Source organism: Convolutriloba macropyga, chromosome 7, assembly GCF_964194025.1.
Source record: "Convolutriloba macropyga chromosome 7, txConMacr16.3, whole genome shotgun sequence".
NCBI classification, from domain to species: Eukaryota; Metazoa; Xenacoelomorpha; order Acoela; family Convolutidae; genus Convolutriloba; species Convolutriloba macropyga.
Genome location: NC_134474.1, coordinates 12,655,922 through 12,713,646, shown reverse-complemented (window position 1 = coordinate 12,713,646; position 57,725 = coordinate 12,655,922). Strand labels below are relative to the sequence as shown.

The following is a 57,725-nucleotide window of genomic DNA, read 5'->3' as shown; positions in this document are numbered from 1 at the left end:
TTTCCTGTTTTGACTCTAACTGACACTTAAAATGCTTAATGGTTCCAGTATCAAAAGTGAACATGATTGAAATGACAACAATTTAACATGTATAGTGAGAGGGTTGATCGCAGAAAACAAATATTCAGCGATAAAAACTGCAATTCATACGAGCTATTACAGCCTCAAACTTTTGAAAAGATTGGTGAGAAGTGTGCTAAACAGCAGTGAAAGCAGTTTTAAAATCTACTGCAACTGAAACAATTTTTTATACAGTTTTTATACAGGAACTTTCTGTTCAACCGCATTTCTTACGATGTTTAGCAGCATTTATTGGGTGTCCTAAAATTTTGCAATGAACGTGACATCAATATGTCAGCGCAATTTAGCCCACATAAGAAACATTGGTATAAAAAAAAGAAAAACGAATTACGTAAATCTGAATTGTTTCACCATACAAATTGATAGATGGCTTGCTTTTATCGAGCCAACTATGTGCAAACAACCACGTTATTCGTGTTTCGCACTTTTTAAGAGGAACAAAGTTTAGTAGAAGCAAAAACAATTATTCGTATTTTGATTAGTGGGCAATGTCCGGGTCGAGGTGTCACCGTTAAAAATCGCTAAAAGATGTAAGATTTGCGTTGAATTTGATTAAAAAGTGTAAGATTTGCGCCCAATGCGGTGAAGGCGGTGAAAAAAACATTAAGCGGTGAAATTTTTTTAACCACATTTTGTTGGTTACTCTGAAAAATTGTTGTTCACTGAATTCTGTTGGTAGCGGTGATAAATTTTCTTTCAACGCTTAAGCGATGAAAGAAAGTTTTTCACCGCCACCAAGGTGCTGTGAAAAATTTTTCATCATAACATTGCCATTCAGACAAATATTCGACGCTAAATTCAACGCTAATGTTGCAAAAATTCACCGCTATCATTGCATTCAACGCTAAAAGATGCGGACGCTTTGCGGTAGAAAAAGTTTTTTTTACCGCTATATAAACTTTGACCCGGCTGGAGGCGCATGGCATAAGTACAGCAGAATTTAAACCTGGAGTAATGAGACAATGAAAGCTGGAAACGGTACGATAATGTGTAATAAAAACTATGAAATCCGCAATTAAATGCAAAGCTTTGCTGTTTTCAAGAAGTTCAAGTGCAAACTTGAACCAGAAGAAATTTGAGGTAGACGGATTGCTGACCCATATGAATTTTCGCACTAAAGTGATATTATGATTGAGTTCGAACACCAGAGGGCTTCAGATTTGGTTTATCAATGCCCTTCTACAAAAAAACTACTCATTTAATTCAATCTTTGCTATTTTTCTTAAAACAAATTTTACATAAGGTTGATAAAATGTGACCAGAAAGTTGTTCAGAGAGATCTTGCAACTTTCTGGCGATAAAAGTGTATCGTGTAAGATATTATAAAATGGAAAAAAGGTGCAAAATTTTACAAGACAAAGGTTATCTTGTGATATCACGCAATACGGAACGTTAAATTGCAAAATTTCTGCAAGCTCATTCCAGTTAGCAATTATAGTCATTCAATTGATAAGCAAAGTAAAACATGCAATGAGGCCAAGTTTTTCGAAACAAAAATTTTACAAAATTGACATGACGTCAAAAACCTTTTCCGTTTGAATTATAAATTGACTCTCTCCTATATGTGCTTTTTATGGATAACGTTTGTGCCGTTATGCAAATTTTTAGAGAAAGACTTCTGTTTTTTCACAATTTTTTTAAAATAAAAAATGTGTCCTTCTGACTTGAATATTTTTGTCAGCTTTATTTATCAGCATTATGCGGATAATATTTCAACGTCAATTCGTTCTTCATATACCACAGGTTTCCCTCTCTTGATTTCCAAGGTTTCAGTTCACACACATCTTTACATGATCATTTTATCATACTTTGAAGAGTAGTTTTTTATGCACATTTTTAGTCTGAAACTCAAAATTAAGCATTAGACCAATCATAAAATGATTATACGAAAACTTCCTTTTTCCAGATCTGGGTTTGGCGTAATTGCGAGAAAAATTTGTCTTGCAAGATCTTGCTGGATAATAAAAAAATTGCAAGACGAGGCAACGTCAATCGGAATTCTATGAGAACCTTTCAAGATCAACATTTGTAGTCGACTAGGAAACCCCAAATACAGGATTTGTATGCTATTTATATTTTCTCATTTTTTTTTATCTCAACTCAAATTTGAAACTAGATGGGAGTGACGAAATACCGACCGCATGCTTTATCTTGTTTCAAATATCGCGTCTCAATAATAAATATCCCACTTTAGGGTTTCATTATAAAGGTAGGGCTGTGATCATTTGTGTTGAAAATTTTTTAGTGGTGAATGCGGCGATGAATGTAAAAAATTGTGATTGTCGTGTTAGATATTTCAATTAAAATCTATTTTTTTGTCATATTCTGCTCAATCCTTACAAAAATGCAAAATTTAATCAGTTGCTTTTGCAGAATTGCAATTAAATTTGGTATTTCTTGACACTCTAGAGTTGAAAATTTAGAAATAAAAAATCACTTGAGTTCCTTCAAGAGTTCACCTCATTATTCATCGACTTAAAACGTAGTGATAAATAGCGGAGAAATAGGAAACAATAAAATAGAATAAATAATTATCTATTCTATTTTATTGTTTCCTATTTTCTCCGCTATTTATAATTTTGGACACCTTATATACACAGATTATGTTTTCATTTCTGATTCATAGATTAAAATCCATTTCAAAGTTGCCAAACTCACTACGAATTATCAGCGGTTTAAGTTGATAAATAATCGATGCGGTGAACTATTAAAGCATCAACACTAAATTCCGGCAAGGATAAACATATTTATCAACACCTCTTACCTCTCGGTATCTCCAGCAGTCTGTAGTCTGTCATGATTAGTTCACAGGTGGCCCAATCATCGTTGTGATTGAATGACTTGCACCACTCTCTCCTGATACACTGCATCCCACATCTCTCAATTGGAGTGTCACCCGAAAGAGTCTCAACCACAAAAGGGGTCAAACTCCGTCTATCTCTTTCCTCGTTTGGTGAATACAATTGGAGAAGAGCCTCCGCATATCTGTTTAAATCAAAAGTTGAAGCTAAATCGAGAAAAGGGGCAAACAAAAATTGCGCCAAGCGGCGACAGAACTGAGTTTTAAACATCGTTTTATGAACAGAATCAAAAAGTCGTATAGGGAGGGGTCAAAGCTGACACCAAAATTACACATGTGAGCACTTTGTTTAAGACATGCAGCAAAAATATCATTCGTTCAGTAAAATTCCTTTCATAGGCATTTTGGATCCAGCCCGGTCTTTTCATTGGTCAAAAATAGCATTTTACTAGCCCAGCAAAACATCGTTCGAGCATATGGTTTTTTCCTGAGTCGAGCACAAGTCTTCCGGGGTCGAGATGTCAGCGCCGTTTCAGCGCATTATATTGTAAGAAGTGCGCTGAATGTGCTAAAATTATGTAAGGAATGAGTTGAATGCGCTGAATTGCGCTGAAATGAGCTGAAACGCGCTGATCTTGCATAAGAGCGCATTTTTCATAATTATTTAGTGGATTTAAACGCTTTTTGACACCGATTCCTTAATTTCGAACCATTTATTTTCCTTATTTAACGATTATCCTTTTCTTCAAAAATGCGATGAGAATTCAGCGCATTTCTTACATAAATTCAGCGCATTTTTTCCTAAACGGTCTATTGGTATAAGATCAAACTAAACAGGAAATTTTTCAGCGCAGGTATGAATGGTGCAGTGGATTGAGTGAAGGCTACGGCACTGGAGGGAAGGGTTGGATTCTCAGTGATATAGCTATTGTTTGAAAATTCAGTGGTTTCCAGCGCGTTTCTTGCAAAGTTTCAGCGCATTTCAGCACAATTCAACGCATTTTTATGTAAAGATTTTGCGCTGAATTTTTGGAAAGATCAGCCCATTTCAGCGCATTTCTTACATAGTTTTTCTCGACCCGGGTTTTCATAAAACTGTTTTTCTTTTCAAAATCGTAAATTTTTTAAATAGGTTTTTTGCTTCTTTAAACAAAGAAACACAATCGGATCGAGACTACATAGCATTGCACCACTGTCCACTTTAACATACAGTAAAACTGCCGAGAGACTCAAATATTTGTGAGATTCATAAGATTTAGCATCTATGGCAGCTGGACTATGTTGCCACTTTATTTGATTGATTGAAATTCAGTAGTTTAAGTGCAGTGGTCTCCTTCACATCAGACAAGATGGAAATGTGGCCTACTGAGTTGCGTTCCCTTCCCAAACTAAGAATAGTCAATTTTCTTAAAAAAAATAATGCAGCTTTTTGACAGATTGTTAGTTCTTTTGAATGGCATAAGTTTAAGGAGCATACGTGCTGACTACGCTACAAGGACTAGTGAGTAATAAAACTAAACTGAAAATTTTTGAAGCAAAAGTGATGACATGATAAAGTTTTGTTCGACTTATGATTTAACATAGCTCAACCTAATTTCGGTGTTTAATTATTTTAGCCGAGCAATAATCGAGTAGAACATTTGAGTTGATTTAAAGCCTAGCATTGTTACCTTGAGTCCAGCAAAAGTCAATTTATAGTTTGGATCGAATCACATTTGGTCGAGTTATAGTCGAGCATCAAATTTTTGTCTAGCTAAATTCAAGAAACAAAAATTTGGGACAAGGTAAAGAACAGATGCAGAAAATTGGGCCGAGATAAAGTCGAGACGTCAACTAAAATCTCGCTAAAATCTTTTCATATATAATCTGGATTGTGCATGGTTTTTCCATAGGTCAATGCCTAAAATGGGAAGAACCCAGACAGAAACTTTCTGCCCATTTTTTGAACAATTATAGACCCATCCTGACAATAATCAGCAATTATCAAACCAATCGTGGCGTTGACCAGCCATGATCACTCATAGGAGACAATCTCCACAAAATTCCATGCTACCATTATCGAATTTCAAGCGGTCATCTGTCCTCAAATTTAAACATTTTTCGTTAAAAATCAAGTTTTGCAAAATTTAAGTCCAAAAAAGTCTGTTTTGTCGCATTCTAGTCGCATTTTGGTCGATTTTTTGTCAACAGATATTTCAGGCCTTAAAGACAATAGCTTTGCAATGCGACACCGGTTGTGATGTGAAATTCAATATTTTCCCATAAGCAAGAAACTGACCTGTAGCTTATGAGAAAGGCAGCGAATAGGTGCCTGTGAGACGTAACCATTTCAAGCAAATTATAAATTTTTGTTATTTCAGTTCGACAATATCCAATGGAATTTTGATTCTAAGCTCCTTGCTTTTCGAACGTTTCATTATTTCAAACTTGACATATGTTCTTGTTAAAAAAAAGAAGAATTGATTAAATAATTAAATTTCCGGTTTCCAATACTTGAATTTCTGTGGTGTGGTATTTTTATAGCACTGTTGGATGCACATGATTCTAATTGAAGTTCTTTTCCGATCAGCTGCACTTTCAATACAGTTTAATAAACGAAAAAACGCGGGCAAAATGTTATCAAACTGGTTTCATCTTCGTTTCTTCTTTAATAATTGATGAACAGATTGTGACAATTTCTGAGTTGAGCAGAACGAAACAAACATTTCTGTTTCAAACTTTTTTATTTGACAGAGGTTTTCTTACGTTCAAATCGTATTTGACAGAGGTTTTCTTACGTTCAAATCGTTCAAATCGTACGATTCTGTTACGACTCACTGAAGCAAGATGAAAAAAAAAACTACTGATGAGAACAAATGTTTAGGTCAACATGGTGGAAAAAAATCAAAAAAGGAAAGAGTGTTACGGTTGTTTTTTGTTTAGAATTTACTCTTATAGAGAGCGACAAAAGCAGGCGTGAAAACTTTCCTAAGGTAGTGGAATTTTTTACTCATGCGCAGAATCTGCAACGCAGTTCCCATTTTTTGAACTGAGATATTATTAGCCCAAGTTTTTCGTCAAACGTATATATTAAAAATTGATTTTGAATCAGAGAATTTTTTGACAATTTTGAGCTAATTTTTTTGCATTAGATTTTCAGCGGTTTTTTCTCCAATATAGCCAAGTTATCGAGTTCTTTTCTTTCAGTGAGTGTTTTGGATTGCTTTTGAATAACGTTTTATTTATTGCCTAGATAACTTAAATTTTTATGTCATTGATTAAATTGTGTCAATCTTGGGCTTCTTTTTTAAATCTAATTTAATATAATTAAATTTTAATACGAGTGTTTTCATTTCGGATTGGCCTTTTTGACTAGTTTTGTCTATATGTGCTTTATTATATCAGATAATCAACTTTTTCCCATTGCTTCTTTTATCGTTACAATTTAATATAGATTTTCAGATCTTTTTTATATTGACATTAGTTTGTTTATTGACCTTAGTTTGTTGTGTTTATTGTCCCAATTTTGTAGGACACCCATAACAACACAGAGACCGAATCATAGATCTTTTAAAAGTAAGTAACGGAGGGAACATTTTCAAAAAAGTACATTTTTTCTGATTGATTTTCTGGTTTTCTCGACTTTTCTGTTTTGAATAAGTCTAATTTTCTGATTGTTATACCGTTAGAAAATGAGTCAAGATCTACAGTATCCAAGGGTTTGTTGAAAGCAGCTTTTGGAGGTAGAAATTTTCAGACAAAATATTGTCGGGTTTGGTTGTTTTAAACACTCTGAATTCTTTTTACACTAGAAGTGTCAAATACTAGAGGTGGGTTCTAAAACAAACAGATCCTCTATTTCCAATACTTATGTAATTTTTTGTTAGTACTTATTTGTATGAAAGTTAATGTTTTGACGCATCTCTTCAGTGATAGAACTTATGATGCCATGTTTTCTTTTCTTTATAGAGCGTTGGTTCAAAAAAGTTCAATGTTTTTTTTCAAGTACGGGAAACAAGAAGGAGCGATCAAATCTTTGAGAAAATCTGCATTCATCGAGATCCACGCAGTGGTTCTAAATTTGAGCCTCATACAATTGATTTCAGCAATAGTCCTCTAATTTTTTTGAAACGCAAGTTTGCTTTTTAAAATCAGGCAAGGCATATAAAAATCTGGGACTGTAGTATTTGAATTTGCGGAGATTGGGTATTTTTGTGCACATGCGTGTGCCAAGCAAGGTGACGCGAATCGGGCTAATACCTATATTTCTGTTACCTAGATTAGGAACTACTCGGCTGTTTTCGGTGAAGTCACAAAATTTGTATCCGTTTTTTCGACAGGTAACCCATTTGCACCACGAAACTGAATTAACGCTTCATTTATTTCGATTGCAGAAATATTATTAAAATTTTGTTCAATGCAGGTTTTTTTGCTTTGCTTGATTAAGCTTGGTGTACATAGAGGAAATTACTTGACTTTTTTGTTTTATAAATAATTTTGGGTCTTTTCTGTTTGTGCCCCCAGCTTAGTTGGTGCATAATAGTTGCACCCCCAGATTCAAGTGCCAAAATTTTCCATAATGATTTATTTGCCATGTCATGTGCTCTGTCACTGGCAGGCGCAAAACGTACGGGGGGGGGCACGAACGGAAAAGATCCATAATTTCTTATGTCAAATTGTTCAACGAATTCGGTGGAAGAAAACACAGTTTATTTGTTGAAGTGATATAGCGTTACGTTTTGTCGGCGAATACTGACAGTGGTGAACACATTACTGTATTTCATAAAAGTAATTCCAAAGGTGTCATTTCAACCCATAGAGGGAAAATAAAGCCATGCAGTCGCTGAGAGTCCGAAAAAAAATTTCAGCCATAAGTATGTGCAGTACATTCATAGCACGGAACAGGTCCTCAATACGCTTAATTATTATTGAGCAAATTTGAACAAAAAACATTTCAACTAATGGAATTTCATAAAATAAAAAACAGTCTAATTCAAAATATCAAAGCAAGTTTCATCTTCCCGGGTGGAGGTCACCGCCATTCAACGCAAAATTGTCAGATATAAGCGGTGAATGTAGGAAATTTTGTAAGATAATCTGTGAATGCGGTGTTATTACAAAAATCCGGCGGCGAATGCGGTGAAAAAAACTTCATCGCCTGGTAGCGGTGAAATTACAAAATTTCGCTGCTGACTTTATTGGGGTATTTGCATAAATACCCCGCTCTGAAAAAAGTGACTTAATTATGTGGAAAAGCGGTGATTGGGATGAAACTCCATAAATTCGCCGCTTATCTCAATGGTGAACCTAAATAAATTCATCGCTTAGAAAAAATGTTAAAGTTGCGTGAGATCAGCAGTGAATGCGGTTTAATTAATGGGGATTAAGGGAGGAATTGTTAGATTTAACCTCCCCCCTCAAAAACTGCCCCCTGAATCTTACATCTTTTTGACACTTTTTTCTAAGTGGTGAATTTATTTATTTTCACCGCTGGAGTCAGCGGTGAACTAACAAAATATCAACTAATTTCACCGCTAAAAATTACAAATCTTACAAAAGTTAACCGCTCATGTTTTACAGAAAATAGACTGAATTTGATTTATATTCAAAACAAAAATACTAGAGGCTAGTGAGAGAGGGCGCAGTGGAAGAAGACGCGGAAGACATGCAGGAGGTGAGAGGTTCGGACCCTTGTAACGAGGTGAAATGTCGTGATTTTTCTAAGTTCGTCGCTTACTAAAGTGGTGAAATTACATAATTTCAGCGCATTTCAGCGCAAAATTATGTACGAAAATTGCAGTGAAAAAAAACAACTTTTCACGGCATATCTTACATATTTTTCCGATTTTTCCTCGACTCGGGTTGGAAAAAACATAAGTGATGCCTCTTACGGACCAAGTAAAAGTAAGAACTTGTATAAATAATTTGTTCGTACAATTGAAAAGGATGTATCAAACCATTGAACGCCAGTACCTATATATGGATCTTGTACAACAAGCAAAAGTGAGTGAAGACACTGATGTCGCGACAAACAAAAACAACCTATTAAGCTCAAGGGATGAACTCGGAGCTAAGGTGCCAGAACACGCCACATAGTTAGGGGAAAATATGAACAGGGTGTGATAGGTAGAGATGGAAAAGTAAACTTTCGCACATAATCTCAGCGTGAGAAAGAACTTTTTCTTTTTTAAGAAAATGTGCACTAAAAGAATTGCAGTGTTTGTGCGTAAACAAAAAAAAACTAGAAAATCAACAAGTTCACTTTGAGCAGGAGGTTCACTTTGAAAAGTATACAGATTGAGATTGAAGATGAATTTTCAGCAACAAGATGTGGCATGGAAGGTTTGTTTTTAAACTGTCAAAGCAAGAAATCAGATGTTGCTTTAAACGGCCAGACAGTTTTGATGCTTCTTTTTCTTATTCTGGTGTTCTGTTTTTTTACCCCAGTTCTTTTAGCCACATATATTTTAACCCCGAATTTTTATCCCATATATCATTTAACCCCTCAAAAATTTAACAAGCTTCCTATAATTGATGAAAATGAGTTCTCAATTATTTCTAATTAGTCTAATTAATAGGGATTAAAATCGGGTTGAAATGAATGAGGTTTGAATATACTTTTCACACCTCAGTTATTTCACCCCAATTTTAATTTGTAAAAAATGGCTCAAAATTGTCAGAAATATAAAACTAATGAATCAATAAGTTAAAAGCAAGATTAAAAAAATTTAAGAAATAGTTATCTCATCTAGTCTATCATGGTGTTACGTCGAAGCCTCATATCGGGACTCATATCGTGACAAGATTCTAACTTTCACCTTCCGAATATCAAGTTAAACACTTTAAATGGCAACGCAATAGAAAGACCAGGAGTTCAAGTTTTTATGTTACTACGGTTTGTAGATAATTTATTCCGAATTGCGAAAAAAGGAGCCACTAGGAAATAATAAGCATGAGCTAAAATTTCGTGAAAGATATTTACGCCTAATTTTTTCTTAGCTGTTGGGGAGTTTTTTAGTTAGAAAATTTCAGTAGCTATCGGTCGCTGACGATGTTATCCAATTTAACAAAACCGAAATTGATTAAAATCATGTTTCAGTGGCTTTAAAGTTTCAGTGTCAATTCTTCAAAATCATGTCAATGTATTCAAGAGATAACAAGAAGCTGAAAAACTAGTTGTTTTTCTCGACAAAATATCGTGTGAAATAGTCAGCCAGTGCAGTTTTGTCCGGAGAGCGTTGAAGAAAGACCGAAAAATCGAGAACAATATTGTCAATGAGACCGAAATGAACGAAGGAATGAACTTCAGATATGATTTTTTCAAAAGTATCCATCTCGATACAATTTGGCGGCCGAAAAGGCAACTAAAAAGCATTTTCGCCATTAACTTTATCAGTTCGAATCTTTGAATTTATTCTCTAGTAATTTCTAATAACAATCGTGTAATTATTGGCTGAAAATTGGGGAACTGGGTTACCTGTGATCATAATTACAAGTTACAAGCCTTGATAGGGTTTTTGAAAGATATCTGTAACTTATTTCCACGCTTTTTGTAATCATATTCTATCGTGGAAATTGGTATATGAAAGATGAGCAATGGGACACAATATTTTCACTGGTTTCTAAAAACAAAAAAATTATATATTGGAGTTTGCCTTTTTGGACATTGGCTACGTAATGGACCGTAGAATTGCTACAAAAATCTATCGGAATTCACCACTGAACTCATATCAGGTCAGTCTGGTCAGCCTAAATCTGGACACTGTAATGTATAAAGAATGCACAGATAAAATTTATTAGAAAAATTTTTAAAAAATTTGATGAATAAAATAACTAAAAATTTTTGTACCTCAAAAGAAACTTCGAGTTGAAATGGACTTGAAAGTTTAAGTGAACACAAATAAGACCATTTATAAGCAATAGTACCAGTAGATCAGTTCTTAACTTTTGTAATCTAGCAAAACGTTGTCTCATTTCTTTATAGAATAACTATTAAGGCCTTTTCAAATTAAGAAACTTATATCAAAAAGCAATGTTGGTAAACTACTTCAACAGCAAGGAAAAGTTTCAATTTAGAGGAAAAGTAAGCTGCACGTTCTGTTTTTCGAAAGTATTTTAGGGAAAATTTACAGCAAAAATTTTCTATGAGCTGAATAAAGGATACATCTGAATAAAGGGAAGCAGAATAAAAGAACACACGCAGTTCTGGAGAAACAGCAATGTGTAAAGATTAAAGTTTAATTATGCTTGAAATTACCATCCAAATCAGTTCAAAGCTATTGTCTGATCATTTAATTAGAATTTTGTAAAAAAATTATCCCTGGGTACTTAATGTCCAACTTGATAATTACCAAGTTGGATTTTATTGGAAATAAGCTATTTGATAACAAAACTAGATAAATTAAATTAAAGCTTAATTTGAAGCTCATGTTCTCACTGTTCTCCCCAAAAGTAGCATTAATGGACGTTTTGAAAAAAAATGGGATGAAGAAATTATTGGAAGTTATAAAAGAGTTTGAGAAGGAAACATGTTCGACTATTTGTTTTCACGGTTGATAAGGATCCCCAGAATAGACTTTGTTCGTAGTCGACAACTCCAACACTTCAGATAACTCGTCGCAACTTTCCATCCCAACTATCATGTAATGGTTTTGACCCAGTTGTAACTGCTCGAACGCTATCTGGTTGAGGAAATAACCTCCCGGAACAGCGTACCAGTTCTCCAAATAAAAGGGTCTCTCGGTAAACCAGTGCTGGTGCGGAATCGGTGTATATGATTTAATCATATACTTCATCGTATCGAATCGGAGCTGGCTGTCAATGTAGAACTCAAACAGTGCGCTGACCTGAAAAACAAAACTTATACACCCGGACCTAGCGTCAAGTGTACTGGTCAAGTGATCCCAAGATAAGGTCCACAACCCAAGACAGGTATTGGCCAGACGTACTTTAGTCGTGGACAGGGGGTGCAGACAGACCAGACCGAAAACTGGACATTGACCAAATTCACCCAAATTTGGCCACCCTTGGTCAGATCAAACAGATTTTAGTCACATTTTGCCAGACTGGAAAAGCTTTGGCCAGACCATGGGCAAAGCATTGACCAGACCGAAGAGACGGTTGCGCAGATCGTTGGCCAGACCAAGCAAACCTTAAGCCGAACTGCTGTCCAGACCACTGGCCAGATCGAACAGACACTAAGGCAGACCGTTTTTCAGTCCATTGTCCACCTAAATGTAGAAGCATCAAATGAATATTACAAATTATTCGTTTCACTTTTTTGAACAATAAATAAAAATGAAATTTTTGAAAGAATTATTGAAAAAAAAACGCCGATTTGAAGAATATTGCGAATCTCAGAAGTTAAATAGGCGAAGAAGTGTAATCATGCAGAACTACGTGTTGTTCGCTATTCATCGGCTGTTATTTTGAAAACCAGTCGATGCAAAACACTATTTATACATTTTGCAGAGGACTGGCTTTCTTTCCGACTGGACCTCACGGATTTGGATATGGATAATGCTCAGACCAAAAAAATCCAGATATGGGTAAATGCCAGACAGAAGGATCGATCAAATTTTTGTTAGACCATTGCATTGAGCTGCACCAGGCTGCAGATCAATCAATTGAAATCAAAAAAGATTGATACTTTGGTCAGAAAAAAACGTTTGATATACAAAAAAGTTTAATGCAGAGAAGAATATCGGTCTTTTATCTGAATGTGCCAAAATTATTATACGTTTTATGATAAATTTTTGAATTTGGTGTTTATGGCACCGTAAAAGTTGGCCCCGAAATTTAAAAAAAGCGGTGGAAATTTTGAAAATTGCTTTTCATTTTCATTTTCAAACAAAAAAAAAATAAAAAGTTTGGTTTGTTGCTACGCGTTATTAAAACTTGATGCGTTCGGTATCTTGAATTTCTGAGCGTAATTGACTCTCAATTCAGATTGGAAGTTAAACAGACGAAATACTAATATTTTAACAAACGAAATATATATTTTTTGTTGAACACTTGGAAGACATGCGTGTCCAAAATTTTTAGCTTGAATAGAAACCTATGGTCCAAGTGTCAGCGATATTTCAGCAAACTAATGGATTGATACCTGTTCCAACGGGTTAGCCCCTCCTATTCTAGACGTTTATTTGAATCCCTTATTAGATAAACATGTATAACAAATTGAGTCAAAATATGTTTCAGTATATCAAATTGAGTCAATGTTTTCTTCGATGGATTCCCTACAAAGTTCATCTTTCTTAGTTTTGACATGCATTTCAGCGTTTTTTAATCTGCAACGATGTACCAGCTCCTTTATAAGCAAATTTTCCTAATATATGTTAAAATTGTTTACAATAGTGTTCTTGATTTCATATACAAAGACAAAAAGTTTTGTGACTATTTTGATTTAATTTTGGCTAACAATTTCAAAATTCATTAAAAAAGTGCGCAAAAGAAGCACCTTTGGTCAACTTTGATTAAAATTGCCGGATAAACTCACACAAAATTCACTAACTCAATCTTTGTGAACTCCAAAGTGGGCTAGTCCTACTTCCACTTCCATTGAGAGTGCTCTGAAATTAAAATTTTGCCGTTTTTGATGATTATCAAAAGCGCAGCATTTATTTTTGATTTTTTTAAACTAAAAAATTAACAAATTATCTATATCTATGGCATTCGAAACAAAGAAGTGTTCTTAACGGACGAACGGCAATAGCATGGCTAGTTTTGGTACCAGCTATCTTTTTGACTGGACATCTGGGGTTTAGATATGGGCAATGCTTAGACCAAAAGCGCAAATTTGGGCTTTGAGTTGTTAAAACGGACCAAAATGTGGGTAATGGCAAAGCCGCATACACCGAAATGAGGTATTGTCCTGACCAGACACCCAAATAGAATTTGCCAGACACAAATATTGATCAATTTTTTGTTAGACCATTGCTTTGGGTGAGATAACAAAATTGGGTGAGATAAACGTCGAGAACAGTAGGAGCTAACCCATTGAAACAAGTGTCATTCCATTAGTTCGCTCAGATATCGCTGACACTTGGACCGTAGCAAACTATTCCAGCTATAAGTTTTTGACAATAATTTTTCTATGTTGATCAAAGAACAGAACATTTCGAATCAAAGCTCACTGGTGCTCAGCCCAATTGGCTTCCTAAGCAGTTCCAATTTAATGTATCTAGTTTTTAACTCCAACGCTTCTGGTCCCCTTGATTTTCAAAACCTATTTGTTTTATAAATGAACAATGCATTTTTGAAATTTGCCGCTATTTTTCTATATATTTGGTCAACTTGTATTTATTGCAGTTTCATGCGTTATTTTTTTTCTGGTTTTGATACTGGCAGATTTGACATTTTTTTTAAATTTATGAGCATTTGCCCAATTTTCAGGACTTTTTCTCGTTTTTTCATTTATCACAATTTTGACAGTTCGCATATCACGTTACTAGCGTTGAAATTAAAGCATAATTGAAGATATCAATATCTTTAATGGTTCGGATTATGGGTTTAACCGCTTCGACACTACTTTTTCAAAGAACTTAATTAATTTTTTCACTTTTGTCTTTCATTACGTTTTCACTTTGTCTATTAGTTCTATGAAATTTCCTGGAGAATGACAGGTCTCGGCGGCTTTTTATGGAGAAATAGATGAGCCTATAATGTGATTTGAGTATGCAGCTGATGGCTTTCATGACTTTGAAACAATTGTTATTTACAGGTCACATAAGGCATTATTGGCGTCAAGAGGATGCGCAAGATTACAAAATCTAAAGTTTTCAAAGAGTTCATTATGAGTTTACTGGCTTCGACACGGGTTTTTAGCTCAAAGAAATTAAATTAGTTTTTGACTCTTGTCTTTATTTGATGTTCTTTTTGTAAAGGAAAGATATATACACAACAATTACAGGTCTCAAGGGACTATTTTCAACGAGTAAATGAACCTATTTAATTATTTTGTTTTGTAGCTAATGGCTTTCATGAATTCGAAAATAGTTGCTTTCGAAAAATACAAAGGTAATTTTTAACACATTTTCTCTTCTTGTCAACTTTTTACCGTGTCGCATGAATGAGAGGTCATATATCACAATACTCGCATTCGAAAAGACGCCACCGAACATAATTTTAGGGGCAAAATGTGGCTTCACGGCTTCGACAGAGTATTCTAGCAAGTTACAATTGAGTTTTTGTTTGTTGTCTCTATTTGTTTTTCTCTTTGTAACCGCACTGAAAATTGAATAAAAACAGATCATAATGCCCTTCTATATAAGTTGGGCTAATATAAAAAAAATTGAATGTTTTCATTTGTTTGAAATTAATGGTTTTTAAAAAATATAAGGAAATCTTTTAACTTTGCTGTTTTTGCTTCTCTTTGTCTAACTGTAACCAAGCCTTATTATGGAGCGGTCCGTATCTTTCTTGTAAAGTACCGGTTATTTTGTTCAGTTCCAGTTTTATCTAACGCTATCTTGACTTTGGTGTTAAATTTTTAAAAAAATGGACATATAGTTTAGGATTTAAGTAAAGTTTGTTGTTGTTGTTTGATTTTGTTGTTCGTATTGCCTCGCTTTTTAATAATGACAGATCTCATCAATCTAATGCGGCGTTTTTTACTCCACTGAAGTATTTGCGTTGGAGGCGATATTTTTGATATACTCCATTTTTTTGTAAAAAATATTTGAATTTTTTGGGGTTTTCTATCTGTCCCTCATTTGGTAGACAATTATACCAAAAATGTGGATGAGTGGGGTCGGAACTTTATGCACATTACCCAGCCTCCTTGTTTCTTTACAAAACTGGCGAGGTTATAAAAAATTAGCGGTTTTTTGTAGGCTTTTTCGGGAGTCTCAATGGCTATTGTATGGCGTTTTGCTACGGCCTTTTTTTAAAAATTTTTGGGCGTTTTATGGCTTCTTTCGGATTCTCTTCGGATGTTAATCATACGAGAATCTTGGAAAGATGAGATGGTAATCTTGCAAAATTCTTGCAAGACGGATGCCAGCTTTGCAAGATCTGGTAAGATTAACATCCGTACCCGACTCGGGGTTCATGGGGGCCCGCGAGTGAACTGGGATCCAAATAAATGAATGCGTGCAGTAGATGAAACTCGCCAGAAAGCACTCATTTTTGAAAGTCCTAAATACTATTGGTTCGAAATGATCTTCTTGTGCTGAATAAAATTTACAACTGTGATACTGCCCTTAAGTTTGATGATTATTGGAAAGTTTTCAGGGGACCACGCAGTAACCGTTCTGCAGCAAAACAATTTTTGAGGACAAATTTTAATTGGACTAAATCAGTCAAATTGGAAGAGTATTTTGTCTTGAGAGTTGTGAAATATGCAAATGTTCTCACCCAGCGAAATGACATCTCAACTTTTGACTGGACATGTCCAACAGTGTTATTTCGGAAACAGCTGAACTCTCTGTTGAAATTAAAGGCTGTGAACTTTAAATACTATCAGTATCCTGTTAATTGGTCCTGTTTTTGTAATTAATTAACAAAGTGATTCCCGCATCGCGGGTACCAAGTCAATTTAATAATAATAATTATTATTGCCGTGAAACTTTGTAAGAACAGCTTATTTCGCATTATTCCAACGGACATCAATGCTTTCAGCGCATTTTTGTACCTTAAGTTTTGATATATTTAAGTACGCTCTAAATTTCAGCTAAATTCTTAAATAATCTTCTCAAAAGTCCTCAACCCGGGCAGGAAGCAATGCCACAATAACTCATTCAACGGACAATCGAGTCATACGTGATTTTAGCACACTTGAAACTTAATGCCGAAAATTCGTCCCTCGGTACAATTGGGAAAAAGTCGCATTTTTCCAACCATGTTAGTTGGGTCATACTGATGAAACTGGATACGTGTCAGATCAGGTCCGGGAGTGGGAGACGCAGGAATGGGTGGAAGACCCACTTTGTGATTACTCTCAGTTTGAACTGGTTCAGATCCCCGACTGTAGTATTTCAGACTTAGGTATGCACAAATTCCGGCTCCTGTTATTGTCGCTTGTCTTCTCAAAGTTAGTCTGAAATCAAAACAAAAATTAAAATTTGGCATGAAAAGGCGCGAAAACTAATATCAGATGCGTTAAAACAAACAATAAGCTTACAACTCGGGCTAAAGCGTCCACGCGTATTCCACCGTTATTCAGCGAGAATAAGGGTGCAAAGCAAATTCCACTCTTAAATTGCAGGGAAAAGAGTGTAAAAAGTGTAAATTTGAAGAAATTTTTACATTTTTTTACAATCTTTAACCCACTCTTATTATGCCCCTTAAAAATACACTACAATTACACTATAACTTGTCAATATTTTTATTACACTCTTTACAGTTTTGTCTCCGTTATGTTTCGGTAGAATCCTTGGACCGGGATCAGGCTAGTATTTCTCCCCTCTTCTTTTTAAAATTCATTTGACACATTCTAACGTCCTCATAAACAACGTGACGCAGAAAGACAGATGTGACTGTTTTGCTTGTGTCCAACTCTTTAGCAGCTCACATTATAATGAGCAACATATGTAGATGAACTTTTCATACAGTCAAATTTCAAATTTTATTTATAAAGAGCTTGCTAATTTGCAGCAATTTTGAACCCAACTCGAATGTGCCCTGACGACCCAGGCATACACCTTGACTTATGAAAGATTTTAAAAGTTTAGTAGGGGGTGGGGCAATATTGACTATAATTACACGGTCGAGGTTCTTAGTTAATGACGAGCTAATGTCTTTTCATGGGTCGAACTATAGAGTTTTCATAATAAAGAAAGTCCAGCTAAGGTCTTTTCATGGGTCTGCAGAATGACAAACCGATCAGCTTGTTATTATAGCACTCAATAATACCGTCAGAGAATAACGATTTATTGACATTAGTACTTTTGAAACTTATACATCAACCATCACTAGTTTTTCTCATCGCAATAAGAGTGTCATTTTCTATTTTTACGAAACATTCGGCATTACATAATTCAAATAACCAAATTGTAGTGAAAGCTGTTCCAGCCGTTAGGGCAAATAAGCGGAAGAAAAACACTGATCGATTGATGCCAAATCAATTTGTTTATCAAATAGTAATTTCTCATTTCCCTGATGTTGAAATTTTTGTAGGGAAGAAAAAAGTGGGGTGAGAACCAGAGAAATTGTTCAAGAGCATTGAAAACTCGAAAAGAGGATAAAAAATTCAAAACGGATTATAGGAAATAGACAGATCCCAGCACGACCAAAAGAAAAAAAGACAAAAGAGTAAAACTCAGAGAGATAGAGAATTAAAATGGAAGAGGTCAACATAACCAGAACACACTGGAAACATCTCAAATAGTTGATTAATATTAATACTTTCTCCGACAATCTTTATATATAGTTTTGTTCAATCAGCGCTCAACACAAAAAAACGAAGAATACGCATGTATTTTTAAAACAAAAAACGGGAAAAAGAGTGTAAAGAGGGATAAGATTTTTACACTGTTAGTGGCCCGTTTAATATGGGTGGAGAAAAAGTAATTTATGGGTGTAAACAAAAAAAGTGTAAAAGAGTGAAAAAAGAAGTGTTACTCGTGTAATCAACAAAGTGTAAGACAAGTTTTAATGGTTTAATTGAAAGTGTAAAAAATTTTAATGGCGTAATTAAAGGTGTAAATAATAGTTTCAATGGTGTAAAGAAAAGTGTAAGAAAAAATTTTATTGGTTTTAATTTTTGAGTGTAAAAAGAAGTTAATCCAACATTATTCCACCTTTAAATATTAAAGTTACACTTTTAAATAACCCTTCATCTACCCTTAATAGATAAACGCCAACGGTTTAAATCTTATTTTAACTCTCTTTACAACATTTAGTTTTTTGGAGAAAAACATTCTCCCGGGACTGTAACCTAGTAAAATTGATTGTATTCATCAGCAGCCACGTTTAATCCAACACAAACAATTTATGATTAAGAAACATATATACCTCAGTGGTGGAAAAATTTTGTCGTGCAAATATTTATCAGATCTTATACTATCATAGCTTCTTTGTCTAGATATTCGATTACAAGACCTGAAGATATATTTTGAATTAGAAACTCATCTTTATGAAAAATTTCATCATGTGCAGACTTATTAAACAAGCTTTATTTGCGAAATGAGATGAAGTGTAAATAAATGGTTCTAACATATATTTGTATCAAATAATAGAACTTCCAAAGAAGAAATACAACACCAAAAACTGATGTGGAGTTCCTCAAAAAATAACAGACGTTTTTGAGAAATCTACAAAATGTTTTGCGTTGCTCAAAAATGATCAGTTGAATTTAACTCACATTGTTCTTTATTGCCATACAGATATTTGATGTAATTTTGAACCAAATTATCTCTCAAAATGAACGTAATTATCTCCTGGGACTTTTTGTCGAAAGTGAATTTTATAGTAACATTTGAAAGCACAGCTTGATCGGAACAAGTTTGCAGGAATCTAACAATATAACAATAATCTTGCATGGTCTTGCAAGATATTCATACGTCTGACCCGATCCTGCAAGGTAATCATTTGTCGTGAAAGATCTGGCGAGATGGAAAATTTGTTGTTTTACGAGCAAAAGTTTCTTTTCGGCACACTGATTTGTGAAGCCATTGTCAAATATTAAATTAGGGGATTACTAGAATTTGGGACAAAAAATGGAAAAATTTCATTTTTTTGTAGTACCTGAATTGCGTGTCTCCGTCCTCGTAAAGTTCTGGAGTCAGTTTGTTGTTTGCAAAATGCACTTTTATGTAGCTTCCAACTCCACTTTCAACTGTTATGTCGAAATAGGCCGTCGATCCAACCAATCGGTTGTTGGCTGTGATAGTATCTACTGGCAGAGATTTCACTATTTCTATCGGGTTGCTTTTCAAACCGGCAAAACTTGATGTGCGGATGTAGAAGAAGTACTCTTCGCCAGCAGTCAAGGGATTGGTGATATCATCGCCTACTGTGACTTGTCCTGTTCCGACTCCTCGCAAAATGCATGGGCACTGGGTGCTCTCGGGTGAGACTGTAACTTCTAGGTACTGAAAACAGAAATTCAAATATTTTAGTTAGCTTATCTGGTGTCTATGCAGGTTTGTTTGAAATTAATTATGATGTGAAAATGATAAGTTTGAAAAATCTCAACAAAAAATTCTTTTTTATGTTGGCTAGCATTTGAAATTTTTTGTAGACCCATTAAGAGAAGAATTGAGACTCAAAGATTATTAATATAATCTGTAATAACAGTATCTCTAGTCAGCATCGAAAAAAGAAATTTCCTAATAAACTGAAAACCTTACAAATTGGAGATAGTAGGAAAATGTCAAGGGTAACATTTAACAACTATGATTTGTTTTGTAAAACAAATTTCCACATTATTACAAAGCTGGCCAATAACGAGCAAAAATTCTCCTTGCTTTATGAAGTTTTAAGACTACGACTTATCCATAGAGCAATGCAAAAAATCGACACCGGAGGAATAATATTTCTTTTAACTATGGAGAATAAAATATTTAAAAAAGTATTAGGTTACTTTCAGCAGTTAATTTTCATTTGAAACAAAAATTGGATGAAGTTAAATAACAATATGTTTTGCATCAAAGGAGCATCAGCAGACAATATGTTTTCCATTGTTATACTATTTTTTGAAGCATATGTTTTGCTCTCTGAAATAGCAGTTCTCAGATTTTCTTTTAATATTTGATTCCATAGAACTTTTCTTCTGTGGAAACTCATGACCACAATATTTCATAGACGTCATAACAGGAAATTGGAGCAAAACAAATAATTGAAATTTGAATTGACCTAGGTTGTCAGAAAAATGTCAACTAACCTCAACTTCATAGCTTAAAATAGTATAATTAACCTTTCGATCATTGTTTTTGCGATAGAATTCTTTAATTGTTTTTCAGATAGTTGATCGTCGACTTATATAAATATTACGTTTCAAATTCTACCCGCCCTCACTTTGCGTCAAGCAAATGGCTCAACTGAAGTTTCTAAAATTAAGAAACTATTATAACCGGTTTCTGAGAATCAAGAATTAATACATGTTAGCTGGCTTATAGTAAAGAAGTGGTCTTTTTTACAATTTTTTGAGTTACTTTTGCAACTTCTAATTCACTTAAAGAGATAAAAACTAAAATAACTTCCCAGTAAATAACTAAAAGAACTCAGGAATCAAATTAAATAGAACTCAACGTGTGTTGAACTCTTTTTGAAACCATTTTTATTAATGTTTTGAAACAAGGCAGATAGGTGTGTTTGCAAACAATGTTCAAAACTGTTCTTTTTCTAGCAATCTATCATTAACAGAGAACTAAAATCGAAATAGTTTACCTCCTATTACTTACAAAAGACTATTATTTACGAAAGACTTAAAGAGATAAAATTAAAATAACTTCCCTGTAAATAACTAAAAGAACTCAGGAATCAAATTAAATAGAACTCAACGTGTGTTGAACTCTTTTTGAAACCATTTTTATTAATATTTTGAAACAAGGCAGATAGGTATGTTTGCAGACAATGTTCAAAACTGTTCTTTTTCTAGCAATCTATCATTAACAGAGAACTAAAATCGAAATAGTTTGCCTCCTATTACTTACAAAAGACTTACTTACTTTCATTGATTGCTTCATTTTTTTAATAAAAAAAATTAAGCGGACTCTATCAATCTGCAACCTTGAAAAACTATTTGTTCCTGATTTTAAATTTTTCTAGTTCTAATAAATAGCTCTCTTTTGAAGGAAAAAAGTGCCCAGGTTGAGGTCGCGTTTGAAATTGCCTCTGATCAGACCGTCCCAGACCGAAGCGACCTCTGATGAGGCGAGTGTGCAGTTAAAGATCTTTATGCACTCGAAGTGCGCACGAAGCCGCCTCTGACCAGACAAGTTCCAGACCGAAATTACCTTTGATCAGAAAAGTATCAGACCATTGTCCAGGCGAGTTGCAGACCATTGTCCAGACTAAAGTGCGCTCAAAATGTTTTCCCACTCCATATTTATGGATGACATCTGCAGATCTGCAATTACAAAAGTATTACGCAAACATACGTGACAATAAATAAAACAATAAGATATATCAGTAAACAAAAAAATACTTTTCTATGAAAGATGATTATAACCGGAATCAGCATGAAATCAAAAAGGGACGACGATTGCACTCAAAATAAATTGAATTGAGTGACTTCACCTATGATCAGCTATGATCACACTTCACGTCGCGCTTGTTTTTAATTCGTTTTTGATCTTACTATGATCAAACCCACCCAGACAATCAGCCATGATCAAAACGAAACCAAAGCAAACTAAATCAGTTAGTTGACAATCATGAATCTTTTTCTTGTTGTTTTTGATCTGAGGACCGGCCCTCTTCTCGTAATATGAAATTGGGCTTGTCTCCCAGATTTGGTTAGATGAGATTCCAGAAAAATTTCGTTATAATCTCGCAACGTCTTCAAACTTTACATCATCAGAAATTTATGATATCAGATTTTCATTAACTTTATATAAAACTTAGACTTTCATTTTCTGAATCAAACACCTATGAACAATTGGTTGGTTCGGTATCAAAGAAGGAGACGTTTTTTTTAATTGCTTTCAAACGAAGTCTGAGGCATTTATATTAATACTGTTGGTTTTCTTTTAGTGCATTTTTCGGCTTGACCGATTTTTCGACTGTTGGTTAATTGTAAATCCGCCGTAGCCGGTCCCGAGCCCGGTTGAGAGAAGGAGGAGGAAAACACTGCCAAAACATACTAGAAAAATGTTAGTTCAACTGTAGATTTTTCCGACAGTATTTAGCCTATTTTAGCTCTCCAAACTTCCTCTGATCAGACAAAAGTTCGAAATGTCCTCTGATCAGACAATCCTGCGTTCAAAACGTCCTCTGATCAGACACAAGTGCATTCTAAACGTGCTCTGATCAGAAGAAAAAGCAATCGAAACGTCGCTCGTTGCTCTGATCAGATAAACGTGCGTTCGAAACGTGGCTCTGATCAGACAAAAATGCGTTCAAAACATCCACTGACTAGACTAAAGTGCGTTTGAAACCTCGATCTGATCAGACAATAATGGGTTCGAAACGTCCACTGATCAGACTAAAGTGCGTTTGAAACCTCTCTTGATCAGACTAGTGAGCGCTCGAAAACCTCCCTGATCAGACTTGTGTGTGTTTGAGATTGTCTCTGATCAGACTATTGTGCGATCGAAACTGCCTCTGATCAGACCGTTCCACACCGAAGTGACCACTGATCATACAAGTTCTAGACAATTGCTCAGACCAAAGTGCGCTCGAAGCTTTTTCCAGACCAATTAATTCGAGCGCACCGGGAACAAGTGTGCGCTCGAAGATCATCTGATCAAGAGTTACTTCGGTCTGGCCACTTCAACCCGGTAATATTGATCCATTTTTTCTTCTTGAATTCCAGACAAAAAAGAAGTTTGATTACATTTCTTTCTTAAGAAAGTAACTCAGAATTATCTCGATTAGACACAATTGACTGAGAAAGATATAAAAAAAGTTATTGAAAAATTGTTTTAAAATTATGAGTGACTGCCTCCATTGAGCAGCCAAAGTGACATCCACCAGACACGTTTCATTAGAATTCTTTAACCATAAAACTATATATTTAATTTGAATTCGATGCAGAAAATAAATTTGAGTAAGAATCGTAACCCAAAAATATACTACAGAAAAGTTCACAGAAAAAAAACTTTTCACCCAAATTTTTGCGAATTAAATTGTACAGTTTTGAAATTCCAGTTGCATAATAGTTTTGACATTGACACAGCAAAAAAACTGAATTCGCCTATACCAGACTTTCGAACAAGTACAAAACCCTGTTTGATTAAATTTGAGTAATTTATATTTTTCACTATCTACGCAATAATTTTTTTAAAGGTAATTCTAGTCATATGCGCTGTTCAGTTTATCTTTCCAATTTATCTCTAAAAATATTTATATCATAGATAATGAAATAATTCAGCAAAAAGATCCAAATTTAATCAAACAAGGTTATATACACGTTTGATACACTGGCAGAGGCGCAGTTAAAGATAATTATGCACTCGAAGTGCGCACGAAGATGCCTCTGACCAGACAAGAACCAGACCAAAATTACCTCTGATCAGACGAGTATCAGACCATTGTCCAGGCGAGTTGCAGACCATTGTCCAGACAAAAGTGCGCTCAAAATGTTTTCCCAGTCCATATTTATGGATGACCTCTTCAGAGCTGCAATTACAAAAGTATTACGCAAACATACATAACAATAAATAAAACAATAAGATAAATCAGTAAACAAAAAATTACTTTTCTTTGAAAGCTGATTATAACCGGAATCAGCATGAAATCAAAAAGGGACGAAGTTTGCACTCAAAATAAATTGAATTGATTGACTTCACCTATGATCAGCTAAGATCAGACTTCATCTCGCGCTTGTTTTTAATTCGTTTTTGATCTTACTATGATCGGACCAACCCAGACTACAATCAGCCATGATCAAAACAAAACCAAAGCAAACTAAATCAGTTAGTTGACATTCATGAATCTTTTTCATGTTGTTTTTGATCTAAGGATCGGCCCTCTTCTCGTATTATGAAATTGGGTTTGTCTCCCGGACTTGGTTAGATCAGGTTCCAGGAAAAATTCGTTATAATCTCGCAACGTCTTCAAATTTTTTATCATCAAAAAATGATGATAACAGATTTTCATTAACTTTATTTAAAATTTAGACTTTCATTTTCTGAATCAAACCACTATGAATAATTGGTTGGTTCGGTATCAAAGAAGGAGACGTTTGTTTTTTTAATTGCTTCCAAACGAAGTCTGAGGCATTTATATTAATACTGTTGGTCTTCTTTTAGTGCATTTTTCGGCTCGACCGATTTTTCTACTGTTGTTTAATTGTGTATCCGCCGTAGCCGGTCCCGAGCCCGTTTGAGAGAAGGAGGAGGAGAACACTGCCAAAGCATACTAGAAAGTCGTTCGTTAGTTCAACTGTAGATTTTTTTGACAGTATTAGCCTATTTCAGCTCTCCAAACGTCCTCTGATCAGACAAAAGTATGTTCGAAATGTCCTCTGATCAGACAAAAGTATGTTCGAAATGTCCTCTGATCAGACTATCCTGCGTTCAAAACGTCCTCTGATCAGACACAAATGCGTTCTAAACGTGCTCTGATCAGATGAAAAAACGATTGAAACGTCGCTCGTCGTCTGATCAGATAAAAGTGCGTTCGAAACGTGGCTCTGCTCAGACAAAATTGCGTTCAAAACATCCACTGATTAGACTAAAGTGCGTTTGAAACCTCTCTCGATCAGACTAGTGAGCGCTCGAAAACCTCCCTGATCAGACTTGTGTGTTCGAAATGGTCTCTGATCAGACTATTGAGCGCTCGAAACTGCCTCTGATCAGACCGTTCCATACCGAAGTGACCTCTGATCAGACAAGTTCTAGACCATTGCTCAGACCAAAGTGCGCTCGAAGCTTTTTCCTGACCAATTAATTCGAGCGCACCGGGAACAAGTGTATGCTCGAAGATCATCTGATCAAGGGTCACCTCGGTCTGGCCACTTTGACCTGGGTGATATTGTTCCGTTTTTTCTTCTTGAATTCCAGACAAAAAAGAAATTTGATTACATTTCTTTCTTAAGAATGTACCTCAGAATGATCTCGATTAGACTCAATTGACTGAGAAAGATATAGAAAAAATTATTGAGAAAATGTCTTAAAATTATGAGTGACATAGTCTGCCTCCATTGAGCAGCCAAATTGACATCCACCAGACACGTTTCATTAGAACTCTTTAACCATAAAATTATATATTTAATTTCAATTCGATGCAGAAAAGAAATTTGAGTAAGTATCGTAACCCAACAATATATTTACAGAAAAGTTCACAGAACAAAACTTTTCACCAAAGTTTTTGCGAATTAGTATGTACTGTTTTGAAATTCCAGTTGCATAATAGTTTTGACATTGACACAGCAAAAAAACTGATTTCGCCTATACCAGACTTTCGAACAAGTACAAAACCCTGTTTGATTAAATTTGAGTAATTTAATTTTTTTCATTATCTACGCAATAATTTCTTTAAAGGTAATTCTAGCCATATGCGCTGTTCAGTTTATCTTTCAAATTTATCTCTAAAAACATTTATATCATAGATAATGAAATAATTCAGCAAAAAGATCCAAATTTAATCAAACAAGGTTAGATACCTGTTCGGTACACTGGCAGAGGCGCAATCACTGTTTATTTTGTGTCATTGTCTAACATTTTTTTTGCAAATGGAAACTAGAAACAGTACAATTTAAGTCGTGATGAAAACTTTTTTATAAGTTATGATATGATATAAAACTAACCAAATGAAAGTAATCGGAAAACATTGTTTTTAATATTCTCTCGTTATCGCAATAAAATAAGCGTTCAGCTGTACATTCGTCATCTTGTGCGCATTGAAAATATCGACCCAAAAGACACTGACCAGTTTCACTGAAATGACCAGTTTTACGATAACCAGTTTCACTGATAACATTTAAAATTTTTCTGCTCTTTTGTCAGTTGTTCACTTCAGATAAAAAATCATGTTCTAATTTCTGCTTATGAAGGCAAATTCAAGCCAAACTTACTTAATTTGTTTCAGAAAATTAAGAAATTTATTTTACAACCCAGGCTGAGGTGCCAGACGAAAAGTAGGCATGTCCGGACCGTCCCAGATAGATCATGCTTATGTCCATGCAAGCCCAGACCAATAATATCTAAATAAACACTTTCTTGCATTCATCAAGTTTTGTCCATTCGTTATGCGCCCAAAAATGAATATGTCCAGACTTTCGCGCGTTCAGGTCAACACTTTTGTGTTAACCAGACTTTTGAGACTTCAACAGAATTTCGTGCGTTCAAAATGCTTTGTGCGTTTTGCGTGCCTTCAAAAACAGGAATTTCGAGACTTTCGTGCCCTTTAAACAATTTTTGTGTTCTTCGTGCCATCAAATTGAGTTTGTACAGACTTTTGTGTTTTCACCAGATCTCATGTATTCAAAAGTTTTCTGCGTTGAAAAGCACGAATTTCCAGACCTCTCTGCGTTCAAAATATTTGTTTGTTGTTCTTGCGTTCAAAAACACGTATGTATTTCCATGTTCATTCTTTTGTGCATTCGTTTGCAGCCCTGTTATAAGCTTTATGCAGTTTCTTATAAATTCTTCACTTCAAGTATATATATCTTGGATTGGTGGTTGTGATCTAGGATCTTAGTAGTTCACACACGAATGATTAATGAAAAGTCGCTGATGAACGCGTCGATAAAAAGGAATCACATTCATCCATTTATTAAAGTGTGATTTTCTTACAACTTCAGCACTGTTTTATAATTATAGGATAATAATGGTTGAAAAGAAGCAGAACGTTGTACATAAATTTTTCCGCGTTTGACGTTTTGCAAATTTTGAACTTAAGTGGATTGGATTTTTATACGTTGAACGCTTTCACGTGAGTAAGATTTCCAAAAGAAGTGCTCCATCAAGCGAAAATTGAACAGTTTTTTGCCAGTTTTGATTCAATTCAAAAAGTTTTTGGCGCCTGAGAGCCAACATATTCAGATTACAAAATTGCCTTTGTCCAGACTTTTGCGCTTTTCTTTACCGACCTTGTTATTTTATAAACTTGACGTACCCCTTGTGTGCCCATTTTGGACTGGACATACCGACTTTTGGTCTCGGACCTCAGCTTGGGGAATAATGGTTTATTTCACTTCGAAACTTTAGAAATTGAAAAGAAGAGTACAGTGAGCATTTTATCAAATGAACGTTATGTTCTCTCTGGTTGCAGAGAATTCATCAAAACTGTCCCTAAAAACAATTCAGTTGTGGAAATTTTGATGATACCACTTTGGCAATATGTGCCTCAGCCAAAATTTGTTTAAAAGTAGGAATGGTTATCAAAATATTGATAGGAGAAAACAGAAAAAAGCCCGGAAAAGAATGATAAACTTTAGGATTTTTGTTCCCGAAGAAGCTAAATCTTGTCCAATAGGTTTGAAATAGTTTGCTCAATACGTTTTTCTGACCTTAAACAAGTTGGTAATCATAGACGATTTTACTTCTAAGAGAAGAGATTTATTTATTCTATTTGTCTGATAATAATCAGATTATCCAAGCATAAATATTCCTGCACAAATCTTTTCCGAATATTTTGCGGATTCTGCAAAAAAAACGGTATAAAAATGATTGTTTCTTTAAGTGTTAGAAAGTTAATTTGATTTTTGGGCATATTTATGCCAGAGCAGAAGATCACAATTATTGCATTTAAATAGTTCAATAGCGGGTAAAATGGGATGATTCCGATGGACTATAACGCTAATAATCTCGAAATTTTTTGATGTTTCGACGTATAATATAATCCTATGAGGATAAAATGTGATTGATTTCGAAGTGATATCAATGAAAAGTTTTTGAAATCTTTCTAAAACAATTTTGAGCAGTTACCCGGTCAGAATTTTGAATGGGTTTGCAATGGGAGTTTGCAATTAACTTTTAAACGCTAACCGAAAAGTTTCCACTCGTATCGAAAGAGATCTGAATTTTGTGGGCGAAGGTGTGGACATTTGTGATGTTGACCTCTGAAGGATACATGTGCACTTCGAATGTCTTCATTCTTGTCTGGTAGTTCACCCCTTGACCTGTCCATGTCAAAGTCATGTCGTACGTCTCTGATGGAGTCATGTTGGTATAGACGTATCGGTTAAACAATCTAATTAAACAGCGTGAATTTGTTGTTTCTCTGGCGACAGTGAAAATATCTCTTAAACAATTTTCACTTCACTTTTTTTCACGTAGAAAATAGTTACAATAATCGCGGACATAAATGACGGAAAAAGCATGAAATTTGTCACAGTCACAGATAAACGTAACAAATGTTCAAGATTTAAATAATTTAGTTGGTCCAAAATTTCTGTTTTTGGATTTAAATCAGTTTAAGACCCAATTCGAAAACTTAATTTTTCTTACGTGCAAAACTGGCTCTGTTCATATGTGTAGATGCAAAACTGCCAATTGTGTTCCTAATTTTCCTACATCACAATTAGAATTACGAGGAACATTTTGTAATTAATCACCAAACAAACTTTCTTTCATTTTGGTCTAAATAACAAGTTATTAACTATTGCGATTACTAATCGTCGTCAAAACTGACACGTGGACCACTGTGGAAAGGGTGCGGACAGGAGTGACCAAATACAGTCACTGCTGTCCACACTCACACAAAACAGGCATCTTAAACATTGTTATGGGTACAGACGAATTTGAAGCAAAATTTGCGGTCCCAAATTATATCCTTAATATTAAAACACGTTTGTCAAAAGCAGTGATACAAGTATTACTCTTTATTTTTCCATGTCTGTGCTTGAAAAGCATCAACAAAGGGTAATAATTAATTTCAGGCTGAATGCTTATTGAATTATCGCACAAGCATGCGGTTGCACTACAGAGAAAAAACTCAGTTGCTGAAAAAATTAATTCACGAATCGTATAAATTACAGATCAAAAATGGAATTTAAATATATTTTCTATTTTTGCTTTGCTTTTTTCATACAAAAATTATTCTTCCACCGTTGTGTTGAAGCCCGAAGTAACAAAAGATACTCTTCCAAATTTTAGTTAGTTTTCTAGTTGAACAACTTTTTCATTCGAAAATGTATAGAAACTTAATTTGGCTGCTTTCAAAACAGAATTGGAAACTGATCTGAGAAATTCAACTTATCTGAAAACACTTTACGTATTTGATCTTCGAGGCTAAACAAATGTAATGAAAAATTGTTCAATGATTCCAAAATGTCTGATTCACTTATAACTTTCATTTTTTTCATCAAAAAAGATCTTCAGCACACATAAAAATCTCAAATAAAAGTTATTTCCATGAGAGACAAATGACTGCTGTTTCCTGCTTCGAATATAATTTCTTGACATTTTAAAATTTCAGCGGAAAATTGTTTTCTAAAGAATTCAATGTTTGGCCTGTAGTCTAATGTACTTCTTTATACAAAAATAAAGAACAAAACATGGTAATCAAAATTAAAGAACAACGATACTGCACATTCTATGAGACACTAATTCCATGCAGGGATAATCTGTTTTATGTTAATGCTAAGCAAAAATTTACCGGCTCGCAATGTTTTCTGCGTGGCTCTAGGATAATAAAGCAATTTGTGAAAAAAAAATAGCAACTCAAAAGACCTTTTCAATCTTACTTTTTTCGTTCTTTAGTTTTTATTCCAGTCGCAACCTCGTCAGCTTTAATTGATTAAAAGAAATTCTTTGGAGACTTATCAAAGTCTATTCAGTTTTTAAATTAATTTAACTTTTTTATCTTTTCAAATGAGGTTTAGTAAGTACAACCATTGTTTGATAGCATCCACATCTCAAACAAAAAATTTTTTTCATCAATAAAAAAAATTTTGGCCTAAAATAGACACATGTGGTCAACAGAGACAAATAGGTATTATCTTTTGAAATTGTTTCGTCCCTGCAAAATTTTTGGTCTCGATATTTAGTGCTCTGAAGTTTGCATTAATTTTTACATTCCTTCCTGACTCCAATTTGCAGCATTTTTGTTAATAATCAAGCACATTTTGTCAGTATTTGCTGTTTTATGTTCCTAAAGTCTAAAGACGCAATTTTCTATTATATCACAAACAGAACCGTCAGAGATTGAGTCCTTTTCATCTAGCAATTTTTAAATTTTAAGCGCTGCGTAATTTTGATCAATTTTACTTTTATTTTTTCAATTTTTATAGCCATTTATATACAATTTTACATACTGCTCTTTCATCACCACTCATCAAAAAGTTTTGTCTTTCCCAACTGATCATCCAAATCAAAATTTCCATCTGGTTTCAATATGAAAATTTTCAAGTTTCAGTGTTTGTTTTGGTTTTTTTTCCTTATTGGAACAAAAATAACTATTTTATTTGCTAACTCTCCAAATTTTGACTGGTTTTACTGATTGGAATAATGTGAAGATTTAGATTAGCCCTCAAAATAACAAAATGTTTGTCCGCTAAATATTTTTCTGAAAACACACTTCTGGTTTTAGCAATGAGATGCAGTATTAAAAAATTTGACTGTTTCTTTACTTAATATTTTTACGCCAATGATTATAGTTTAAGAACTTTATCCCATGAAAACCAATGGAAGATTGAGTAGTTTATAGTTGCTCGGGAAAAAAAATTCAGTAAACACATATAAAAATCTCAATTTAACTTAAACAAAATATTTATTTACAAAAAGCAATTCAGTGATTTCCTTTTTTATCTGCAAAAACTATAATGAATCGAACGTTTTAAAAATGTATTAAAAACGTATGTTGCGTTAATTTGAAAAATTTTTCTTTTGTTTCTGATTGACGCATCTGTGCTAGTCACTAAAAAAGTTTACATTGTCTCAAACTAACAGCTTGTTGTCTCTGCATTTAAGATATCCGCAGGAAACTGCGATCAATTCTCTTGTTAATCGACTCTATGCGGTTTCTTCTCAAAAAATTTTCTTCTAGTATTTGTGCACAAGATTTAGCGTATAAACACTTAAATAGTATTCATATAAGTACATACTTGTAGGGATAAATTGTTTTGTTATTGTGGCCAGTATATCTGCCAGTGTATTCCAATGTGATATCTGTTCCCACTCCAGACTCTAATTGGAACTCAATTGTGACCTAAATAACACGTTAATTTATGTAACGCCAAATGCATTCCAGGTTTTCATCTCAATCTGTGAAAATACAAGGCACAGCAGAGAAGTGTTAAGAAAACCCAGGCCTAGGCCTCGACTTATGAAAAGACTTTAAAAGTCTAGTAGGGGGGGATATTGATTATACTTACACGGTCGAGCATCCTAGTTAAAGTCGAGCTTATATCTTTTCATGGGTCGAGGTTAAGTTTTTTCATAACGAAGAAAGTCAAACTAACGTCTGTTCATGGGTCCACCATTAGTCATTTAAAAACAAACAAAGTCCAGTAAATGTCTTTTCATGGGTCCAACATTAGTCTTTTCATAAGTCCTCTTTTTCAAAATCCGAAGTTTTTCATTATTTCTGCTTCTGTATATACAAAAGCAGAGCTGGAGCAAAACTAAATAGCTGGGCACAAGAGCATTCCAACTTACAAAACAGTTGGAAAACTGCCAAAAGCCTTAAGACCTTCGTCAGATCTTAAGATAAAGAGTTACGGCAACTCGAGTTTATTACCACATTACTTGATTCAATGAAACCAGCTAGCTTAAGTGTATTGGTCCTAGTCCCACTATCCATGACAAAATTTCGGCGTTATTTAGTTTGTTTTCCCCTCCACAATAATGAACTATCTTTTTTATTAAAATAATGCAGGTTTTTGAGGGATAAGTGGTTCTTCTGAATCGTAAAGACTGAAGGAGCATACACGCTGACTGCTTTATAAGCAATATTGGACGGACAATTTCAATGGCAAAAAAAGCAGACTTATGAAAAGATTAATGATGGACCAATGAAAAGACTTTATCTCGACTTTGTTTGCAAATTTTGTGTCGAGCTAAAGTCCAGCCCAAATATTGGGTCGAGCTAAAGTCTTTTGTAACATTTTGGGTCCAGCTAAAGTCTTTTGCGAAAAATCTGTGTCCAGCTAAAGTCGAGATTGTTTTAAATTCCGGCAAAATCTTTTCATAGCTCAAATGAGTCGAGTTTGGTCTTTTCAAAGTACATTTGGGTCGAGCATTAACTTTTCATAAGTCTGTACCTAGACCTGGGATGCATGTTTGACCCAAACAACCTATTAAATTACTTTAGCTCAACCGTAATGCAAAGCCGGACTTTAGGTCGACAAAAGTAACTCTAGATTTGGCGAGGTCGAATTCTTTAATAACTTCTGGAAAGCGAGATTTGTGGATGTTTTTTTTAAAATTAAACTCTCTTTATTAGTATTCGGTTTTGTTATACTGATTTGATTTCATGTGTTCGCCAATCTTGCAGATAGCATCGGCTTTCAGATAGCAACTATGCAGCAGAAAAACTGTCAGAAAAAATAATCTTTGGTTATGCGTTGAATGTGCATTGAAGGCTGGCTCATTGAACTTGCAAATCTTGCAAAAATGTGGTGTCAACATTCTGATCAAATGACATTCTGGCCTCGGAACATCTTTAATCAAGTCTTGAAGTCTTAACCAATCTTGGAACAGTGCTGATGCAGAATTGACGATTCTCGAATAAACTTTTACAAGAGTTGAATAGTGGTCAATCAGTTTTTGGCAATATTTTACCCGTCCTCAGTCATGTTCTTTTTTAATATTTTGAACCGCAAAATAATAACTCACCTATGGTATTATTTTGAACCGCAAAAATTTTGATTTCTTCCAAAAGGATCACTTTATAAAATTGAAAATTTTCAGAAACTTTCTAATTATACCAATAAATGCACACATGTTGTTATTCATTGAAATAAACTTACTTGAAGTTTACATCTCGAACATATGAATTACATATTTTAGTATATAGCTCGATAAATTTTATAAATATATGTTTTTTCCATATAACTTTTGCTGCTTTTTAATTGCCTCATTTGTGAATGCTGTTTCAAGAACACTTTGCACTTCTTATAGACAAGTCTTGACCAACATTTGACTATTTTTGATCTTAATACTTTAAACAACGCGATGAACATTGATTCGTCAGGCAGACGTATTTTTTACTGGCGACTGAGTGATCAAAACTTCACGTGCGTTCAATTTCAGGATCTCCGGACTAGAGTTTGGCCACTGCTCCGAATTTTTGGAACGTTGATTGGTCTCAAGTTACTTAGTTGAGTTACTTAATCGATGAGTCATGTAAACTATCGTTACATCGCTGTTGACTAAATCATTTTTCATTTCCCGAGAGCATTTCAATTATCTCAGCTGATGTTTTTTTTATTAAATCCACCGCTCTTAGTGTATATAATCATAGTGTATATAACCATCGCTTATAATTATATATGACATAACTGCGGTGACTTGTAAGAGAGCCGAAGTTAAAAGAGCCGATTGAAAGAGAGCCCAAAATTTATTTAAATTATTAGTCGATAAATTTTGCAGCCAATTAAATTGCCTTCTGAAATGAGACTACAAAATTCTCAGCCAATCATAACGGAGTATTTGAGAAATGAAATTTTAATATTTTCTATTAAAAGAAATTGAAAGCGAATTAATAAATAATGCCGACGTTTTACTATGCTATGTCGACGTTTAAGAGTGCCGAAACTGAAATTGATTCTAAAAGTGCCGAAACTGCTATTACCAATTAATTATCAATTAATGCTAATCGGATGTTGTTTCCAATGCAACTAGGGCACGCTGGTCAGTATTCGGTTGTGATAGACTCATATCAAGTCCCACGGGCGGCTGAGGCATGGCCGTGGGCCGCAATTATCATTATTTGTTTTAAATATTTCTCCCTCCAATTATCTTATCCTAATAAATAATAAAATCCAAAATCTCGCAACTTCATTGTGATTGGTTCAGAAATTTTGCGCTCATTTCAGTTAAAGTGATTTGATTGGTTTAGAAATTTATCGGGTGAAAAATTGAATAAATTTTCGGCAATCTTATAATCGGCATAGTATTACGTCGGCATAGTTGAACGTCACCCTCAGCGGCTTAGAGGACTTGATATGGAATTATCACAACCGAACATGAGACCAATGAACCCACTTAAGTGCTTTTTTAAGCAATCAATTAACAATTTAGGGTAATTAAAGGCAACTTTTTGCTTTCGGGCCTTTTTAAATCAAGTCAAGTTTCAGCGCTTTCTAACGTCGGCTCTCTTGAACATATCCCATAAATGCGGTGTCAAGAAAATTTACCCAATGCCATTATAACCAATGCCAAAATACCTAATGCCAAAATACGCAATGCCAATATACCCAATGTACTTTAATATTTTCATTCTATAATCCGACAACAAATTAGCAGTCGCTATTACCCTTATGTTTTAACATACTTAATGGCCATGGCCATGCCTCAGCGGCCCGTGGGACTTGCTATGAAACTATCACAACCGAACATGGGATTAAATTATCCGCTTGTTAAATCATACATATAAAAGCTGTTTTCTGCTAATTAGTACTCGGATCATGGAACGAAAACATCAATGTGAAATGGGTATAATGGCATTGGGTCTTTTGGCATTGGGTATAATGGCATTGGGTATTTTGTCATGTAACCCATGAACGCATATCGGATACAGCGAATTTATTACGTTTTGAACCAAATCTCAAACAAAATGAATCTCAGACAATGTTTCGATGATTTCTTAAATAGTAAACGTTTCCTTTGTTGGTTTGCACCAAAGTGGGAAAATATTTCACAGCTTACCTTAGTGTCAGTTGAAACATTGAGAAATGACTTCATTTTTCCTGGCATGAGTGTCTGTGTGAATGAGATAGTCTCACTCTCCTTTCCATAACTCTCTGTGGATAGAGTGGTTTTGTACTCCATGCCTGGCCTCAGACCAGTCAGTTCCACTCTTGTGGTAGAAGGGGCATCAAATGTACATCCGACTACACAGTTGCCTTCAGAGGGCACAATCCACACTTTTAGGAACTAAACCAAAAATATGTTGAACTATCAAAAGTTTTCAAAACTCAAAATTTCAAGGTGACCCGCAACTTTAAATACATTTCAAGAAAATAGAAATGCCCTTAGTACGCTAAAAATTTGAATTCATTGCCGAAATGAGCTGCGTGCGCTAAATTCATCCCATTTTTGGGGCCACGGATCAATACAGCTATCTCAACGACGCCATCCGCTAATTGATCAACTCTGGAAACCTCTAAGTTCAAATTACAGGTTTCTTGCCGAAAGAATTAATTTTTCCCGTCTGCATCAGACTTCAGCTCATTCAGGTGAACTTGTAATCACATTTTGACCAGATGAAAATTAATTATTAGCAGACTTTAGCTCGTTTTCAGAGCCCTAGTTGAGAACACGGAACAAAAAACAAAAAAAAAACGAAAAAATCAACGGTATATGTGGTTTGTTTGGTGTGTTCGGTTTTAGACGTAAAATTGATGATATGTTTAGTCTGGAAAGTAAAAAAGCTTCATATGTTTGCATTTGCAAGATTCGGTTTGTCATGTTTGGAGACTTAAGAGTAGCTCGATGAAATTTGGTTTGAAAACCGGAGAGTATATCAGTGCTGAATCAGTCAAGATGCAATCTGTTTTTTTTGGATGACCAGTACTCTGTTCATGTCAGAGTTTACACCGGTCAGACTTGATTTTTAAGTATAATTTACTTCATGAAAAATAGTATGTTCAACTTAACTCCTCACGACAAGGTTTGCTTTATATGCGCTTCGAAATTCCGCGTGGATTCTTGTATCTATTAATTTGCATCGTAAGTCGTAACCACTCAGCTAAACGGGCTTTGTAATAATTGCCTAAAAACTAGTTTATAACCTCTAAATAGTTTGTACAGCGGTATAGTAAATACCAGTTATAAGCCACAAAAGTATGACATTATTCTGCTCAGACTTAATTTTGGGGTTTGAGTAATTTTTAGACTATACAGGATAAATTTAGCCTGGTGAACTCTTTGACCTCAGTGTAATCGCAATGAAGAAAAGCTGCACATAAAGAAGCTTAAAATAGTCTGGAGATGCAATGTTTCAGAACTGAATCGAGCTTTTACTCTTGAAATTTGCTGCTTCAGCGCTGAAACGTTTTGAGACTCAAGTCCGCAAAACGTAAGAAACAGCGTTCTTTTTGTGGGAATTTTAAATTCACTCCACATTGAAAAAAAAATTATTGTAAATGCTTCTAAAATTATCTGAAGAAAAATTAAAGAGTAACATACTTGTTATACATTGGTGGGGTTTTTGTTCATTAATTCGCATTCACAGAGCAGTGATATCATCTCTTGTGGTTTGAAACCAAACAAGCCGACGGATGCTTATGTTTAAAACCGAACATGAAGACGATTCCTTGCGTTTGGAAACTAATACTCTGACGACCTCCATTGTTTGAGATCCAAGATAAAGAGGGCCTCTTACGTTTAGAACCAAACATATGGACGGTTTTCTAAGTATGAAACAAAACATACCAATGATTTCCTGCGTGTTAAAACCAAAAATGGCGACAATTTTTTTAATCTCTCATAACAAAATTTTCAGAACTTGAGTGTAATTTTGCTTGATATCGAATGTGTATATTATTTAACTTGATTTTTTAAGGCGTTGGCTTTCTCGTTACGTGAAACTATATAACTTCTAAATGCCAGCCTTTTCCCTCTCCTGCCTAACTTTGTTTATTCACATTTAAACAATATATCTGAAATTGAAAGAGAACTTTTTTCTTTTAAATGTTGGGTCATCATGTGGCCGAGCTGAGGACACCAATTAAACGACGATGCCATAGAAAAAAACAGAAGTGCTCTCGAAGTTTTCATCTAGGTAAAACTGAACATGCAGGCGGTTTTCTCACGTTTTGAAACATTTTCTGGGCCAGGGAAGCCTTATTGTAAAACATTTTTAAGCAGTTTGCAAGTGCGTTGCGTTTTTCATGGTCTGCTTATGAATATTTTTGATCAACAGCTTCTACCGTGCAAAGGACGCTGCTTTTCATAGCTTCCGATCAAATATTTCATGTTTTTTTTCAATCTCAAGCGAAGGCTCAAGACTTTACCTGGAATTATGATCACCCTCTGGGAAAAAAGCTGGGAACATCTGATCTAAGTGGAGAGTTTCTCTTTTGCTGCAGAAATTTTAGTGAGTTTGATTAGTTTGAATTGAAGAAGCGGAGCAAAGAGCAAATCAGTAAAAATGCTCTCTAATTTTTTCTATTTTATTTTCAGCAGTTATTAAGTTATTTGACATGAATAGCTAATGGCAAATCACACCACTAAATAGACGTAAAAGATGATGACTATTCAAGTTCGTTATGTTTGTACCTATTAAAATTTTTGTGTCATTTTCACTTAAACGCTCAACTTTTTTACCGCAGTTTGATTTAATTGCTATTACGACTTGAAGAGCAGTTTTGGTGGAGCGTCTTTTCATCTGTAATTTTATAGGAGCGTAAATAAAACAGGAAGTTAAATGAATGAAAACAAAGCGTTTACGTCAAATTGTTAGAGATTAGAGAGTGGAGGGGGTATTTTTTTTCATTTCGTGCATTGAGAGAGAGAGAGAGTTAGAAAGATTGGTGCCAAAAATAGTTATCGCTAGTCGAGCAATCTTTTCATCACATGCGACACTTTCGAAGCAAGTTTTTAGTTGAAATTCGGTTTTTAATTAAAAGTGTCTGAATCAATTATCTGAAATAGTATTAGTGCATTCATAAGAATTTGTGACCAGCAATTTATAGATTTGCTGTAGAATTGATTTAAAATTAGGTTCGACTTTCAGCATGGCAATTGTATGTCTTTCCTTTTCATTTTTGTTTCTCTCCCTGTACACGATATTAATTTGTTGTTTTCTCATTAAAGCTACGTAAATAATTTAAAGCAAAATTGGACTTAAATAAGTCTTTTTTAGTCTTTTCTTTAAATACTTCTACAGATTTTTGCCTGCGGCTAAAATTTTTCTTAATTATTTTTCTAAAAAGAGCTCATCTGTAAAATAGGCTCAAAACAGGTTCGATTTAATTCCAGATAGAACAATTCTCTTCATAGGAGGCAAATTAAGCTTCAAATTTTTTTCCCAATTTTTCTTGCTCTTTGCATTTTTTCTGTTTAATGGGTTTCTACTAGGTGGTGGGAGCTGATATGCTTGAATAGAAGAAGTAATAATAATTTTGTCAGAAAATGGCTTTTGGTAGGTAGCATTTTCTTTTCGAGGATAAATTTGTGAAGAATTTTGAAGAGAATATTGTTTTTTGACTTTGTCATTCATTCTTTTCAGTTCCCTTTCCTCGAATTTCTCCATGACCATCAATTCAATTTAGTTTTAATTTTTATCAGTTTTTACCATTTTGCAATTTTGGCAGGTTCTGTAATTTCTTAAGGTTTTAATGCATTTGAGGACTTTCCGTGACTCTAGATGTTTTGACTGCTTTTCATATTCAACTTACTTTCATTTTTTCCCAAGAAAATTAATGAAATTTAGACAAATTTAGAAAACGAATTTCGCCTCTTTTGTGAGAGTTTTTGTAGAAATCTGCTGATTTTTTGTTTGCTTCTCGCCATTGTTTATTCATTTTCAACTTTAGAGTTGTTCTATATGTTTGGCTCCTAAAATATGCGGTTGAAGGCATGAACGATCCAAGGCTTGACCAATTCGTCGGGCTATGTTTTTCTTTTGCTCTCCTGACTTTTTTCATTTGTAATTCATGCGTCTTTTTATTTCCTTGCTATTATATATATCGCAAATGGGAAACCTTAGGGTTATGAAGTTTAGCTTTTAAGTATGAGCTGTTTTCTTGAAATTAGTATTGAAAAAATCATTATAATCATTTAGTTATATACTTTCTTCTCGAATTTAACCGTTGAAAAAATATGAAACCAGCGGCTTTGAATTTCAGCGGCTCACTAAAATAAATGGCGATTAGGATGTTCACATAAGCAATAGTTTGAAAAAAAAACAAAAATTGGCAATTTCAATGACAATATCAGTTTATTTAAGTTATTTGCGGCAACGAATCAAATTTATTATTAAAGAAATAACGATCATTGTAAAACGGAAGAAAAACAAATGAAAGGCAGCATCGTAAATTAAAATGCTGGTCCTCCATATTCCATAACCACACTCCCAAAAAGTGAAAAAGTTTGTATTGAGAAGAGTTGCATACAGTGAAACCCAGATAAAAAACAATTAAAAAAAATTTCCTTTTACCAGGTGATGTTATTATTTACGCTCCCTGAGCCACGTTTGGATTACCAATTCAAAATAAAAATTTTTTAGTACAATTTTGTATTTTCTGCTTTTAAAGGACTGTAGATGATTCTCGCACTTGTTTTTACAATAAATTTTTAGAAAAGTTTACTGGTAAGAAGAAGAACACATTAAAGGCAGCATATAAAAACAAATTGTGGTTGGTCCCTCCATTTTCAAGAACAGCGTTCCTACAAAGCGAAAAAAAATCTGTCAAGAAGAATAACGTGCTGTGAAACCCGGAGCTGTGAAATGTTCAAAATATAATGTTCGGACCCCGCTCATCCACCCCACCAAATTTTGAAGGGATAGAAAGATTTCAAAAAATCAAAATTTTTTAAGAGAAAACAGGTGTATGAATAAAAATTTGCGTCAACTCAAGTCACTCATTGGACTACAAAAATGCCGCTTTAGAGAAACCATGATGTTCGCCATTAGTGAGAAAACGAGAAAAGACGAACTACAAAATCAAACAACAACAACCAACATTAATAAAATCCAAAACTCGATATCTCTTAGTAGAAAAGGTTAATAACAAAGTCTAAAAAGCATCAAGTCAAATCTCAGCTAAACAACATAACTAGTTCATTTTTCATGGTTAGAAGAATAATGGAACCATTCCTTAATGAGATTTGGTAATAAGTATACAGAAACAACAACAAAAGCGGCTAACTTAAAAATTACGCTCATATTTTTTTTGAAAACAATTGGTTCAAAAAATATGAAAACCATTAGATATGAACTGAAATCATTAAATACCTCTAATACGCTCATTTATAACTCCTCCATAAGATAAAGTGTCCTTATTAAGATATTCTTCATACTACTACAAAAAAAGATACAGTTAAAAAAGTCAAACAAATTTTGCGAGAAAATGGTGTCGAAGCCCTCATAACCAGAATTTTGTTTTCGAAAAAGCAGCGTCGATGCAGTCAACACCACAATGAATTCACTTAAAACATTACAAATGTTCAATTTCACTTTCCTCCTACAACAGAAGTGTGATTTCTGACCTGCTATTAATGAGACTAGGTAACAAAAAGACAAAAAAGAACAAATGAAAAATTAAAAATTTTTTGAACAACCGGCAAAACTTCGTAACCAGAACATTTTCAAAAAAAACGGAGACGTAAACTGGCTCTCTCTTGAATTGAAACAAATTGTGTTAGATTTTTACAGGTGTTCATTTCCGGCAAATTTAAGCAAATTTGACTTAAAAAGCTAATATTTTACAATATTCAATGAAAAAAGGCTGATTTCTTTGAAATATGTGGCAAAACTTTGAGCCAAAGTTTTAGATGAACTGTTTTTTCAACACCCTTTCATCTCTAGAAACCAAGACAACAACACTTTATGTAATCATTTTGAAAGAGTTGTAGCCAAACTGGAGAGTTGTATTTTGAAAGAGTTGTATTCGAAAAGTCCAGAAAATGTTAATAAAAACAACGGAAAACCGTCTGTTATTCACAAAATTTTCAACCTCGATAACTACCTGTAAAATAAAGAAATCAAAAAAATCTTATTAATTGAAAATTTTGCGCTTAACGGGCTTTCTAATGATAACAGTCTCAACTATCTTCGATTAATTTATCGATCGGCCAAAATTTACTGATCAAAAATCCCCCCTTCGAGTACATAGTTCCTTCCCCCACCAATGGGTTCGGAACAACAAGTTAAGTTGTAACAGAAGTCTTGCAAAATAGTCTCTTATTTGTTTTCGATGTTCATTAAAAGTTTTTTGATTTTGAATAGTATTTGTCAAATCAAGCTTACTTATGTAACAGAAAGACATCAGCTGGTCTGGTCTGTATTGTACATTATTAACGCGTTTATTAACTTATATGAGATTTTTCTAAAATACAAGCAATCTTACTTTTCATAGAACTGATTTGTTCTGTGGAAGAAGTTCAATTAAGTGTTTCCAGTTAACTGCAAAAGTCTTTGGAGACAAGCAAAAACTTAAGCGAAAAAGAACAATCATCGCGCGGGACGTCATTGTTTTGGTTATTCAATATGTTATATAAACATGACTTAAAAAAGCGTGGACTTGGATTTCAGAACTTCAGGAAAAAATGATTTGTTCGGTATTTCAAAAAAAGATTTTGTTATCGTTGTGTCCTATTTTCGTCATTGCGAATTTAATACTGTTGTTAATCTCGCTCAGTCTAAATTTATCATGCGCAAAGTCTGAGAAACATTTTACGCAACAAAAAGAAGTTTGAGTTGCCAAATGTCATACTTTTGTGAAAATGTATTATATATAATTTAGGTTCTTTTTGGCATGTGGTCTCCACTTACCGATTAGTGCCCCCCCCCCCCTCACCAAAAAAAAGAAAAATGATGTCAACAGTTTGGGTATTTTGGCATGATTATGTTTCCTGGGGTTATATTTCGAAGTCCAGGATGGAGGGGTATATAGTGGGTGGGAATGGGCCAAAATATATACATTAGTACAGCCCATAGCCTGATTATGTCTTTTGTTTAGCTGATCTTTTTAGCTGATTTTTATAAACATAGACTACCTGAACAAATCCAGGGTATCCAACAGTTAATGTCATCCCGTCATCATTAACCACTCTAGCTGAGGAATCTTCAATCGGGGTAAGAGGGTACGGGTTGTCCTCTATCGTCATTGAATCAGCTGATTCCTTTCCATGGCTCACAGAGGTCACCTAAGAGTCACTTCGAAATTGGCGAGCAAAAATTCAGTATCAATCGGGAAAATTTTCCTATACCCGACGGCGCAATATGACGACGTGTTTATAACTCTATAATTATTAAATTTATATCTTTATAACTTCATTCAATTTTTAATGGCTCGTCGCAACTCTTTACCCAACAAACCATTATCAGTGCATAGCGGCACATTGCTCAGTTTTCTATGATTATAGAAACAAAAACTTCCCGGGTCGATATGTCAACTCTACAAATCGCTGAAAAAATAAGATTTGGGATGAATTGATTAATTCAGTGAATTGGGGTGAACTTTTTTGCAAATATTGGAAACATTAATATATTTCACCGCAAAATAATCAGAGAAAAAACTCCAGTGTTGTAATTTTTAAGACACTTTACGTTGCCAATCCTACAAATTCGGCAGAGTCCGCGTTCGCGAACACGACTGACGACATTTTTTCTTCCATTCTTGAATAAATGGTTAATTTGTGGACAATAGTGAAAACAGAACTTCGGACAATCCTTACAAAATTCCGTCACTAATCTCGGAAAAATCACATTTTTATGTCATCAATGTCCGCAATTTGTTTGCAGGGGTATCGTTATCTTTGCACTTTAACCTTTATTTCATTTTCAAAACTTCGGCGAGTTATTATTTTAATTACCCCTCATTTCGTTTTGATAGGAGGTACCTAATTATATTGCATTTTATCTCCTTTAATCATTTTTGAAGCCTGGACGAATTAAACGAATAATTATCCCTCACTTTGAATTAATCCCACTTCAAGTTAGGTTTTGAATCGTTAATTTATGTTATAATTTATGTTAAAATTATAATTACCCCTCACAGCATTTTGATAAGAAGAACCAATTATATCCCATTTTTTCTGCTTTAAAAATCTTTTTAGAAGCCTTGTGCGGAAAGTAGTAATCCTAACGCGGAAGTATCCGAAAAAAGAATAACACCACATTAATACCATTCTGAATTCACTATTTTTTCTCTTGTATAATTACACAAAGAGATTTATATGGATCGCTCCATCTCCAGTTAGGCCCAATAACCGATATTTGAGTGCAAAAAAATTGCATGATGATCAAAAGAAACGTTTCCCGGGTCACTTAAAATTGCTAACAAATTAGGAAGGATTCAGGAGTTTGGATAAGCTCGCTGGAGGATTGCGATAAGCTGCCATCATTATAAAATTAATTTATACCGCTAAAACTTGGAAACCTTGAGACAATTCAAAGCTAAAATTTTTTTTCAAAATTTCTAGTAGTCAGTCTTTTCAAGATAAGTTTTTAGTCAGGATATTTATGCTTTCAGTGCTTTCTTTTGATAGCACGAAAATTTTCTAATCGCTCAAGTTGTGAAAAAGAAATTCCACCGCTAAGAACAGCGGTTCTTACAAAATTCAAAGCAAAAAATGGGATTTCTTAAAAAGAAGTGACCGCTTTTGTCGCATTGAAAACTGAAAGACCTGAGCTTTTGAGGCGGAACTTTTTTGAACGCTGTTTGCCTCAATTCTTGCATTATTTCTCTGCAGATCTAAGACCCGGGTTTTCTCACGAAGAAACGAAATGGTTTCTCTGTCATTGTTTTACTGCAACAAGTTGGAAAAGAAATATCTCTAATAAATTGTTGGGTAATTCCGCGCAGTAATACCATAACGTCAGTCATATGCCAACAGCGGCCAGATACCAGCGGCTCTTTCCTAATTTCCGTGTTTTTGAGACTGTGTTAGAGCACAGAATGGTTCGTTTTCGGACAATCTGCCCAATTTTTGCAGCTGTAAACATTACTTTAAGTCTATAAGAGTCTTGGATGTCTGGGCATTTTGAGTTTCCGTCTGGGACCTCATCCTGGGTACAGTTAAGTTCCACAGTACAGTTCAAAAGCCATATTTCAAATTTAGAGCATGTTAAAAAAAATTTGGCGAACTTTTATAAATAGGTTTTTCCATTATAACCCCCCAACCCCTGCTTAGTGGTCAGTTAACGAAAAAAACCCCATCGTGGTAAAAATATCAAAATGCGGGCTATAATTTCGCGGGGGCTGTCATGGGATACACCCGATAGATGAGTACAGCACAAAACTCCAAATTTCCATGTTCATGCTCATTTGAATTTTATGAGGATTTCAAACGTTTGCTTGTGTTGCAACTTTAAGAGACGTTCTATCATTCTATCAAGCTGACGAGCTTATCATGGTCACCCAGCCTGAGGTCCCAGACCGAACGTCGATACGTCCAGAACAAAATAAATGCACCAGGTGGCATCGTGCCTTCAAAATTACACGGTCTGGAGAGAAAACACCAAATTCTGGACATAGGTAGAAATCTTGAAAACTTTTAGCTTTTAACAGAAAACATTGAAAATGATAACTCGCTCCCTCATGTAGATTATTGGGGCTGCTATTCAAAAAGCTTTTTAATAGGACAATGAAAGGATACAAAAAATGAAGACCAAAAAATTAGTAAACTTTTATGACAATTATCAATTTTAAAGCGCACGAGTTTTGGTTTGGAAAGATTTGAACCCACCGACTTTTGGTCTGGCACCTCAAACTGGGCACAGTCAAACGAGATGATGAAAATCTTAATAATATGATCTATAATTGCGAACCGTTAAAGAATAGCCTTCGATTACTGGCTAAGATTATTGCTAATTTTGGGCCACAATTTTAAATATACGATTGCACAATATTATTTTTCCATGAGTAAAAGTGAAGTCTGCTGCCTAAGATAGAGATGAATTTAAATTAAAAATGGGAACCAAGATGGAAACATGAAATTCATCAGTTGCTCCAGCTTAATTTTTTGTTTGGTCATCAATGAGAAAAGGGATCTTTTTCGTTTGTTCCCCCCCCCCCCCCAGCTTAGTGGGCGCATACTATTTGCACCCCCCAGACGCACGTGCAATATTTTTACATAGTAATTTACTATGTAATGGCACGTGCTCTGTAACTGGGGGGCGCATAACGTACTGGGGGGCACAAACGAAAAAAAATCCGCGAAAAACTATTTGCCTGGAAAGTGTACTTCATGCCAGGTGTCAATGTAGTATTATCATCCAGGGTCCAACCAGATGATGCGATCACATGAGAGAGTTGTCTGTTGAGAGTGACGTCACTGATCTTGTACTCTTCTATTCGTCTCTCTTGGGCCCACGTGAACTGAATTGTCCGGGTTGAACGATCAGTCTAAATAGTGGGTACCTCTTAACATTCCTAATATGTTCTCTTAGCACTATACGTAGTCTAAATACTCATCATATAATTCAGATGAAAAATTGAGTGGAAATAAATAATGCTATGATGAAAGTATTCTAAAGGGCTGAATTACTGAAAATAATTTCAACATAGATGTCAATGATTGCTCTCCAAAGCCTCAAACTTGAGCAGATAGGGTTAAGAGCAAGTTTCCCTTTTAAAGAATTCCTAATTATGCTCAACTTGCCAACTGTGTTTAGTTAAAGTTCAAACTCTTCAACTAAAAAGAAGGGACGGTTTTGATATCATCAAAACCTAATAGCAGAAGAAAACTCTGCACTACTGGGGGTTTTTTAAAGAAAAATAATGAAAATGCTAACACCGGACTGATCTTTTTCATGGTTAGATAACAGCTACTGTAAGCAAAATTTTTAATTCGATTCCGAACGTTTTTTGCATGTCATGTTATGCTACGTAGTCATTTCTCAGTTAGATTCAGTTAGATGTATTTTAAGAAAAAAAGAAGCACTTGATTGATTGAAGCTAAATCCAATAATCCTCAAAATATTACAAGGGAGACTTAGAGAATTGTCTGAGTTAACACGGCCTAAGCAGGCATAGCTTAAAAGAAAAAATATATCTTGCAATTTGACATCTAAAAACGCAGTAAAAGCCATTTAATATGCCGTCCAATTTCAAAGAAACAAGATACTATCATATAACGAACTACTATTATATAACGAACCACTGTCCACGAACTACTATTTTGCCTCAAATCATTTTAACACAAAAAAGGCATTAATATTTGTCGGATGGCGAAGAGCCAAAAAAATTAGTTAATCATAAAAAATTTCTGAATTTTTCTATTGAGAGATGTATTCATCGATTATATGAAAGATTAAAACTGATTTGATTTGAACACTATCTGACAACAACCTCAACGTTTCTGGAACATATTTTCATGATTGATAAATGCAAAATTCAGCACTGAAGTTGTCACCAACTACTTCAAGAAACTTAAATATGGCAAGAAAACGTCCAACAAGTAAACAATTATCGAATTCACTTCGACAGACTTAATTTTGATCGGCAAGGCAAAGTGTAATACTTGGGTTATCTAAGAGTCTGAAACAATCTCCAAGCGTTCTTATTCTTTAATTCGGTTCTGAAATATAAGGGTCTAAAAAATTTTCACCGAAGAAAAAAAATGCAACATTCTCGATAAATAATCAGTGCGAATTGCTCAATTACCAGATCAACAAGCTCTTTAAAAAACGAACCAACAGGGGATTGAAAATTTCATTTTTTATTCAATTTTTTTCGTAAGTAAACGCTTAATTACATAGTTATCAACGCGGGTTGAGATGACCACGCTAAAAACCAATCAAAAAAGTAAAAACTGTATTGCATGCGCTGAATAGTTATAAGAAATGCAGTTCTGAACACTGAATGCGGTGAAAATAGTGGAAACAGAAATTTCGCCCTTTAAACAGTACGTCCCACGTCAATTCACCTGTAATAACTGTAAAATTTTATTGTGCAAGGGTTTTATGTAAGATTTGTGACAGTTAGCGATAAAATTTTTATTTTCACTGATTCTTGATTGTTATATTTTTTACCTATTAGAGGATGAACAAACATGTCACTGCTAATCTTAAAATTCGCTAATCTTTCAAAAATTTACCGCTATAAACAGCAAATCTTACAAAATATTAACTTGTATGTTTTCCATAAAGTGGAGTGAATCTGATTAGAAATCGAATGAAATTCAGGAAAGGAAAATACAGCTGGCGCAAAAGAAGATGTGGGTAATATTCCGGAGTTCAAAACTTCTAACAAGTGTACGGCAGTTTCTTTTTTCTAGTAAATTTGGTGAAGGAGGTGAAAACAAAAATTTCACCGCTAAAAACCGCAAATGTTACAAAACTCACCGCTAGAACCAAATTCCAACAAAATGTACTGCTTTCATTGCATTCATAGCCAGGAGAAGCCGGCGATTGGGGCTGAAATTTTTTCTTTTCAGCGCAATCCTACGTTATTTGTTTCAACCAAATCAATCTCGGGATTGCATTTCTTACAGTTTTCAATTTTTTGAAGTAAGTTGAAATTTTGTAGAGATGCGCTGAAAGCACTAAAATGTTCTTACACTTTGCAAATGCCCTAAACTGTTGAAATTTTAGCGCATCCTTAACGCAACTCTTACATAGTTTTCGTTAATTTTCAGCACATTCCTCACATAACTTTCAACACCTGTTGCAACACATTTCATGCAAGGTTTTAGCGCATTTGTTACACAGTTTTGGAGGATTTCAGCTCATTATTACTTAAAGTTTTTCGCTGAAACTCTTAACATTTTTGACGGAATTTCGCATAATTGCTTTGAAATAAAGTAAGGAAAGCGCATTTCAGCGCATTTCATTACTTTTCAGCGCATTTCTTACAAAAAAAATATATTCTAAAATCAAACTAAAGTATCAGAGTTTTAGGAACCAATAGCTCAGGGGATTGTTTGATAACGAACAAGGAGTAGAGTAGGGTTCGAGACTCAGGCAGTCCGAGAAAATTCTGAAAATGAGGTGAACCGTTTGAAGAATCAGCCCGTTTCAACGCATTTCTTACATAAAGCTAGCGCATTGCATCTATTTTCAAGACATTATTATGTAAATGTTTTGCGCTGAAATTTTTGAAAAATCAACGCAATTCAGCGCCTCTTTTCATATTTTTTTCAATTGCGCCACTTGTTCATTATTTTTGTGCAATTCATACAGTTTTAGTTTTTAAAAGGCATTCATGACTACTTGTGAAACATTTGTTTAAAAATTTTAGCAGTTCTTGAAATTTTCTGGAATTTGTTTTTGCACGTTCCCAGCATATTTTTGCACTTTTTGACCATGACGCCGTCGGTGTGCTTCCGTTACACTGATTGAGTACATTCAACTTAATGGCTGATTCAGAACAACTTCTTACATTTTTCCTATCTTTCTTAGCTTTCTCTTACAAAATTATCTGCTTTTGTCCAATAACACCCTAATAAAAAGCTCCGATAAAAAGAGATACTGTATTTACAAAAGGTTGGTCCCCGATTGTGAACACGAATGTGTCGTAACTCTCAAGAGAGTAAGCTGCTTTCACTAGACTGATTGGCTGCATGGGGAGTGTAGAGTCAGAGAAGGAGTACGTCCGCTGGAGTGGGTTCGATCCCTGACTGGTCCCAGTTATGGTCCATGAGTAAGAGGATCCTGGCACCATGTCATCAAAGTTGAACAAAACGTGCAGTCTAAGTAAAACTATATCAATTTCAAAAAATGGTTGCAAATATCAGGCTTTTCTACAATTATTTAAATGTTGAAAAAGTATGTTTTTGACCAAAAAAGCATTGAAAAAAAACAGACGAGTTTAAGGTCCCAGACCCAAGAAAACCGGATCAGATCAGTTGGAGCACACACAAGGGGGATAGTGAGAACCAGATTGCAGTGTCTGGAGGGCTTTATTGTCTGGAGAATGGTCGCACAAAGGTCTGATTACAGACTGATACCTAGAAACAGTGTGATCATAAGTCGAGCAAACGCTTAATTAGCGATCAACGTCTGAACAAAGACTGATCACAGGTCGCATGAAAGTCTGATAGTCCTACATGAAAAGGACAAATTAGCTAAAATGGTCGGAAAGATTTTCTCAAATAAATATAAATATCAAATTTTTCAGAATTTTCCAGTACTTATTCGTGATTTTCCTATTTTTGATTCGTAATGGGGACCGGTAGTGGCGGAAAGAAAGGATCAAAGAACTAATAACTTCAGAAATGAGTGCAAGCAAACTGTAAAACTGCGCCCAAAAAAATCAAAACAAAACGAACTATATATAGCGCAGCAAAATATTCTCGGTAAAATGCCACATGCTGATTTTTAGAACCAGCTTTTAAGATTTTTTAGTATTTTCTGGGGGCATTCCCCTGCCCCTTTTTCATACGTATTGGGGAGCGGCAAAAGAGGAAATACAAACATCTGATTATTGGAGAATTGGGTCCGCGCAAATAGTAAAATGTATCTTAAAACTCTTTCAGTTCAAGACCAAACAAGACCAAACAGATCAAAGCATCTATATATAGATATAAAATTATAACAAACATTCTAGCAAAAGCAAAAAATTTTCAGTAAAATACCACAATACTTCAAGCCTATTAACAAAAGCAACTTTTGAAAATTTGCAGAATAACTCTTGCTTGTGTTTCACCTCTTCAGTATTTTTCCGGATTTGTGACCAACAAAGGCGGACAGGCAAATTGACTCCAAGCAAAACACTTTTCTTTCAAAAAATTTTGTCGCAATGAAAAATAGGAATTTTTGGAACATTTTTTCTGCTTATTAAACTTCAAACAAGGCGATAAAGCTTATTATTTCCCCTATAAGCTGGGTCAAAAACTGTCGATGATTTCAATTCTGTATACATTGGGGAGCTCTTATAAAAAATTTGAATATGTCCAAACAAGTCCCTAGCCCGATACCAAAATACTGTTTATTAAAACGTTTTTTTTCGCTTATTAGCGTCAAAAAGTGATCTAACTAAATCGCTTCCTAGGCAAAATAGATAAAAAAATCGTGATTATTGAAAAATCGCTCGCACACATAAATTGGTTCCGTTTCAACAAGTCTTTTACCGCTCAATTGTTTCGTTATTAGCTAATTTCTTTTTTCATCCTACATGGACTTTATGTACTGAAAATTGAGTTCCACAAAGGTAGAACAAAAGTTGCATCAGATGTTTTTGTCGCACTAAAATTGGATTATCAACTTGATCGAGTAAATGCAGATCAAAAAATGTCTGTATCACAAAAAAATTGCACAGAAAAGTGGGTTGCGTCAAGGTATGATCAGATGTCATTTCAATCCAGCACGGTCTGAACATAGCATGTTTGGCGATGGCTCGTGTCTGAAAGGTTATTGATGCTTCCAAGCATTTAATAGAATGCACAGTTAATATTTCAGAAATGCTTTGACTGAATTTGTCTTGTGGCATTAAAAACTTCAGGATACATACGAAAATTTTTCTCTTCGTCTCCAAGAGAGAGGAAAATCGATGCACTGCAAATAAATCTCAACAGTTGATCCGACTCCAGATTGGAACTGAAGTTCTGTTTGTAATCTGTGGGTAGACAATGTATTGTTGATAGTAGCTATATCAGTGTAAAGAGACCGGGTGAATGCCACTTGCGTGCTGTTTCGGCCAAACGCACTCTCGGCCAAGATATGGGTGATGTACTCCTCTCCTGCTACCAGATTCTCAACTGTTCCATCGTTTGGACTGAAAAGTTCTTAGTCTATCGTCTGGTATTTTTCAATGAGTTGTGCCCATAGCGAGTGATAATAAATCTGGTCACATAACAGCCGAGAAAAACGTCTTGGATATAGTTGCCAGGAAACCATAGACTGGAATTTTTTTCAAAACCCGGGTCGAGGTTTGGCGGTGAATTTTCGTAAGCAAAGCGGTGAAAAAAAATAATTTTCACCGCGTATTTCTTACATCTTTTTGCGGTGAATGCGGTGAATCGTGGTGAATTATTGGGTCTTTCCCATTATAGCCCCCCATCTTAGTGGTCAGATAACCTATAGCCCCCCAAAACATGGTAATTATACCATAATGGGGGGCTATAATTTCATGGGGGGGCTATAATGGGAAAGACCCGAATTATTTATTTTCACCGCGTTCTAAGTATTGTTAAAAAAAGAATCCTCCCCACAGGGGTTTGAACCTCTGACCTCCTGCATGCCTTCACCTGCTTAGTCCACTGCGCAAACTGTCACTTTAATCATTGTAAATTCTTGTGAATTCAAATCAGATTTAGTTAACTTTGGAAACCATATGCGGTGAATTTTGGTAAGAAATGCGGTGAAATGTGGTGAATTATTTTTTTTCACCGCATTCACCGCTTTCACCCCATTTCTTACATTAATTTGCCACAAAAGTCGATAAGGTGAATTTTTGTAAGAAATGCGGTGAATTTTGCGGTGAATTTTTGTAAGAAATGCGGTGAAATATTTATTTTCACCGCATTCACCGCAATCACCTCATTTCTTACAAAAATTCACCGCATTCACCGCATTTCTTACAAAAATTTACCCAAAAACCTCAACCCGGGAAGGCATTTGAACACCATTGAACAAAAGGCATTTGAACGCAAAAGGCATTTGAACAAAGACATTCGAGCACTGTATGCAACTGTCAAATGGGATAATTTAGTGCCTTCTGAGCCCCTGTTTCGAATATATGTATAGTCAGGTATATGGTTGCCAATTTTTGTTTGACTTCATATATGGCCTGGATATAGTTGCCAAGAACTATTTATGGTGGTCCATCCAGGACCAGAAAATTCGGCAATTTGATTAGATTTCAGTGACTTCAAGGGGAATATTTTACTTAAAACGATGACAGTAAAATGTAACCGAGCGATATCCTGTTTAGACCATATATAAACTTGCAAGACAGAACAGGAAAAAGTCTAGTTCTTACAAAGGAAAAAATGCACACAGCAAAAATTTCATCCTGGAAAAAATGCACACAGCGCTTGAAAACCAGAATATTTTTTGGAGTGCTAGAACGAAATGATTCAACAAAATTAAAAAGATCGCAAGAATAAATAAAATTTCATTTTTCATAAATTATCTGCTAAATCCTTGATTTTCTAACTCTTCAGTCATGAAACAAATATGGCATGTTTTTGAGATCTCCTTTTTTCTCACACAAAAAACAGCTGAAAGTTTTGAAGGCTTTCATTTCATACCTAATACTTTTATCCGGTTTTCATCTGAAGTTTTATGATGTCATGGATGTTTTTCCATTAATTTCATTCAAGTTTAAGTTTTCGCACATTATCACAAAATTAACAACCTCTATTGACAAAGAAAAAGAGCTGCCTTGAGCGTCAAGGATAATTTTTGCAGCTAGTTTCGTTTTCAATGGCTTCGACAGCTGTTTCTTTTATTTCTTAAAAGAGTTTCCTGTTTTGCCTGTTTTCGCTATACTTTTCGTAGTGGTTACAGTTTTTCTCCGAGTAATGACAGATTTCGTTAGTTCCCCAATGAAATAGAAGTCCACTTAATGAATACTGTCAGTGGATAGTGAAGCATTTTTGCAAATTTGATTTCATTTGGTTGCAAAAAATAAACAAGTTTTGCAGCTACCTTTTTTGTTCCTTGTCTACTTGTAACTTAATCTCATCAATGACTTGTTAAGTCCATCTTTTTGAAAAACAAACCTTAATTTCCCTTTGTCGTTTTCTTGAGTTGAACCGATGTTTGTGACCAGGGTAGCAAACTTTTTCAAAAAAATGATGTTAGTGATTAGAAAATCTGGTCCTTTTTGTTGTCTTCTCATAATTTTTTTTATTAAAAAATTCCATTGAATTTCAGATGAAACCCAAATTTTGTATAATATTTTAAAATATTTTTACAACCAAAAAATAATATTAGGAACTGAAGCATTAAAATACAATGCCCAGTTAGGAGCTAGTATTTCTAATGGTTTCTTCCACAAAAGGCATTTGAACGCAAAAGGCATTTGAACAAAGACATTCAAGCACTGTATGCAACTGTCAAATGGGATAATTTAGTGCCTTCTGAGCCCCTGTTTCGAATATATGTATAGTCAGGTATATTGTTGCCAATTTTTGTATGACGTCATATATGGCCTGGATATAGTTGCCAAGAACTATTTATGGTGGTCCAACCAGGACCAGAAAATTCGGCAATTTGATTAGACTTCACTGACTTCAAGGGGAATATTTTACTTAAAACGATGACAGTAAAATGTAACCGAGCGATATCCTGTTTAGACCATATATAAACTTGCAAGACAGAACAGGAAAAAGTCTAGTTCTTACATAGGAAAAAATGCACACAGCAAAAATTTCATCCTGGAAAAAATGCACACAGCGCTTTAAAACCAGAATATTTTTTGGAGTGCTAGAACAAAATGATTCAACAAAATGAAAAATATCGCAAGAATAAATAAAATTTCATTTTTCATAAGTTATCTGCTAAATCCTTGATTTTCTAACTATTCTGTCATGAAACAAATATGGCGTAGAATACGTAGCAAAATTATTAATTCAAAAATGAATCGTTTGCTGCACTCATAATTGCTCATTTTGTTTCTCATTTGATGTGGTATTTTTGAAGCAGGACAGTGGAACAACAAACAGATTTGAAAAATTGAAATCGGGTCAACTTTATTGAAATTAATAAATAAGTTTTCAACTTGCCTCTTTTGCATTATTTCTATTTTGAATTGGAAATCATGGAAAACCCATAAAAATTAAAAAAAGTGTTTTTCAAAGCCGAATAGTTGTTTTTCTCTTCGGCTATGCCTAATTAATGAACGCATTGTCGACTTTGAAAGACAATCGCATCATAGCATGCATTCGTTTTACGTTTTTCTTCAAAAACTTGGTCCCCATATTCATAAACAGATTCCTATCATTATTTACAAAATGAAGTATAATAATTTTATTGAAGTTAATGAAACAAGACGACGAGATCTAAACATCTCACAAATATCGTAATTAGACATTAAAAAATGCCTACCTTTGGTTGTCAAATAGACAGGGACAGTCTCCATCGGTGGGTTCCATCCAGATGTAGATTTTCTGCAAAAAAACACAATTTCTTATCTAAATTTCTTTACGACATCCTCAAATAAAACATCATCAACCCTTGAGAAAAGTAAGCCAAGAGTTGACAACTATTAACCAAATGAGCTATGAATTTGCATGTAAACTAATGTTTTTAAAAGGATATGCTTTTTATGTCAATTAAAGAAAAATCAATTTTCATCGTTTCGTTAAGTGCATAATCCACTTAAGTTCAAAAAAAACCCGACAAACAACATTTGTCTTCAGGGAATAGTTCAAAGTTTTTATCGCTAGGACGTTTTTGATATGTTTTTGGTTTTTGTGTTTTAACTATTGGTCCTAAGACTTTGGTAATAGCAGTATTATTGAAAATGTTTTGACTTTTTAATATTTTTTCATAAATTTGTTTCTTTAAAAAAGTCTCGCCTTAGTTTCAATACTAAGACATATTTCAATTGAAAAGACGCCCGATTAATGATCTATGAACTGTCATTGAGCTTACGGTTCTCATGGTTCTCGCACTATGTATTCTCACTTCACTCCTTTACTTAATTTTTGCGAAAACTTTGGCAGGTTTTTGAGATCTCCTTTTTTTCTCACACAAAAAATAGCTGAAAGTTTTGAAGGCTTTCATTTCATACCTAATACTTTTATCCGGTTTTCATCTGAAGTTCTATGATGTCATGGATGTTTTTCCATTAATTTCATTCAAGTTTAAGTTTTCGCACATTATCACACAATTAACAACCTCTATTGACAAAGAAAAAGAGCTGCCTTGAGCGTCAAGGGTAATTTTTGCAGCTAGTTTCTTTTTCAATGGCTTCGACAGCTGTTTCTTGCATTTCTTAATAGAGTTTCCTGTTTTGCCTGTTTTCGCTTTACTTTTCGTAGTGGGTACAGTTTTTCTCCGAGTAATGACAGATTTCGTTAGTTCCCCAATGAAGTAGAAGTCCACTTAATGAATACTGTCAGTGGATAGTGAAGCGCTTTAGCAAATTTGATTTCGTTTGGTTGCAAAAAATAAACAAGTTTTGCAGCTACCTTTTTTGTTCCTTGTCTACTTGTAACTTAATCTCATCAATGACTTGTTAAGTCCATCTTTTTGAAAAACAAACCTTAATTTCTCTCTGTCGTTTTCTTGAGTTGAACCGATGTTTTGTGACCAGGGTAGCAAACTTTTTCAAAAAAATGATGTTAGTGATTAGAAAATCTGATCCTTTTTGTTGTCTTCTCATAATTTTTTTTTATTAAAAAATTCCATTGAATTTCAGATGAAACCCAAATTTTGTATAACATTTTAAAAAAATTTTACAACCAAAAAATATTATTAGGAACTGAAGCATTAAAATGCAATGCCCAGTTAGGAGCTAGTATTTCTAATGGGTTCTTCCTCATACATATAATTGTAATGTGTTTGTACAACAATCTCCAATTAATTTTAAGATAACAAACTGTTTAAAGATTATGTCTCCAATTCTCTTTAATATCTATACAATTATTTGGCTCATAGGGTAGTAGTCCAAATGGGCCTAGTTTTTGTTTTGACTGTCATCAGCAGTTTTGTTCAGAACTTGACAATTTTTGACAGCAGTCTTGTTCAGAACCTCTGTGTCTTGTTCAGAACCTCTGGGTCTTGACAGCAGTCTTGTTCAGAACCTCTGTATATTTTTAGGACTAAATGTTTTCTATTCCCAGTTTGAGGTCCCAGACGGAAAATCAAAATGTCCAGACCCAGATAAATGCACAACCGGGGTGTCGTGCGTTCAAATTTAAATGGCCTGGAAACAAAAAAACGCATGAAAGTCTGGACATGAACGCACGAAAGTCTTGACATGAACACACGAAAGGTCTGATGAACGCACGAAAGTCTGGACGGGAACAAGAGAAAGTCTGGACGTGAACGCACGAAATGTCTGGTGAACGCACGAACGTCTGAACATGAACGCACGAAAGTCTGATCATGAACGCACGAAAGTCTGGACATAAGCACTTTCCGTCGGGGACCGTCTGGACATACCTACTTTCCTCTGGGACCTCAACCGGGGTACTCCTCATTAATCCAACTAAACACTACACATAACGCTGCAAAAACCAATAATTGTAACTTAATTGCGGAGAACTGAGCTGAATGTTCATGTTATCCTTTTTTTTCTTTGGTTAAAATTTTTGCTGACTTCAAATGCAATGATCTTTTCTATTCGCAATTGATTTTCAAATAGACAGAATCGATTTAAAATCCAGAAAATTTAAAAAATTACTTCACGTACACTTTCATTCCTTAAGAAATAAAGAACACCCATGAAATAAATTTTGATTACAAAGAGAAACTAAACAAATTAAAGCAAAACTGGTCCATTACAAACTGACCCGACTCTTCCAAGATAAGATTTCCATCTTGCAACCCTTAATATTCTTTTAAAAGAACACACGTTCTTTACTGGGGTAGCCATGGACAACGAAATTGGTTTACGTTCGCCTCTAAGTTGTGTGTTAGGCAAAGTGGGTTATAACTTGGGGGTTCATGAGAACTAACAACCATATAAAACTCGAACCCTACAAGGAAAATGATTAAATAAAACTCAAGTGCATGCCTGGAAAAAATCTGGACTAGTCCACCCGAAGTGTATTGTATGTTCAGTGACTGTAATAGCAGTTGCAATTGTTGGCTCAACTGGATATGTGGATTCGTGGAAAGTGTAGTTTCTCACAACTGCTACTGGGGGGTCTCCTCTATCATTTGTGTATCTCCTCCCGAGACTAATCACACTCATTTCGATTGTGTAGAGGTCACCAGGGTCAAGTGTGTCGAACCGAAAGAGGTTGACGATTCTGAAAAGAAGAGTATTGTCATCAATGTCGCTTTATGGTTTTATCATTATATTGCAAACAATATATTTTGCACTTCGGAGTTTTAAACGGCCTTGAACAACCTTGACAAAATTTTGCCATTCATTTTTATTTTACGAAACTGTTCTCTGCTCTGAAAAAAAGTAACTGCGGACAACAGCTACAAAAAAGCGTAAACATTGTCACTCGTATTAACGTAACCATTGCCCACAAATAACTACGATAATATTTTAAAAATTGCGAGAGCAATTTTGGTCTTCAGAAATGCTGTTCATGTAGTTCATGAAGTTCTGACATGTATATTAGCAGCCTTTCCATTGCGAGGAATTTAGCTGAAATTAATCACCAATTAATTTTTTTTTCATGCAGATCTAACTCATCCTTTGTACTATCGGTACATTAAGCACTTAAGTCATGGGTAACCGCAAAATTTCTGAGAAGAGTTATGGTTGCATCAGACAACAGTTACTAGATCTAGTATCTGCTGACCAAGCTTTCTCAAAAAAAACAGTGCAGAGTGGACAAGACTGTATAAACATTTCGAAATCCAATTTTGTTATTGCCATTATTTTCTATACAAAATTACACCTCTAACCTCAATTGTGAATATTAAGAATAATTGGCTCGAAGAAAATTGTATTTGCCATTGA

At 34.6% G+C, this 57,725-nt stretch overlaps 1 protein-coding gene across 1 annotated transcript; it reads right to left on the bottom strand.

Moving 5' to 3' along the window:
• Nucleotides 1-11,225: 11,225 nt before the first annotated feature.
• Nucleotides 11,226-54,247, bottom strand: LOC142342103 (uncharacterized). The gene is made up of 11 exons (XM_075393290.1): nucleotides 54,182-54,247; nucleotides 50,640-50,903; nucleotides 48,669-48,879; nucleotides 45,420-45,593; nucleotides 42,241-42,390; nucleotides 35,224-35,451; nucleotides 31,458-31,561; nucleotides 28,399-28,603; nucleotides 19,547-19,893; nucleotides 16,700-16,898; nucleotides 11,226-11,706 (listed from the first exon to the last, which is right to left on the bottom strand). Exons 1-11 carry the CDS (start codon nucleotides 54,226-54,228, stop codon nucleotides 11,407-11,409), a joined length of 2,229 nt encoding a protein of 742 aa, XP_075249405.1. The 5' UTR covers nucleotides 54,229-54,247; the 3' UTR covers nucleotides 11,226-11,406.
• Nucleotides 54,248-57,725: the final 3,478 nt, after the last annotated feature.

Bases quoted from the DNA above. Each gene is read 5' to 3' on its own strand.
- LOC142342103 (XM_075393290.1), bottom strand. From the start codon at position 54,228: ATGGAACCCACCGATGGAGACTGTCCCTGTCTATTTGACAACCAAAG. The intron at 50,904-54,181 runs GTAGGCATTTTT...AGAACTTTTCAG, and splicing joins TGTCTATTTGACAACCAAAG to TCCAAACGATGGAACAGTTG. The intron at 31,562-35,223 runs GTAAGCTGTGAA...CGTGTTATTTAG, and splicing joins ATGTTTCAACTGACACTAAG to GTCACAATTGAGTTCCAATT.